At 42.2% G+C, this 61,858-nt stretch overlaps 4 protein-coding genes across 9 annotated transcripts; 2 read left to right on the top strand and 2 right to left on the bottom strand.

Annotated features, from left to right (window-relative positions):
- Nucleotides 1-20,996: 20,996 nt before the first annotated feature.
- DDX25 (DEAD-box helicase 25) lies at nt 20,997-42,639 on the bottom strand. The gene is made up of 12 exons (XM_087969806.1): nt 42,455-42,639; nt 39,649-39,709; nt 38,266-38,328; nt 35,858-35,993; nt 34,106-34,198; nt 32,744-32,846; nt 30,504-30,618; nt 28,251-28,428; nt 25,719-25,956; nt 24,176-24,338; nt 22,963-23,151; nt 20,997-21,131 (listed from the first exon to the last, which is right to left on the bottom strand). Exons 1-12 carry the CDS (start codon nt 42,542-42,544, stop codon nt 21,070-21,072), a joined length of 1,491 nt encoding a protein of 496 aa, XP_087825932.1. The 5' UTR covers nt 42,545-42,639; the 3' UTR covers nt 20,997-21,069.
- Nucleotides 42,640-42,724: 85 nt separating this feature from the next.
- PUS3 (pseudouridine synthase 3) lies at nt 42,725-50,130 on the top strand. Of its 3 annotated transcripts, none has more exons than XM_026671433.2 (5): nt 42,725-43,029; nt 46,788-47,178; nt 48,403-48,956; nt 49,137-49,327; nt 49,665-50,130. In XM_026671433.2, exons 2-5 carry the CDS (start codon nt 46,798-46,800, stop codon nt 49,982-49,984), a joined length of 1,446 nt encoding a protein of 481 aa, XP_026527218.1. In that variant the 5' UTR covers nt 42,725-43,029; nt 46,788-46,797; the 3' UTR covers nt 49,985-50,130. The 3 variants fall into 3 exon arrangements, with proteins under 3 accessions (XP_026527218.1, XP_087826128.1, XP_087826129.1); XM_087970002.1 differs by having other exon boundaries at nt 42,790-42,930; XM_087970003.1 differs by having other exon boundaries at nt 42,867-43,029; nt 46,770-47,178.
- Nucleotides 44,095-53,317, bottom strand: HYLS1 (HYLS1 centriolar and ciliogenesis associated). 4 transcript variants are annotated; one of them, XM_026671435.2, is made up of 4 exons: nt 53,184-53,317; nt 52,317-52,367; nt 46,485-46,566; nt 44,095-45,409 (listed from the first exon to the last, which is right to left on the bottom strand). In XM_026671435.2, the coding sequence occupies exon 4, from the start codon at nt 45,377-45,379 to the stop codon at nt 44,474-44,476; it is 906 nt and encodes a 301-aa protein (XP_026527220.1). In that variant the 5' UTR covers nt 45,380-45,409; nt 46,485-46,566; nt 52,317-52,367; nt 53,184-53,317; the 3' UTR covers nt 44,095-44,473. The 4 variants fall into 4 exon arrangements, with proteins under 4 accessions (XP_026527220.1, XP_087826131.1, XP_087826130.1 ...); XM_087970005.1 differs by having other exon boundaries at nt 53,290-53,314; XM_087970004.1 differs by having other exon boundaries at nt 52,771-53,249.
- A 215-nt stretch (nt 53,318-53,532) lies between these two features.
- Nucleotides 53,533-60,630, top strand: RPUSD4 (RNA pseudouridine synthase D4). Its single transcript, XM_026671431.2, has 7 exons — nt 53,533-53,716; nt 54,967-55,132; nt 56,356-56,557; nt 56,761-56,854; nt 57,979-58,129; nt 58,739-58,836; nt 59,019-60,630. Exons 1-7 carry the CDS (start codon nt 53,573-53,575, stop codon nt 59,241-59,243), a joined length of 1,080 nt encoding a protein of 359 aa, XP_026527216.2. The 5' UTR covers nt 53,533-53,572; the 3' UTR covers nt 59,244-60,630.
- Nucleotides 60,631-61,858: the final 1,228 nt, after the last annotated feature.

The raw sequence follows: 61,858 nt of genomic DNA, 5'->3' as shown, positions 1-61,858 counted from the left end.
AACTGATCCCCGTATACTAATAATACTATCTTTGCAAAGCTGTCGGGGCTTACTACATTCCAACTACTATGCCTTTTTGTTAGATAATCCAAGCTTGAATAGGCAGGTCTCCACTTATCCACTTACATCAGTTTTATTTCAGGGTAACTACTATAGTTATTCCTACCTTGGGATTTGTACTTTAGGGAAGATGATGCCAAGAAAAGTTTAACTCACATTTCTTGGGCCTTCCTGAGAAGGCAAACTAACTGCTGATTTAGTTTACAGATAGAAATATCTAATGTATTTGCAGATGACTTGAGACTTTCAAGAAGAGATTGGACTGCCATTTGTCACAAATGGTGTAGGGTCTCCTGCTTGGGCGGGGGGTTGGACTAGATGACCTACAAGGTCCCTTCCAACTCTGATTATCTGTTATCTGTTAAAGATTAGTCAATATATTCTATAAATTAATATTCTGCTGCATATGTCAATATTCTGCTATAGGAGATCTTTGTTCAGAGTATAGCAATGCTGTTTTTCCCATGATAAAGGCAATAGCGCTTAGACTTATATACCGCTTCACAGTGCTTTACAGCCCTCTCTAAGTGGTTTACAGAGTCAGCATCTTGCCCCCAACATAATGTTGGTTGTCTTCAAATTTGTCACAAGCTTTAGCTTTCTGAGTTATGGTCTGCTCATGATAATTCAAGTCCAGAGCCTTGGTTTGTTATTTCATCCCTCCTTCTCCACTTAGCCTGAGCCATTCAATATAGATGAGGGCTTGTAATGTAATTAAAATGCCACTGTCTGTGAGATGAGAATGATGTAAATGTAGAGATTCTTCCAAGCTGAATGTCTATTCATTCTTGCATCACATGATCCATGACAAGAAAAGCAGCATCCTTATTATGTGTGAAAAAAATCTAAGAGCAAAGTGCCATGAAACCAAAGAAGCAACTTAGAGGCTTCTATTTCAGAACAGCTTTGGAACAAATCAAAGGCAGTAATTTACTGGGTTTTTCTAGGCTTGGCTGCAAAAATAATTTGTTTTTTTTAAAAAATCTTCATACATCTCTTCAGGCAGTGCTGGAAATATAAGATGATCATGCCCTCTGAGCTACTTTGTAAAAATGCCTTCTACCCAGGGAATGGATTGAGAGACAGGCTAATCTATTTACGGCACACTAGCCGGTTCAAATTCCAGGTTGGAAACATGGAATGATAAGTATTGTTCCTTAAAGCCATGAAGGAAATATCATGCACTTATCTCTATGGATTTTTTAGTCTCCAGTGGCTGACCAAATTAATTTTGAAATACGCATCTGGTCGGTTTAGACAACTGAACTACCTTGGGATTCAGGTGGTGAATTAGACAACTGATGGCTTTCTCAAAAAACAAAAAAAAAAACCCAGGCAGAAAGTGTGTGCATACAAGTAGAAGGGTTGTCATTTAACACAATCATCAATGCAAGCAATATTGAAAAGGTATACTATTGCAAATCTAAAACAGCTCATCTTCCATAATGTCATCCTTTAGTGTAACATAGGCTGCAGCATGGGAGGGAGGAAAGAGGGAGGGAAGTGGAGAAAAGAAAAGGAGGAAATAAAGGAATAAAAGTGGAAATAAAGGTATAAAAGGGTTAAAGTCCTGAAAAGATAATTGCCTGATGGATCGGAAAGATCACTTGGGATCTCTCCAAGGCTTTCTGTTCAGTAGAAGTGGTTAAAAAGTTGTAAAAGAAGAACTAACTTTCAGTCAATCCAGGATGCAGAGAATGTTATAAACATCTGATATCCAGAGGAAGTTAATTCATATGTACTGGAAGCTGGGGATTCTGCTATTATAATTTGTCCCTAAGTGAATTTCATGAGCGGGATGAATTCCTTCAGCAAACCTATCAACTACCTGTATTTACTGATAGCATAAACAGCCTGCAGTTTTGGTTTCTTCAAATGATTAGGGTACCATATTCTTATTGGAGGGTAAGCTGCTTGAAATTGTGGAAACAAGAAAAATTTATTTATTTTTCATCAGAGAATTTTATTTATTTATTTGTTTGTTTATTTAAATAATAGAGTTGGAGGTTTTTTAGTCCAACCACCTGATCAGGTAGGAAATCCTATGCCATTTCATATAAATGGCTGTCCAGTCTCTTCTTAAAATCTTACTTAATTACTAGTTTGTTTGTTTGTTTATTATTACATTTATTTGTTGCCCATCTTGCTGCTCTGGGTGGTTTACAACAGTAGAATATAAACTTATACAATTATTAATTTATTATATTTATTGTTGTTGTTGTTGTTGACAAAAAAAAAATGTGAATATTCACCCAAAGGGCTAACCGTAGGTGGCAGTCTTTGAGAAATATGCACATACATATAACTTTTTTTTTCAATAGGCCCAAGCTTATTAAGCTGAAAGTGAGAAAAATTAAAATTGAGATTGATTAACTCTCTCCCTCTGTGGGGAAGAATCCTGGCACCCTCCAGAGTGAAATTAAGGAAAGGAGCCCCTCTAGATTCCTCTGCTGCCCCCTAGCAGTTTTATTGGGCTTTCACAATCATCAGTGTAAGAAATGAGGAAAGTATCCTTGGAGGAAGAATAACCCCTTTGAGAAATTGGTGAATAATTCACAACACTATATGGCCGAGGTTATAGCTTCATCCTAAGCATCCCTTGAACTCAGAATAAAATAGAGCTGGAAGGGACCTTGGAGGTCTTCTAGTCCAGCCCCCTGCTCAAGCAGGAGACCCTATACCATGGCAGACAAGTGGCTGTCCAGTCTCTTCTTAAAAACCTCCAGTGATGAAGCTCCTACAACTTCTGAAGGCAAGCCATTCCACTGATTAATTGTTCTCACTGTTAAGAAATTTCTCCCTAATTCTTGGTTGCTTCTCTCCTTGATTAGTTTCCATCCTTTGTTTCTTGTCTTGCCGTCTGTTGCTTTGAAAAATAAGTTGACCCCCCCTCTTTATAGCAGCCCCTTGAATACTGGGATACTGCTATCGTGTTACCCCTCGCCTTTTTGTTTCTCTAGATTAGCAAACCTAAATCCTGCAACAGTTCTTCCTACGTTTTAGTCTCCAGGCCTTTCATCAGTTGTTCTTTTCATTTTCTTTGCCTCTATACATGTTTCCATTTGTCCTAGGTGCCTGTATGATACTCTCTGGGTAGTCATGGACTTTTGATATTCCTGCGACCCCTTGCACAATGTCAGGTCCTTTCCTTGAGATCCTGCAAGGCTTAATTCCTAAAAGTTTTCTCATGCAAGGGCTTAAAAGTAGCTCTTGCAGGGTTTCCACAGATCCTGTCAAACCAGATTGGTTTGTGATTTCCGCTGGCATCCCCAGACATCGTTCTATGGGATAATGGAATTGAGTTAGTTACTCCTCCATCCTTGGGGATCATTTCATAACAAGCCAGACCTTGGAAATATCTCCCAAATCCCCCTCGCCTTCCATCCTCATCCTCTTGTGTGCATGTAAATATATGTTTCTGTCCTTAGTTGCTATGTCAGTTTTAAGAGCCTCTGACCCTTTACCAATCAAATGTTTCCTGTGTTATCTGCACAGATCCTAATTTATGGTCTGCTTCTCCAGAAAGGCAATCTCTGGTTTCAACAAATTGCTGCTAGCCCTGTCAAGGGAGCATGTGCAAAAGTCATTCCCTCATAATATTGCTTCCCTCCTCTCTGTTGGCCTTTCAGCAACGTAGTTCTCCTTTATCCTGGACTTGGGCTTTCTGAATGTTATTTATTCTGTGCCTTTGAGTCAGGGTTGATTCCTGGTGATTGCTTGGACAAGTCCATGCCGTTTTCTTGTGACCAGAATTCAGAAGTGGTTTGCTATTGCTTCCCTCCTAAGGCCAAGAGAGAATGACCGGCCCAAGGTCATTCAGTTTTGTACCTAAGGTGGGTTTAACGTAGAATCCTCCAAATCCTTCAATCTCCCAAATCCCCCACGAGATGAGAATGCTAGGAGCTGAAGTTCACGTGGTTGCAGGGTGATTAATGTCGTGTCCGGCGCAGGAAGGAAGCTCGGAGTCAGTGACTGGTTTCAGCTCTTTATTATGCTCCGGTTACAGCTTAAGCTTGGAAGGAGAAGCGGCGTATTTATTTCCAAGCCGCGGCGGCCAATGGCACAGCTTGAATCTCCCGCGCTTGGTTCCACCAATCGCGGGAGATTCTTAACGGACCAATCCGTGTGGCTCGCTCGACCAATCCGGTCGCCGCGCGCTTTGTCCAATCGCGGCGGGGTTTACGAGTATGTTAATTGACTGTACAGAACAATTAAGTTGGAAGATGAATACAAATCCATTCCCAGCAGGAACACCACATAACATATATAGATGAGCCAGGTTGGAAGAAGGATGCTTCAGTCTACAAAGGCATATTCTAAAAATATCAGTAAATTTGCGATTCTGCAGCAATAGTTATAACTATGAGCAATAGGTTTGTCCATATTTAAAGAAACTGAGAGCAATAGGCAGAACCAGCCTGGTAAAAAAAATACTAAATTAGGATAGACGGTTTGCAGCAGTTTTCAAATATATTCAAGACCTACAATTTAAGGCAAAGATCTCAAAACTTGGCAACTGTAAGACTTGTGGACTTCAAAACTCCCAGAATTCTCCAGCCAGTATTGAATTCTGGGAGAATTCTGGGAGTTTTGAAGTTCACAAGTCTTAAAGTTGCCAAGTTTGGGGACCCCTGGTTTAAGGCATCTTTTTTTCTCCCAAATGTGGCAAGTAAGGGTTGTCAATTTGTGTCACTTGTATGCTCTTGTTTGTAATGCTGGTTGCTATCCTCGGAGAAGGCGTGATGCTACCAGGGTGGATAAGACATGAAGTCACTTAGTGTAGAGTGTGCCAGAACTGGAGGAGCAGTTGAGAAAAACAAAATGCTGGATTTTGTGAGTCAGGAAAGGCCCTCCTCAGCCCTTGTCAACAGATTGAAGAAAAATGTTGGGAAGAAGGGGAGGCTTGGAGGATTTTCTTAGGAGACTTCAAGGAAGGCAAAAGCTACTCAGGGCGGAATCTCCTCCCACTCTCCAGATGGATGGCAGCAGGGCATTCCGTAGCACCTCACAAAGGTTACTAAACTAAGCAGTTAGAAACAATATTCCTTGAATGCTTAAGGCCCAAGCAAGGGGGCGTCACTGTTCACCCAACTAACAGTTGGCAAAGAGGGATACTTATCAGCATGAAAGAATAATGGATGGCGTTCAGAGTTTTTCTGGTGCCTTCAAATCAGTGTTGACCCCTGGTGATTGCATGGTCAAGTCCTTGCAGTTGTTATTAGAACTATGTAATTTGGTAAACACTGCAAATATGATTATTAATATATAATTGGTAGTAAAAGGAATCAGGTTAAGAATATAGAGATTGACACCAAAATAACATATTGTAATATTGAATAATCAAGATTGATAAATTTAACAAAATGTCAAATTTTAGAGGATTGTCAACTGTATTGAACAAGAGGAATATTGTCATATTTGTATCAAAATGTAAGACACTGTGGAACCACGCTGTTCACACAATGATATTTTTGTTAACAAAAAATAAAAAAAATATTGCAAAAAAAAAAGTCCTTGCAAGATTTTGGAAGTGACTTACCATTGCCTCCTTCTCAGGGCTGATAGAGAGGGACTGGCTGAAGGTCATGACTAAGGCAGGACTAGAACTCCCAATCTCCTGGCTTCTAGCAGTGTGCCTGAACCGCTGCTACAAACTGCAGCATGAGGAAAGATTGAGATATAAGAAAATGATCCATTTTGACACCTGCTAAATGTAGTTGGGGTCAGTGGTGGGATTCAAAAAAATTTACTACCAGTTCTGTGGGCATGGCTTGGAGGGCATGGTGTGGTTTGGTGAGTGTGGTTTGGTTTGGTGGGCATGGCAGGGGAAAGTTACTGTAAAATCTCCATTCCCTCTCCACCATACTAACTCGCTTTCCAGCTCCATTCTCCTGTGCAGGACAACCAAAGAAGACCGAGTAGATCAGCTGGGACTCAATGGGAGGCAGCAAATAGATGGGGTTGGCAAAGCCAGCCAGAGGTGGGTTTTGCAGGTTCTCCAAACTACTCAAAATTTCCGCTACCGGTTCTCCAGAACTGGTCAGAACCTGCTGAATGCCACCTCTGGTTGGGGTGATGTTTCGATTGCCACTGTAGCAGAAGGTAAAATACCTTTTTACAGCTAAGGTGTCTTTTATATACTTTATTTTTTAAAAGTAAAATCAAAAGCTTTACTGCTACTAAAACAAGCAGATATTAATTATAACTCTTGAGGATTCTTTTCTATTTAGAAGAGTGCTTTTCTAAAAGCTGTCATTTCCCTTTGAAAAATAAAAAGGAGAGAAAAATACGTCACCAGCACATCATGGAGACTATCACACATTGTCACTTGGCTTGGAAGGTTTTTGATTGTCTGTCGTCTTAGAAACAATGTTTTGTCCACAAGCTCTGAACAGAAAAAAATAACTTCAAGACTGCAACTGTTTTAGACCTGGTTGTGTAAATCCAGAAATAGAGTAGGAATGTTTTCTAATTCACAAACAATATATTTTGGATTGAAGCAAAAAAATCTATATTATTAATGTGGTGTAACAAGCTCGCTACCTTGAAATGAAGACAAAGACACTCTCCTATTTGTCTCTTTAGGAATTCATAAAGCCATGTCATTGTCACTGATAAATTATATTTCTATTAAATTGTCTCTTTCCACCAATTGCAGCCAATCAGCACATTACACAGCCACATCACAGGGATGATATGATAGCAGTCTTGCAGAACACAAGGGGCTGCCACAGAGGAGAGGGGTCAACTTATTCTCCAAAGCACCCAAAGGCAGGACAAAAAGCAACAGGTGGAAGATCGTTAAAGAGAGATTCAAACTAGAAAGGAGACGGTGAGAACAATTAACCAGTGGAATGGCTTGCCTTCAGAAGTTGTAGGTGGTCTACATGAGACAGGCACTCTTGACGGAGTGGAACAAAATTAAGCATCAGAATTACATGGAAACTCCTATCTGGCTCTCTTCCTTAGAAGCGCTAATATACCCAAATTTGATAAATATGGGGAAAGTTGTAGTATATAAAGATATATTAAATGAGAAAGGAGAATTGAAAACCACAGTAGAATTTATAGCATCAGGAGTAGAACTGGAGTGGTGGTCATATTTACAAATACAGTTGAGATATGCACAGGATGTGAAAAAAATGGGGCATTAATAGAGAGTTAACAACATTAGACAAACTGTTGATAGGGACTGATGATAAATTGAGCAAGTTGTTATATAGATACTTATTAGACTATAAACTGAAGGAAGAGCACGTTAAAGAGACCATGGTGTCATGGGCCAAAAATTTCAGACATAACATTGAATTGGCTAGATGGCAAAATCTCTGGGGGGGGGGGGGGAATAGGAAATTAACATTGGCTACATTGTACAAGGAAAATTTATACAAAATATTCTGCAGGTGGCATCTTCCCCCAGCAAGGCTTGCTAAAATGTTTAGAAACTTATTACCAAAATGCTGGAAGTGTAAGAATTTACCAGGTACCTACTACCACATGTGGTGGATGTAATCAAGCAAGGAAATATTGGCAACAGATTCAGACATGAATAGAGCAAATGGTGGGAGAACATATCCAATTTAAGCCAGAACTATTCCTTTTAGGAATAATCACAGAGGGTCACAGCAAAGGCATAACATATTTAATAATACATGTACTATTAGCGATGAGAATGGTCTATGTACAATATTGGAAGACGGAAAATACACCACCAGAAAGAGAGATAATAACAAAAATACTGGCTTATGCAGAACTGGATAGACTAACTCTAGAACTGAAAAATAAGGGGGAATCAGAATATTATGATACTTGGAATAAGTTTTATCAATGGTTGCAGAAGAGAGGGGAAGGTCGGAACAAAAATAGTTAGGACAAATAGACCTAGATTGTGAATATTGTACTAATAATGTGAATGTTAATGGCTTAGTAATATCTTTGTATCAATGGCAGAATGATGCCAGAACAGTCGCACAGTGTTTGATATTTATAGTTGTAAACAATAAAAATATATTTTTTAAAAAAAGAAGTCGTAGGTGCTCCATCACTGGAAGTTTTCAAGAAGAAATTGAACGGCCATTTGTTTGGAAGGCAGAGGTCTTCTGCTCAAGGAGAGAGTTGGATTAGAAGACCTCCAAGATCCTTCCAGCCCTATAATTCTAGGTCCTAAATAGATGGCTGTTTTCATAAGTACCACCCAGGGAACCAACCAGTATTTTATACAGCACCAGAAGAGTATCCTCTCCCTTTAAGCTTCTGGCTAACAATAAGGACATCCATCCAAAAGTTACTGGTGAGGATTAATGGAGGGGGCTTTAATGCCAGGGGTCTGCTTTATGTTTCTTTCAGTCCTAACTTCTCCCAGAAGACGACACAACTGCTTTTAGTTCTGACTAATTTGCTTAGTGACAGTCCCATCTCTCCATTCTGTGTGCCTAATCTGCATTGTCATGGTGCATGTCATTAGTTTCGCTAACCAGAACAAATATGTGGAAGAAATTTTCGTTTGAGGGAGAAGCACTTGCACGCCTGCAGAAAAAAAACTTTGATCAATCAACTCTACCAATGCTGTTCCAGCCTATATTGGTCCATTGTGCATCTTGCCCCGCTTTTTAAAAAGCACGACAGCAAAAGTACGTTTTGCAACACGGAAGAGCTGGCAAACCACTTAGATTAGCCATTCTCATAATCAGAGGCTACATTTGGCTTCAGAACAGCAGGGCTTGTGGTCCCATTCGTCTGAAGGGTACCAGTTTGAGGAAAGTTGGTTAAGCCATATCCTAAAATGAGTATCCCACCTGCAATTAAAGTAGGGCAGATTTATGTTCCCCTTTCGCCTGCCTGGAGGGCTATTTTTAATCCCCTTCCTGGCGTTTGTAATTCCTCAGTTCCATCAAGAAGAAGAAGGGTGAGCTCTCAAGGAGCGAAGCCTGGACAGCCTCCCACTACAACATGCCTCGGGTTTCCTTGGCAAGCAAAGAGGGAAAGAATTACTCTCTCAAAGCTCCCTTGTTTGAGCTTGTTGGGGAGATCTGGCAGCCTGAAACCCTCCACTGTTCCCATAGTAACAACAACTAAATAATGACAATTAGCTGTACTCTCACAGGGAGCAGAGGCCAAAGCAAACAATACGAAATTACCTGCAAATTCTTCATCTCCAGCATTTACACATCAGCCCCCTTCCAAACAACCAATATTTTAATTAAAATTAATTGCTTATTGCCCTAACACTCCCCCCACCCCAATTAAATAATAATCCTGAGGAATACTGAGCAAAGCGTGAATCTACCTCTCAAGGACCTTATCCAGGTGAAGCAACAGCTAAGCTGGACAGTAACTCCAGTGTCTTACAGGAGGTTCCCTCTGGCTTTTGCTTTCTCACGCCACAGCTGGAAAAACAGCTGGGAGCGGCCATTGCTTCTCCCGTGAGTCTGGCAAGACAGCTTGGACCAAAAGGAGAGTCAACCTCCAGCTTAGTTTAGTTAGCTTGATCATCTAATCAACAGGATTTGCTCCACATTGGGACAACTGTGATGAAATTGTCTTTTCTCCACCCAAGATAATCCAAGGTGCCCCAGATGGCAGAAGGTCCTTGTCAAGGTCATCCTTTGCTGGTGGACTGTCCCCAGTCTGATGACCTCTGGATGGGTGAGACTACACCTTACATCATGCCTAGCAAGAATACAGCCATGTGAACATATCTGGAAGGAAGCCACTTGGGGAATCTGATATCAACCACAGACAAGCTCTTGGTCTAATTGGAACCAGAGTGGAATGAACACATCTGTAATGTCCTGGAACAAATCTTCAAACTTTGCATATTGGGCTTTACACAGAATAACCTCCAAATGTCCCTACAGTCTTAAGAGTTACACCCCAGCTTTTAAACTCTAGGGTGCTTGATTCCACAAAGCAGGAAAGGCAGCAAGGTAACTCTTCACCGAGAATTTCAGAGTCAAGAGATGTTTAGATACAAGAGCTGAGATGAACCCCCTGAGGAAAAACCAAAGCTACCCAAAGATGTAGCATGAGGTGCAGACATTCTGTCTGTCAGGAGCCGCATGTTCTGTGGCACATTTCATCCACACTCCAATAGGGCCAAAGCCCATCTCTTGTGGTGAATTCAGGACTTGCAGGGGGTAAAACCTTGGCTTAAGAAAACATAGACTTGGATTAATTTGAACAAGTCATTCAGTTTAAGATTGCCAAATGTTTTCGAACTAAACCACAATGACCTTACTGGTTTATAACCAAAGCTGCCCTAGTATTTATTCCTTTTTTTTTTTTCCTTTCAATTACACAAAATAGCTATCAAGAATTCATTCAATATAGGAATGACATTTTAGGCTGGGAATTCCAGCTTAAGAAACACAGATACACACATTATAAATTTTCTGTTGGTTTGCTGAGAGCAGAACTCACTCAGAAGAGAACAATGGGCACCTTTAGTGTCACAGAAGTTGACACAGCTACCTACACACACACACACACACACAAGTTCAGCACATCAAGGAGTCTACTCTGCTGTAGCAATGTAGATATAGATCAGGGGTGTCAAACTCGATTTCATTTGAGGGCCGCATCAGGGTTGTGTTTGACCTCGGGGGGGCTAGTGTAGGCGTGGCCAGTGTGGGTGTGGCCAGCTTGACATCACTCATTTTGGGGGCGCTTGTGGTGGCCCGAGCATTCTGCCAGCAAAAATGGGCTCCTGAACACCATTTTTGGCTATGACGGCCTCCTGCAACCCCCTGGCAGCAAAAATGGAGCTCCGTTTTCACTGGCAGAGGCACCATGGGCTGGTCCTTTGCTGTTTCTAGGGCAGCCCTGTGGGCCAGATCTAAGCACCCCATGGACCAGATCTGGCCCCCGGGCCTTGAGTTTGACACCCCTGATATAGATTTTAACTGCCCTGTAGGACATAGCCAAGAATCCCATAGCAGTATCAATCAGGCCAGATATGTAACTGTGATGACCCAAAGGGGTATGGCACAAAAGCCACAAAGTCACAAAAGTAGGTAAAGTCCCTTTAATACCTCCAACTTGGCCCCCAATGTCCAGTTATCATCAGCTGGAGAAAAAACTGTCCCAAGAACAGTTTTTAAAGGGAAGAAATTCAGTCCGAACCCAAAGTACATCTAAATTATAAATAAAAACCAACACAAACCACACTGCAGCAATTAACGAGACAGGGCAGGATAAGGAATTGCAAACTTTAAAAGATAATGAAACACACACAGTTGGGAGGATGCCAGAACCCAGATAAGACTTGACAAACCAAAATAATTCATGCTTTGCTTCCAGCAAGGAGCTGTGCGCAAACACCCTCTTTATCCTGTTTTCTCAGCTGCAGCTAATTAAGGGAATCAAGGCCCTTTTCTCCCCTGTAACCCATGTAACTCATGTTGCTCCCTTCTCGGTTCCTCCCTGCATGCCCTAGGATGAAGAGGGGGTGGCCCTGGGTCTTCCTCTGAATGCCCAGACAGCCTGTGCCCTTCCCCAGTTTTTTCCACAGCCACAGGAGCCACACTCCCACTCTCTGTCAGCTGCTCGACCTCCCCCTCGGAATCAGATCCCAACAGGGGCATGACAATAACAAGGACTTTCTTTGTACCCCCAAACTGTTCCTTAGAAATGAAGACTACCTGGGTGTTTGTGGTTTCTGGAGGAGGCTGAAATTGCAAGGCTGGTACTTTTATAAAATAATATTGCCCAACAAGGAAAACTGTATCTTTGTGCAGGATACAATACAAGGATTCAGCATTCTTCTTTCTCTTTGGAAAAAAAAAACACAACAATCTGTGATTTTTAATTATTACTAATAACTTCTGTTTGAAATTCATAGGGAAAGAAATTCCTGTTGAGTTCTGTCACCACCTTGCCGCACACCAGACTGTAATCGAGCCTGTCGAAGCATTCTCCCTCCGCTTCCCAAATCAACAGTTGTTAATTATATCTGTTTAACTGGAATGAATCCAAAGGGAGAAGAGGCTCATAACTAGCAGGATTAATTGGCAAAAAAAGAGGAGATAATTTGCCTTTCTGTCAATCGAGACGGTAGAGTTTCTGGTTGGGCTTGCAAGCACCGTCAATGCCTCCGAGAAATAATGACAGCAGTTTTCAGCTGATCGATAGGCAGGGAATTAATTAAGTTAAAGAAGGCAAGAGAAGCCAGCTGTAGCGCAACCGTTGGTTCCCCTAAAGGTACGTCTGTCAGTGTGTCTGGAGACTAATGGTTGTCTTGTCTTCAGTGGGAACTTCAGTGCGATTGAACAGATAGAAAGTCTGCGGTAAGAACAGAGCCACGCCAAGGCAGATTTGCAGTGATGACGTGCCTTCTTTCTTCTCCCTTTTGGGTAAATAATACCTAGGAATTTGGAACCCAGCTTTTTTTCCCAACAGCTCGTTCTCCTCTCCTTTTTGACTGCCTTAATCTGCTTGCTTAGAATGCAATAGAAAGCAAAGCCTCCATCCGGTATATTAAAAAGTTAAAATATCATTTGCAGAGCACAGGTGTTATTTAGGTACTTGGAGTCAATAGAAGACCAGGACTGACACAAGAGCTCAGTGTGAAAACAGATTAGAGGGAAATCCACCCCCTTGATGGAAATCACAAGGGGCATTTAAAAGCACCGGGAGCTTCCTTGCCATCCACTGAAGCCTTAAAGGTTTCTCAGAAGATAAAAGGACAAAATATCATGAAGTCCAGGGACATCAATTAAAAGGCAGACATAAAAGGGAGATCACCCTCAGGGATCAAATCATCCTGACATTGAAATAGGAGTTGGGTCTCAAATGTTCTCCTACAGATGAGAATGGGGAGGGAGGGGTAACCTGGATATTTTGCTCTGCCTGAGTTAATTTGCATGAGCTGTCATTCACAAAGCATCTCTCCCTCCCTCCTTCCCTCCCTCTCTCTCCTCCCCCTCTCTTTCTCTCTCTCTCTCTCTCCCCTCCCTTCATCTCTCTCTCTCTCCCTTTCTCTCTCTCCCCCCTCTTTCTCTCTCTCTCTCCTCCCTCACTCTCCCCTCCCCTCACTCTCTCCCTTTCCCCTCCCTCCCTCCCTCCCTCTCTCTGCTGGTGGCCAATATGGTCATTATCCCTGTACATTATTTTTGCTTCTTTATTTGTCTTCTTGAGCTCCCTTATCTTTAATTCTTAATTCTTTATTGGCCAAGTGTGATTGGACACACGAGGAATTTCTCTTGGCTGCATAAGCTTTCAGTGTACATTAAAAAAAATACATTCATCAAGAATCATAAGTGATATACTTAGTGATAGTCATAGGATACGGAATAAGAAATCAAAACTATACTAGGAAACTAAATAAAACAATAGAAATCATAAAGATACAAGCAACAAGGTGATAGTAATAACAGACATGTATCTTAAGAACTGTTTTAATGCTTAAGGTGCCATGCTATGCTTTGATGTTCTTTAGAAAGAATATATTCCCTTTTTATGCAGATCGTAGGTGGTATATTCGGCAGGTTCTGACCAGTTCTGGAGAACTGGTAGCGGAAATTTTGAGTAGTTTGGAGAACCGGCAAATACCACCAACCCAATCTATTCTCTGGCCCCACCAACCCCATCTATGCTTTGCCTCCCAAGTCCCAGCTGATTGGCTGGGTCTTCTTTGGTTCTTCTTCTTCTTCTCCTGCACAGGAGAACAGAGCTGGAAAGCAGGTTAGTGGGATGGGGAAGGAATGGGGATTTTTCAATAACCTTCCCCCAGGAGTGGGGAGGGAATGGGGATTTTACAGTATCCTTCCCTGCCACACCACGCCCACCAAGCCACACCCACCAAGCCATGCAACGCCCACCAAGCTACGCCCACAGAACCGGTAGTAAACATTTTTGAATCCCACCACTGATGCAGATGGTTTTGGGAAGGTGAGATAGGCCCTGAGGGATCGCCTTACCTGAAGCTACTTTGTCAGGATATAGCAGCAAGATCCGTATCTGATACTTCCTCACGTATGAATAAGTCTCTTGGCTGTCCTGCTGCTCATTCCATCATCCAAAGCAAATGCGCATCCGGGACAGGCTTAGCAATATCTTGTCCATTCCAGCCGGAATTGCAGACTTGACCCTACAGCTGGTTCCAATGTTCTCCACTCACTTTATTGATTTTTTTTTATTTAAAAAACCAATTTATCATTCCTGCTCTGCCGCAGGCCTGCTGATTAGCTACATATGACACGGGCCAGTTGTGGAAATGATACTGGCAATATAAAGGCAGGAATTGTTCAAGTAATATAGCAGGGGACAGTGGGGGTGGGAGGAAAGGAAGGGAGATGCAGAAGTAAAGGGAAGTTGCAGGAAGAGCTTAAGCAGGACTTAAAGAGGGTGAGTTTTTGAACATCTCTTTGCAATATCTTTTAAGCAGTATTTAAAACTGGGCCCACTGCTTGATTTCAGGGGAGAGACATATAGAATAGAATAGAATAGAATAGAATAGAATAGAATAGAATGGAATGGAATGGAATGGAATGGAATGGAATAGAATAGAATAGAATAGAATAGAATAGAATAGAATAATAGAGTTGGAAGGGACCTTGGAGGTCTTCTAGTCCAACCTCTTGCTTAGGCAGGAAACCCTACACCACTTCAGACAAGTGGTTGTCCAATCTCTTCTTAAAAACTTTCAGTGTTGGAGCATTCACAACGTCTGGAGGAATTTTGTTCCACTGATTGATTGTTCTAAATGTCAGGAAATTTCTCTTTAGTTCTAAGTTGATTCTCTCCTTGATTAGTTTCCACCCGTTGCTTCTTGTCCTGCCCTCAGGTGCTTTGGAGAATAGCTTGTCTCCCTCTCTTCTTTGTGGCAGCCCCTGAGATATTGGAACACTGCTATCATGTCTCCCCTGGTCCTCCTTTTCATTAAACTAGACATACTTCTGGATATTGTGCTTAGCTACAGAAAGCGACACTATTTGGGGACAAATAGATTCACCCAAAGTGCCTAAGCCTTAATGTTGCTGGTGGGCTGTTTTGGCGAGTGTTATGTCAACCCATCTAACTGTGGTTTATTCAATCAAATATGGCTAAGCCAGCTGTGTTTAGCACAAAGGGTGCACAACTTGTGTACAACAGGCAAACTCAAAATATTTGCCATGCAGAGTGAGGAGATCTCTGAGCTGTTAGCTCCCTAGCAGCTGTTCATTCAAGGTCAATATTCTGTTTTCATTCCAGCTGGGAAGAAACTGGTCATGTCCAGCTGGTCATATCCCTAAAAGTCTCAGCTTGCTTCCTGCCATGCTGTGTGAGACAAACCTCGTTGGATCTATGACAATTCGCCAGGGCCATCTCACCACAGCCAACTCGTTGCAGGAGAAGAGTTACACTAATATTAAATAGTGGAATAGAATCATTTAAGAAAGGATGCAAAGAGAGGGTCAGAATGAAATGTGAATGCCAAAAGTTACAATAATTTATTTTACATAATTAAATAGAATTGTTAAATTGTCCCACAGTGAGTTGGCCGTGGCGAGTTGGCCCATTCCACCCCCAGTTAGCTCTGCTATCCCAGTGACATCATGCCCTTCTAAAGCTGGGATAAGCTGGGATTGACTGGGTGCTCAGTTCTGCAAGATGCGTTGGGCGTCCTTTGTGGCTGATTAGCAAGATGAAAAGGCTTTATTTAAACAAGTAAATGCAAATATTAAATAGATGATCACCACCATCAGGTCATGTTCAGGTGCTGCTTGTTTGTTTATGAAAAATTTTTATGGCCGCCCAACTTACTTTCAGAGATTCTGGGTGGCTTACAAAGAAAGCAGCTGCTTGCAGTAGAATCGCAACATCTACCGGCTCAGAAACAATCAATTTTGCCTTCACGATATTTAACTCTTTTTTCTTTATTTTTGGCACCCAGCCCCTCTTCCATTCAAACCATACCCTTAACCAGGTCACTTGCATTCATATGGTGTGCTCTGCTTGGATAGTAATAAACCTAGGTTTCTCATTGCTTACATGTGCAGCTGGGACCACGCTTCTACAAGGAAGGGGTGTTTGTCCAAAAAAACCTCATTGCATTGGCCACCACTCTGCAATCAAAACTCCACCCTTTTTACATGTGTCAAAATGCACAATCAAGGGTGGAGGATTGCTTGTGTGGTTTGCCACCATGTTGACTGTTTTGACCACTTTGTGGACACTTCGCAATGCAGGCAAGAAAGATTGGGCCTTTCAATGCATGGCCATGTTGACTATTTTACTTCCTTTGGAGACACTTGACAAATCCAGTTGTTTTATGATTCTGAAAGGGTTAATGTCAGTCTGTGCTCCCTCTAAATTCCAAGAAAGAAATACTCAGACTCCATGGTGTAGAGCAAAGTCATCCTTTTACTGGGAAATAAAGTGGAAACGACAGAGCCAATTCCGAAACTAAGAAATTGGCAGGTAGAACACATATACAAAGGAATAGAATTGCTCCCACCCCCAAAGTTCAAATGATTCTTCCAATTAAAACTTCTGAATATGATCATGTGGTCATCTCCAGGTGGTGATGAGACTACTGTCAGTTGACCTTGACATATTTTGATAAAAGTTCGCAGTTGCACAAAAAGGGACAGAGGCTAGCGAAGAAATGGAAAGTTAAAGAAAAGAATCCCCCTCCCCTTGCTAACCCAGCAAAGGAATGCAAAACACCTCCTGCCTTCTTCCCCTCCAAGATTCCCCCCTCCCACCGTTTCATGACAGCCGAAAGAAGTAAATTTGCATAGCAGCAGAGATGCAATAGTTAGAAGACAGAATATACTTATTAGGAAGATATCTTGAGGCTGACAGTTAAGCATGTATAGAACATGAATCAAGGTCTCACCTAATGGTAGAACTAGTTGTGAAGTTTGTTTCTTAACACCGTTCTTCTGGCTCAGCGCTGAAGAGTAAGATGGGAGAAGGCAGATCATGAATGGTCCAAATCAGGGGTCGCCAACCTTTTGGACCTCAGGGACCACCAAACTCATAATTTTAAATCCCACGGACCACTAATATGAATTTTGACTGACAGTGGCTTGCTGACAGCTTGCAGAAAGCAGCAGAGACCCTGGGAAAACCCCAAAAGAAGTCTGCAGGAAAAATCCCCACCCCGGTTTTCTACCGATCGATCATTCTTTATTTGAGATTGCAGGAAACCGTCTCCAGCTCCATTCTGGGGGGGGGGAGGGGGAGGAGAGACTTTGCCTTTATGCAAGGAAAGCAGCAGAAGCAGCAGAAGTCTTTCTTTCTCTCTCTCTCCCAAACTCTGCCAGAAATGAGACTTTGCTGGCGCAGCCTCTTGGAGCAGTATGCCTTGCAGGGTCCCAAAGACTCATTTCTGGCAGAGTTTGGGGGAGAGAAAGGAAGACTTTTGCTGCTTTCCTTGCGTGCAGCCAAAAGCAGAAGAAGGAAGAAGCAGAAAGAAGCAGCCTGGTGGCCAGGCAAGGTGCATGGGGCAAGTTCCCCCCTCTGCCCTTTCCCCCCTTCCCTCACTATCTCATGTTGTTCACAATGCGACACACGCTTTGTGTTTCCGTAGGCCATGTGGGCAGCGCAGCCTTGTGTTCCCGCACAGCCTGGATTAATTGCTTTGGGGGTGACATTTCTCTGCGGACCACTAGTGGTCCCTAGGACACTGGCTGGCGACCACTGGTCTGAATTGTCTCCATGACTGGTCTCAATTTCCCGCAGCTTTCCCAAACTTGGGCAGTTGAAATGGCTGCAGTGAGTTGGTGCCCAACTACACCCATTTGAACTGTCCAAATTCCCAGCAATGGGCACAATCTGGCTGAGAAAAATCTGTAAGCTGAAATCCACCCAGCTGGAGCCCAGAGTGGAGAAGGTGGGTCTACGCACAACGGCCCCACTTGGTGTGTGACTTAAAAAGATGTGTGACCTCAACCAGTTGTGGCTTCTTCAAAGGCCTGACTTAGGCACAGGAGGTGAACGCAGCCAGGCCAGAAGCAAAAACTTTAGAATATTTCATATATTAGCTACTCTTTTTCTTCTGGACGACGTCTTCCATTTTTCACACCACGGGAGATAGGGCCGCACCATGCCAAACTTTTTCTAGCGATTGAATTTCCTTTTATTGCCCAACATTCTTTCTGTGCAAAAAAGAACGGGTGAGGAGGTGGTGGTGGGAGAATGTCCTGGGGTGTGTTTTTCAGCCTCCTGTGCCATGTTTATTCACAGGCCACCAATGTAGCAAGCAATTGGCTGTATCAACTGTGTGCCCTGGTGCCAATGATCTGATTCCCCGGGGTGTGTGTGGGGGGGGCGTGCGTGGGGGGGTTATGCAAACTTGTTTCTGCAAGACTTTCAAATTGTTCTCTTTCTTCGTGCCAGCCCCGGCTTCACTGCAATGGAACTTGCATGATGCAATGCAAGTCTCCAGCTACGCCTAAGGAAGGGCCACCACATCCAGCAAAGGCAACGGAATCGAGTGTGTGTGTGTGTGTGTGTGTGTTCGAACACCAGGATCACTTTATCTTCTGAGACACCTGAAGTGGGAACGTTTTCCATGTGACAAAATACGGGGGGGGGTGGGGAAGGTTTTCAGTTTTCTGCCGGTTTTATAGCCCACGCTGCTGCTGCGGGGTGATTCAAAACAAGCAGGAACACAATGTTGTCCTTGTGGGGGAAAGGCGGCTCGGAGAATCCTTTTCTAATTTTGCTTTATGACACACGCATTTCTTACACTGAAGTGCTGACCAGAACACACACTAGCAACCAGAGTCCACGTGTTTCATTTGGTGCTTGGGTTAAAATAGCAGAGAGAATGCAAGGAGTAAATAGGTATTTTTGAGTATTTAAATAACATCTTGGCTGTTTCCTAAGATCCCCAGGAAATCATCCCAGAGGCCATGGAATATTTTAAATTTCTTTTTCAAGAAGCAAAGTGCAAGATCAAGGAATACCCTGAAGAGAAACAAAACGCCTTGCATAGAGAAGTCAATGCCAATGTCTGCAAATGCAGCCTGAAAACCTCTGCATGGACATCTGGGAACCACAAATAATAAAGGTAGTCCTCAACTTGCAACCATTCATTTAGTGACCATTTGAAGTTACAACAGCACAAAAAACAGAACTTATGACCATTTTCACAACTGTTGCAGCATTCCCATGGCCGTGATCAAAGTTCAGATGTTTGGCAACTGACTCATATTTGTGATGGTTGCCGTATCCTGGAGTCATGCGATCACCTTTTGCGACCTTCTAACCTTCCAACGTGGTGCTCAGTGGCTAAGACGCTGTGCTTGTCGATCAAAGGTCAGCAGTTTGGCGGTTCAAATCCCTAGTGCCGCGTAACGGAATGAGCTCCCATTACTTGTCCCAGCTTCTGCCAACCTAGCAGTTCAAAAGCATGTAAAAAATGCAAGTAGAAAAACAGGGACCCCTTTGGTGGGAAGGTAACAGAGTTATGTGCGCTTTCAGCATTTAGTCATGCCGGCCACATGACCACGGAGACGTCTTCGGACAACGCTGGCTCTTCGGCTTTGTAACGGAGATGAGCAGCGCCCCCTAGAGCCAAAAACAACTAGCACATATCTGCGAGGGGAACCTTTACCTTAACCTTCTAAAGTCAATGGGGAAGCCAGATTCACTTAACAACTCTGCTGCTAACTTCTAACAAGGTAGGTCATAAAATGGGGTAAAATTCACTTAACTGTCTCACCCGGCAACAGAAATTTAGGGCTCAATTATGATTGTAAGTTGAGGACTACCTAAGTACCTGTATTGACTGCGAAGCAAGAAGGACCAATGGACTGTCCATGTGTCTCTTTCTGGTCCAGTCGTCCCTCCAGGGAGGCTCTGGTTTCCCATCCAGGTGATCTGGCATCCGTTTGTTGCTACGCTCTTATTTAGAACATAGAAGCCAGGGCGGGACGGGACCTCGGGGGTTGGGTGGGGTGCCTTCTAGTCCAAGCCCCCCCTGCTCAAAGCAAGAGATCTCATACCAGTGGCCCCAAAACTTTTGAGCACTAGGGACCGGTGCCGCGGAGAGAGGGTTTCCCACGGACCGGAGGTGGCATAGTTTCGCGTGCTGAAGATGGGGCTTCACTTGATTGCGTGGATCAGTTTCTGGCATGCCACGTCCCACTGCCAGTCCATGGAACCAGGGCTTAGGGACCCCTGCCTTGTACCATCCTGGTCAAATGGTTGTCCAGTCTATTTCAACAAGACATCAACAGGTAGGGCTCAATTATCGGACGGCGGTGTTAGAGAAAAGACGATGAGTTTGCCTATTTTTCACTTAGGAAGTGAAGTCTGTTGCTTTTTCTTACACATTATCCTGGAAAGCTATGGAAATGCAGCGCTACGAACATCTAAGATCCCTCAAATTCCCAGGCTTATGGGGGAGAACCCAAGATTGAGAGACATTGGCCATCCAAAGGAGTGAAAAGGGATTTTTTTAAAAAAGAAAAACATATGTACAATATACATATGTATAATCTCCTTAAACCAAACTCGCCTGTAACTCAACTTTTAATACGAGCAGCTACTGACCCCTAGAGGCAAGCAGAATAATTACCTGTTCTTATGCTCTCTTCTAACAGTCACTTTATTAACCTAAACTGTAGCTCAAATGGTACAGATTTAGCGCTCTTTAAGTCAAATATCATATGCATTTGGATCTGATGATACCCACGATTCTGGTACAACTCACTGTGGTATAATATCCAACTGTGAGATGGAAATATTGAACATGTGGAACTAAGGAATTTTAAGAACAAACAACTTTACTGTGTGAATCGCTGAGTTCCTCCATTTTCTCAGGAAAAAAGACCCCAAATTATTGTATAGTCGTACTCATATCAGTGGGAAAAATGGCCCAGTGCATCTAGGGAGAGAATAATGGGTTTTTGAGATCAATAGTTTGTTAAGCTCAGGGCTCTTCCTGCTAATGATGTGAAGAATTCTACGCACCACCATAGCAGTTTGCAGAAGAAAAATACGGGAACAATTTTCTTTTAATTTGACAAAGCAAAATAGACGTGGGCAAAGTCTCTTGTACAAAATTATAAGGCTTCAGTCTTCTATTTTTTCTAGCGCTTCCATATCCTCTGGATCAAGGCGCTGGATCAAGATCTCTGAAGAGAAGAAATAAATTTGCAGCTGACATTTTGGAAAGGCACAATAAGCCACTGAATTGCAGTAGGTGCAGGTAGTCCTCGACTTACAACAGTCTGCTTAGACTGCTTAGTCTGCTTAGTGACCATTCAAACCATAGTCACATGATTCCCATTCGGATGCTTGACAACTGACTCACATTTATGACGGTTGCAGTGTCCTGGGATCATGGGATCCCCTTTTGCAATCAGAAACCAGATTCACTCAACAACCACCGTGTTACTGCTTTAAGAACTGCAGTGATTCACTTAACCAATGTGGCAAGAAAAGCCGTAAAGCAGGGCAACACTCACTCAACTCATTTCTCACTGAGCAACATAAATGTTGGATTCAATTGTGATCGATGAGGACTAGCTGTACACCTTCTGAGGTTTGTGACACAGCACTGCCTACACTACCCTTTCTGCCTGCCAGGCTCCAAATTCTATTTTTACACCCTTCTGAACAGGGGTGGGATTCAATTTTTTTTTACTACCGGTTCTGTGGGCGTGGCTTGGTGGGTTTGGCTTGGTGGGCGTGGCAGGGGAAGGATATACTGCAAAATCCAAGTGCTAAGGCAGGACTTAGACCCTCCCATCCTTTCATTATAATCTTCCTTCCTCCCTCCCCTCTTCATCAGTGGTGGTGTTCACATTTTTTTTTACCACTAGTTCTTTGGCCGTGGTTTGGTGGGCGTGGCATAGTTTGGTGGGCGTGGTGTGGCTTGGTGGGCGTGGTGTGGTTTGGTGAGCGTGGCATGGTTTGGTGGGCTTGGCAGGGGAAGGATACTATAAAATTTCTATTTCCACCCCACTCCTGGGGGAAGGTTACTGCAAAATCCCCATTCCCTCCCCACCTCACTAACTCGCTTTTCAGCTCCGTTCTCCTGTGCAGGGCAACCAAAGAAGACCCAGCTGATCAGCTGGGACTCAATGGGAGGCAGAGAATAGATGCGGTTGGCGGAGCCAGCCAGAGGTGGGTTTTGCAGGTTCTCCAAACTACTCAAAATTTCTGCTACCGGTTCTCCAGAACTGGTCAGAACCTGCTGAATGCCACCTCTGGTTCTGGTTAAAATAAACTGCAAAACAAACCCACCTGTGGCTAAGATAAGCTGTTTTCAAGAACGCCTCTATCCCCTGTAGGCTCAGGATGGAGGTTCGTTCGTTGAGCTTGCAGGTTGGTTTCCAAACATTTTGTTACCAGGCTAGGTAAGTAACATCTTCAGGGGAGTTTAGGGGATGTCAGTGTTGGTGGTTCCTCTGGTTATGATGGCTTTGTGTGGTCAGTGGGTCTGGTGATGGGAGGGTCACGTCAGGTGAGGGGCTTCGTCAGGTGAGGGGCTTGTGATGGGTCAGGTTTGGGTCAGGCCAGGTGAGGGTCATGATAAGTCTTGTGATGGGTCAGACGTAGAGCACATCAGGTGAGGGCCTTGTGACAGGTGAGGTGTGGGTCCTCGGTAGGCATTCTAAGAAATTCAGACGGGGCATGGATGTGGACCATGATGGGTTTGGGAGAGGACCACCTGCTCAGAGAAATGGCCATTTGATTTAAAGTGAATGACATTAAGAATTATTGCCAAATTAAAGGGAGGTGATTCTATCCCTTTATGCCTCTGATCTTCCAAGCACTGCAGCCTTCAGAGTTTCCTACCTTACAGCTCTGGGGCAAATTAAAAGCCGATGAAGCTTCTGACTATCTATCTATCTATCTATCTATCTATCTATCTATCTATCTATCTATCTATCTATCTATCTATCACATGACCACCACCACCCTTGTGGGGTTTTGGCCCAGGGATCTTATCACACTCACTGAAGTGATTCTGGATCTCCAGCAGGAGAGGCAAGTTCTGCCTTTCCACCATGTTGAACGCCAGACCCTTCTTCCCAAACCGGCCTGTTCGACCGATGCGGTGGAGGTAGGCCTCAAAGTCAGGGCCCCGGAACACTGTGGTAGGCAAGGTAAAGTTGACCACGATGGTGACCTGCATCACGTCAATGCCTGGGGAGAGATATAGACAAGAGAGGATCCATATGCCTGGGCAGCAACAGCAAAAAACAGGGCGTCATGGCCTCCTCGGAGCCCGCTTCAGAGAAGGAGGAAGAGCTGGGACCACCTGACGGGGATGGCAGGTCTCCCTTGGAAGGATTGGAGAGGCTAGGAGCTGAGGACGATGCTGTCCCAGGCCCCTCAGGCATTGGGGGAGGCAGTCGAGTGGATGGAGAGCTGCCTGCCCTCACAGACACAGGTAGGGATCGGCTGTAGACAGGCAGCAGATCCGCCCTGATGAAGAACAGCTGCCTCCCCCACTTGATCCAAGGGCACGGAGAGTAGAGAGGAGGCAAGCTCCAAGGAGAGCCAAGGCTACTCGGGACAAGGTCGTCCCACCTCTCCTCACAAGGAACACTTGGTGTGGGTTGACTTAAGGAGAAGCAATGGGGAGGAGTTTGCCTTTGTCAGGAACAATTGTCTGCTTTGCCTTACTCTCCGCCCAGTGTTAGAAAATGTCAGCCTTGACTCGAGTGTTTCTGCCTCTGCCTTGCCCCGTGGGATTGCACCTTCTCTTTGGGCCTCCTCTCTGCCTTTGCCAATTGGTTTTTGTGATTTACTGGGTTTTGTTTGTGTTGTGGTTCACCGGCAGCAGGTGCGGATGGCAGCGGTCTCGGAGAGCGAGGACTCAGATGAGGGGCGTGCGTGTGATGCAGGGATGGGGCCAGGACTATCGGAGAGTGGGGTGCTGCCTTCGGAGGTCGTGGAGTCTGGCAGCAGTGACGAAGAGGACCCCGAGCTTTTATACATACTTTTGTGTTTGTTTGATAGGAACAAGGCTTGGGTCAGAATAGTGTGGGACTGAGGGCGGCTGCCTTCAGGGAAGGGTGGGGTGGAGCCTTAGCGGCTGTTGTAGGGCGTTTTCTTATGGCATTTATTTAACAGGGCAATAAAGGACTCTTATCGATGCCTGCCTCCACCTAGGCAGGCGACCTGAGTCCTAACTCAGGGAGAGCTTCATCTACCGGAACTGTACCTCTGGCGCAGATGTTGGTTGTGATGAGAACTTTGAATTTCCCATCGCGGAACTGCTGGATCACATCTGCCCGCTGTTCAACTGTCAGCTCCCCGATCAGCAGGGACACCTGGTGCCCGTCATTTCTTAGGGCGTGATACAGCCATTTAGCATTGTAGCGAGTCTGTCAAAAGTACACAAGAAAAGAGTGTGGCACAAAGGGAATAAACAGTCCACCGGCTGCGCTTTTGACGCACTGTAATGTATCCCTTTACAACCCACCCGATGGAAATTAGGTTCCAGGAGGAGAAGCAATAAATAAAAACATGGAACCCAGGAAGCAGCTTACTACAGCCATCCACTCTTCTTTCTTCTTCGGTCTCTCACGGCCACTGTTAACAAGAATGGCATTTCTGCATCAATATAAACCGACTGAAAATGCTATGGGCTGCTTGGTAGCTGCTGGGTGTGTCCCAGATTCAGTGGTGAGGCATCTGCAGGAAGATGCCTGAATCTAGCCAAATTCTAGCCAGGTGTAACGGGCAGAAGAAAAGGAGGGACAGGAAGAAAAACCGCTTACCAAGACAATGCTTGGATAACAGGAACCTGAGTCAGGAAATGAACTGTAATGTGCACAGGTAGACCTTGACTAACAACAGTTAGTTCGTATAGTGACCATTCGAAGTTACAACAGCACTGGAAAAAGTGACTTATAAAACCATTTGTCACACTTATGACTGTTACGTCATCCCCGTGCTCACGTGATTCATATTTGGATCCTTGACAACTGACTCAGGTGTATGACGGTTGCAATGTCCCAGGTGTCAACTCATAAAACATTCCTATGCCTCTTTTAGTAGTTGCCATAAAAAAGGGGGGGGGGGAGGAAGGAAATCCGGAAGAGCAGTGCAGCAGTTTGAAAGCGGAAGTACATTCCAACTCTTATCTTTAAAAGGTTGTAACTACTGATACCCAGCCCATGAACCTGCTCAATTGGAGAATCTGACTTATGACACACCCAGGGGGGAGTGGGGAAACAGGGTCACAGGGGACTGTAAGTTCCATATGCCAGAGTTGGCTCCATACAGGGCAGTGCCAGTATGTCATCTCTAATGAATCCTTTGAAAGATTTTGAAGTTTGGCTCGAGAATCATGATTTAATTAGGGAGATTGCTGGAACCCTGACACCAGGGTCACACGATCCCCTTTTGGGACTTCCTGACAAGCAAAGTCAACGGGGAAAGCCCCATTCACTTCACAGCCACGTGACTAACTTAACAGCAGTGGCTCACTTGCTACCAGAGGGCATAAAATGGGGCGAAGTTCCTTAACCAATTTCTCAGTTAGCAACATGAACTTTGACTTTCGTAAGTCGGGGACTCCCTGCTGGGAAGCCTCAGATAAAACCCTCCCTGGTTCCATGGAGGGAGCGGGCGGGAAGCACTTTCAGGCCTGCAAGGTTTCATCCCCGTGACTTTATGGTAAAAGCAGAACTGGGCTGCACAACTCTTTGGGCTCCTAGACTGGTTTTCACCCTGGAAGGGCCAACCACAGAGCACCTCACCTGGCAGAAAATGATGGCCTGGCCGATGGTGATGCTGCCGTAGATGTTGCACAGGGCCCTGAATTTGTCTTCCTTGTTCTCACACTCAAAGAAATACTGCCGGATGTTGCTGAGGGTCAGCTCCTCTCGGCGGAGGGAAATGACGTTGGGCTCAGGGATGATGCGCTGGGCAAACCTTAGCACAGGCTGCTCAAAGGTTGCGGAGAAGAGAAGCAGCTGGCAATCGGAAGACAAAGCTCTACGGGGAAAAGTTTTTAAAGAAAGAATAATTCCAACATACAGGGATCAAAGGAGACGACATTAAGTCCCCAGGGGAACTTTTCTGCATCGGCCCTTGGCCAAGATTCCCACAAAGGAAGGAACGTGTTTCACAGAGCCTGCAGCCCAGTGTTTTTTTCCATGCATGAGGTTTCCAGATCTGATCTTCAGTGCTTCTAACGACAGAAAATTGCTCATCAGCACAGACCTGAAGGGTAGAGTTGGAGACAACACGCTGCGGCCAACTCACTGCAGGACAATTTAACAATTCTATTTTTTAATTACTTTTAAAATAAATAAATAAAATATTTTGATTTTTGCCCATTCCCATTTCATTCTGTCCCTCCTTTCGCATCCTTTCTTCAATGGCTCTATTCCACTATTTCTTTGGTATTCGTGTGATTCTTGTCCTAGAGTGAGTTGGACGTGGTGAATTGTTATTGACATATCCAACTAATAGCATTATAGCAATAGCACTTAGACCAGGGGTCCTCTAACTTTGCAACTTTAAGACTTGTGGACTTCAACTCCCAGAATTCCTTACCCAGCATGCTCTATTCCAGAGGTCCTCAAACTTGGCAACTTTAAGACTTGTGGACTTCAACTCCCAGAATTCCTTAGCCAGCATGCTCTATTCCAGAGGTCCTCAAACTTGACAACTTTAAGACTTGTGGACTTCAAGTCCCAGAATTCTTCCTCCAGTCATGTTAGCTCAGGAATTCTGGGAGTTGAAGTCCACAAGTCTTAAACTTGCCAAGTTTGAAGACCTCTCTTAGACTTATAGCACTTAGTATGAGACTATATAAAGCATGCAGAAGCTGAGTTGGTGCAAAATGCAGCGGCCTGTATGGTTTTCTGCAGACCTTGGGGGGGACATGTGTCACCTCTCCTGCGGGGGCTGCATTGGTGGCCGATTTGCTTCTGGGTGCAATTCAAGGTGCTGGTTGTCACCTTTAAAGCTCTTCATGGCTTAGGAGCAGGTCATCTGAGGGACCGTCTCTTGCCGGTCACATCCACCCGACCCACTAGAGCGGGCAGGTAAGGAATGTCGCAGGTCCCATTCCACAAGGAGATACACCAGAAGAAGGGCCTTCTCGGTGGTGGCTCCCTCTGAACATCATCCCTCCGGAAATTAGACTGGCCCCCACTCTGAGACTCTTTCAGAAGGCCCTGAAGACATGGTTTTGCCAGCAGGCCTGGGAAACCCAGAGCAGGGTGGAGCCCATTAAATGAATGGCTGGTATGTATGTGTGTGTGTTGTTGTTGTTGGGGAGAGGATTATTATTTTATTATTTTTATCTTTTATTATTTTTTACTTCTTTTATATTGTGTTTTTATTTCCTGTAAGCTGCCTTGAGTCACCATGAGTAGGTGGCAATTTAAATTGTTCAAATAAATAAATTCCAAATAAATATACCACTTCATAGTGCCTTACAGCCCTCTCTAAGCGGTTTACGGAGTCAGCAATATTGCCCCCAACAATCTGGGTCCTCATTTTACCCACCTCGGAAGGATGGAAGGTTGAGTCAACCTTCAACTGATCAGGATCGAACTCCTGGCAGTGGGCAGAGTTAGCCTGTAATATTGCATTCTAACCCTTGCGCCATCATGGCTCTTGGGGGTGGTGATTTCATAGATCAAAGGCGAGCCAAGGTCTACTTGGACTGCAGTATCCATGATCCCTCCCTTATGGGCCATGCTGGTTCAGTTGATGGCAACCAGAACTCAGAAGTCCCGAAGTTTTATGGTCCCGGGATAAACAGAGCAATGGTCCATTGACTCCGTGGGGGCAGAAGAGAGAAGAACCCAGAAAGCTCTCAAATCGGAGACAGGAAGATAGTGCATGGAAAAGAAATGTGGTACAGAAATTTTAAGAGGGGCATTGTATAATTGAAGTGACCAATGACTTGAGTGATTTTGCAGCAGATACCATGACAAACAGTAGGCATCAAAAGTTGTCAATCAACCCAGCTTCTTGCAAAGCTCGGAAGCAAAAGTGCCAACACATCCATGCTTTTCTTCCATTCCACATTTGAAGCAGCATTTGTTTAAACCTGAGATCTGCTTTTGCCCTGGCAGAGATAAGAATCTTAATGATTTTCTCAATAATATAAATCCGTAAGAGTTTTTTTTTTATTTACATCATCTGTATTTTTACAACTGTCTTTGGATGATGCATGGCATTGAGGCAACTTGGGAAAAGTTAAATATTCGGGATGTTTAGTAGTAGAAAATAAACTCTTGTTCAGAAACAAAAATAAGAACATGTTTTACCTCTGGATACGAACACTCTGATCCAAGAAATTCTGTTTATCAATCATGACATCTGCTTCATCCAGCACATACACTCTGATCTTCTTCATATTAAAAAGCTTTAGCTTAAAACACCAATCTAGCAAGGTCCCTGGTGTTCCAATTATTATTTGTTCTCTTATTGAAGTCCCCCTTGGAACTAAGAAAAACATACTCATGTAAAAAGCATTATTTGCTGCAATGAAAAAAACATAAGACTATATAGTAGCATTTTTGTTTTTTTGTCTTGTTCAGAATGAGGGAAATATGAAATTGGATGGATAATTAGGAACCTCAAATCAACAGAATAACAGATTGGAAGGAACCTTGGTGGTCATCTAGTCCAACCCCATTGTCAAGCAGGAAACCCTATACATTCCAGACAAATGGTTGACAATCTTTTCTTTAAAAACCTCCAGTGTTGGAGCACTGACAACTTCTGGAGGCAACTCATTTCACTGACTAATTGTTCTAGCTGTCAGGAAATTTCTCCTTAGGGTCTTCCAGGTCAATTTCATATTTAAGGAAGAAACCGAAGAGAATGTTGGGCACCCTACAAGATTGCTATGAAGGCAAAACAAATGTGAGAATAAACATTGTTAATCTTATTGAACCCCAAAAGAGAAACAGAGCCATACTGAGCTTGTGTGCCTTCTTTTTCACAAAGGTAGGCATGAAGGTGGGTCTCTTGGTGCCATCCAGATATTTTGGATACCTAATTAGATGCAACTTGGTCTGCCGGCTGAGACTCACAGGATTTGTAATACTGTACGGAATATATGGAGGGCATTGTATTACCTACTCTGGACAAAAAGAAGTATGAAGAGAATGAGTTTACGTCATGGCCCTCATACTATCCAAAAAGCAACAGACAAGTTCTTCTAAATATATTTGCATCTAATGGAAGCTCATTGTGACATTTCTAGAGTATGGTTAAGCCAACGTTACCAAATGTTTTGGTGGAGTACAAATAACTACATATTGCAATCTAACATAGAAGAAAGTAATTCCTAATATTTTCTGGTTGTAAGAAAAAATACAATTATTTTCCCTATTTATCCACAATGTATTAAATTAAATTTGTTAAAATGTAAGGCTGGCCATCACAACTCTAAAAACCAAATTGGGTTTGTCTAGTTTAGTGAAAAGTAGGACTAGGGCTGACATGATAGCAGTGCTCCAATATTTGAGGGGCTGCCACAAAGAAAAGGGAGTCAAGCTATTCTCCAAAGCAACTGAAGGCAGCACAAGAAGCCATGGGTGGAAACTAATCAAGGAGAGAAGCAACCTAGAACTAAGGAGAAATTTCCTGACAATTCATTCAACCAATGAAACACCTTCAGAAGTTGTGGGTGTTTCAACAATGGAGGCTTTTAAGAAGGGGCTGGACAACCATTGTCGAAAATAGTCTCCTAATTGAGCAGGGGGTTCTACTAGATTCACTAGAAGACTCCCAAGATCCCTTCCAACTCCATTATTTGTAAATTACAGCAATACAAACCCCACCCCCGCAATATTTGGACAAATTAACATGGACAGCACAGAAAATTTCCAGGTCTGAAGCAAAAATCATCTAGGAGAATAAAAAATGGAACTGTAATATTGTTCTTAGCAACTGAAAAGATTCCTACAAGAGTTTTTTAAAAAAAAAACTGTGGAAGAATCCCCTATATGAAGCGGAGATACTGTCCTGAGTATGCATCTGGGGAGGTCGGCAACATTGTGTTTTACAAAATAAGTACAGAAGTATTAGCACAATGAAGAGCAGGTGGAAATGCATTGCAGAGAGAGAGAGAGACCCTGAACATTAGGGTGATGGATTTTTACTGGAGGAGGACCCAGGATCAAGTAGATCTTCAGTCATGAAAATTCACTGGGTGACTCTGGACCAATTATTCCCTTTCAGTCCAACCCACTTCAGAGGGTTATTGATTAGGAGGTAGTGCTTCTTAATCTTGGCAACTTTAAGATGCGTGGATTACAACTCCCAGAATTCCACAACTCCCAGAATTCCACAACTCCCAGAATTCCACAACTCCCAGAATTCCACAACTCCCAGAATTCCACAACTCCCAGAATTCTGGGTGTTAAAGTCCACACATCTTAAAGTTGTTCAGGTTAAGAAACTATGGACTAGGGCCAAAAACTAGAAGAGGCAGAAGATGTACCTCCAGAAGGTGATGGAGGAAAGGCAGGTTAAATATCTAGCATATACAGAATGTAAGAAATCCTTACCTCTGTTGCCTCGAACAGCATAATTAACATTTATGTTGACACAGAATCTTCCCATTTTCTCAACAACACGTCCAGTTTGAATAGCCAGTTCAAAGGTGGGAGAGAGACAGAGGCACTTCAAGGCAAGACAAGAGAAATGGATGACTTATCTATAGCCACATTTTAAATGTAGTTTTCAACAAGGGATGCCAATAACACCGAGTGTTTTCACATCCACTGATTCAACTTCCTGGGGTGCTTTTCAATTTTGACTTGACTGTGGAGCAATTATGACTTACAAAGTATCTACCTCTTATGAAATCGCTATCTCCTAGCAATTGTTCCCATGTTCCTTTCAAAAGGAGCTGAACTGCAGCACATTCATAAAGGCGGGTTATTTTGGTGCAACTCTTCTGTATTTTAAGACAGACAGACTCATACTGGAAGGAGTGTTATGATCACGCTGTCAGGATTCCAGCAATCGCCCTAATTAAATCATGATTCTCGAGCCAAACTTCAAAATCTTTCAAAGGGTTTATTAGAGGTGACGTACTGGCACTGCCCTGTATGGAGCCAACTCTGGCATATGGAATTTACAGTCCCCTGTGACCCTGTTTCCCCCCTCCCCCCTGGGTGTGTCATAAATCAGATTCTCCAATTGAGCACGTTCATGGGCTGGGTGTCATCATTCACGTTCTCCAATTAAATATATTTGGGGGCAAAAGCTCTGGTATTTTCGTTACAACCTTTTAAAGATAAGAGTTGGAATGTACTTCCGCTTTCAAACTGCTGCACTGCTCTTCCGGATTTCCTTCCTCCCCCCCCCATTTTAATGGCAACTACTAAAACAGGCTTAGGAATGTTTTATGAGTTGACACACACATCTGAACCCCCACCCCTTTGCATGAAGTCCACTATTGACCTCACCCCATTCCTAAGAGGGGGCGTGCATAAGTGCACCATCGTGCCTACTGTCCTGTCCTAATGCCCCCTTTTATTCATACATATTTCCTGTATTCTTACTCAAGTTTATACTTATACCCAGCGGTGGGATTCTACCGGTTCTGTCCGGCTCTGTAGAACTGAAGAGCAGCAGACATAGAACCGGTTTGCAAATCGCAAAATCACCGAACCGATAGTTACACTGGTCGGATCCCACCCCTGCTTATATCTATTATCTTGTAAGCGATAAATAAATACAAAAAAATAAAGTTTTCAACTTACGACAGTTCATTTGGTGATTGTTCAAAGTTACGACATGTTGTAAATCTTGATCTGGCGACCGCAGGTTGCAGCAAAAGGGCCTAAATGTGGGCCAGTTGCCAAGCTTGCAATCATGCGACCCTGGGAGGGTAGGGGCTGCCTAACTTCAAATCCAGGTTATAAGCTCAGGTAGTCCTCGACTTACAATATTTCACTTAATGACCGGTTACAACGGCACTGAAAAAAGTGACTTAGGACCATTTTTCACACTTACAACCATTGCCGTATTCTCCATAGTCACATGATTTAAATTCGGATGCTTGGTAATTGACTCACATGTATGACGGTTGCAGTGTCCCTGGGTCGTGTGATCGCCTTTTGTAACCTTCTGACAAGCGAAGTCAAGCGGGAAAGCCAGATTCACTTCACAACCATGTTATTCACTTAACTGTGGCGATTCTCTGAACAATGGTGGCCCTTCAGCTTGTAAAATGGGGCAATATTAACAAATGTTTCACTTAGCAACAAAAATTTTGGGCTCAACTGTGATCGTTAAGTCAAGGACTACCTGTACTTTTCTGACTAAATATGTACTTGAACTTGTAAAAGACTTTTGCTGTTTCTATATGAACAACTCTAGAGCATATTTTTAAAAAGGCAGATATTACCTCAGTTTCTCACTCACTCCTTATTGTATTTTTAAGCAGGCAATTTTGGAAAGTGTTTGAGATCAGGTGTCTGTATGTGTGCATGTGCTGAATTGGTCCAATAAAATAGTGTGTTTGGGTGAATTGTTTCATCGCTGCCCACATAGCTATATTGCTTAAATTACTGGTAAACATGTGCCAAAAAAGCAAGGGCATCAAAACTTGAGTAGAAAATATATTTTTTTTACAAAACTTCAGATTATAAAGCTTTTGCTATCATATTTTTCAGTCAAAGGATAGGCAAGGAAACAGTCTTACTTGAGTTAAGACTAAAAACTGCGTTCCCAAAATAGTATTGGTGAACTGTCCTTGAAGAAAGCAGCAAGGTTTGAGCAAATTAGTGACTTTTACCTGTGGAAATTCCTTCTCTGGGTCTGTTCTGCTCAACATAGCCAGAACAAATGCAGCTGTTTTGCCTGTCCCTGACTGACTTTGTGCTATAAGATTTTGAGGTCTGAAATACAAAATTACTTTATTAACATTTGTGCAAATAGAGAGCAACTGACCAACAAGAGAAAGGGAAAGAATAAAATGATTCCAGGATTACTTTTTTAATATAAAATGGACAAAAAATAAAGTGGAAATGGCATTTAAATAAGGAGAACCAGGAGAAGAACATTACATTACAAGCCTCAAAGACTAAGAAAAGATAACAACAACAACAACAACAACAATAAATGTATATAATTTTGAAGGATAATAAAACTGAGCAAGCTGAAAAGATTTCTGCAACAGGATTGTCATATGGAAAGCAAACATAAATCTGGTATCCTGTCTCTATATTGTTTTGGGGAAAATACTTCATCATCACTTCAGCCCCATCCAAACAAAAAGGCTGTTTTGCGTTTATCTTAACTCGGGGTTTTCAAACTTGCATCGTCACGGTAGTGTCATGTGATGTATCACGACTTTCCCCCCCTTCTCTAAATGAGGCGTGGGCAGGCCAGCGTGACACATCCGCCCCCCGGGGTCAAGAGTCTGACAGCCCTGTCTTAGCTCATGAGAACCCCAAAGTCCCGTCAATCAGTTCAGCATTCTTTTTATACAATTACCATCTTTGACACCCCAAGTAAGAAATGCAATAGCTCAGCTTTAAGGCAGATAAACTGAGATTCCCATACATCCAAGTCAACTAATAGAAGATATAGGGTTGTGATGGAGAACTTATGGCACACCTGCCAAAGGTGGCATGCAGAGCCCTCTCAGTGGGCACATGCACCATTGCCAGCTGCTCTTCTGGTTTCTGGCATGCACATGCCCACTGGCCAGCTGGTCTTCACAGGCACCGGAGCGCCAGAATAAGGCCCCAAAAACGGCCAAAAAACAGGCCGTTTTGGGGGCTTTTTCAAGCTGTTTTCGGGTTGTTTTCAGGCCAATTTTGGCCTGAAAAATAGCCTGAAAACAGTCCAGAAAACGACCTGAAAATGGCTCAAAACAGGCTGTTTCAGGCCATTTTTCAGGATGTTTTTGGCACAAAAACCAGCCTGGAAACAGCCCCAAAACAGCAAAAAAACAAACAAAAAAAAAAACAGGCATTTGCACATTGGCCAGCTGGTCTTCGGTTTTCCAGCGATCTGGCACGTGCACATGCACATACATTTGGGCACTCGGTGCCGAAAAGGTTGTTCATCACTGATACAGGGTTTTCCTGAGCTACAATACAAGCAAGGTCCTTCTAATTTCTTTTTAAACATTTCTTTTAAACCAACTTACGGATCAGCAAGCATAATTGGCAATGCGGATTCCTGTATCTTGGATGGCCTGTTAAAACCCATGCCATAAACACCTTGCAATAGTTCCGGCTTTCTGTCAAAACAGCAAAGGGTTCAAATGTACTGGGCAACAATTAATAACATTGTTGTTGTTAATAATAATAATAAAGAATGAATGCATCAAGGTGAATGACTTGCACATTCTTTTTTTAATACTACATATTGTTTTATCGTTAAAAATAAAATACAAAACAGTAAATAAACAAAATGAATCAAAAATGAACATACATAATAGTGTACAAAAAAAAGAGAGGAAAAAGTGATCAATTAAATTTAACATTCAACACGTAAGTTCCACCCTGGCTGGTTGCAGAAAGAAAAAAAAGAGCAGCAAAATCTTTTACATATATTTTCAGCAACCAGCCAGGGTGGATCCTACATGTTGATTGTTAAATTGATCACTTTTTCCTCTCTGTACACTATTTTCTTTCTTCTTTCTTCCTTTCTTCCTTTCTTCCTTTCTTCCTTTCTTTCCTTCCTTCCTTCCTTCCTTCCTTCCTTCCTTCCTTCCTTCCTTCCTTCCTTTCTTTCTTTCTTTCCTTCCTTCCTTCCTTCCTTCCTTCCTTCCTTCCTTCCTTCCTTCCTTCCTGTCTGTCTGTCTGTCTGTCTGTCTGTCTGTCTGTGTACATATATACAGTACATATATAAAAGAAAAAGCAATAAATTCATATATACCGCATATACATACAGTATGCATGTGTGTGTGTGTGTGTGTGTGTATACACATATATGTTGTGCCTCCAAGGTTTGAACCAGGTCAGTCAGCAGATGTAGGCTCGAGTGAGGAGGAAGATCTGGCATTGAGATTCGAGCCTGCATTGCTGAGCGACGTTGAGAGGAGTCTGGAGGAGGAGGAGGAGTTGAATCTGAGAGATGAGCCTGATTTATTAGAAGTTTCAGAGGCGTCTTCCTCTTCTGCAACTCCCTCCCTGATTGCACCTCAGGTGTTAACTGTTAATCAGGAAAGTGTGTCAGAGGCTTCAAATGGTGATGAAACTGCAGGATGCTGGCTGGATGCTAGGACTAGGAGAAGATTGAGACGTCAATCTCAATTAGAAAAGAGACATCCAGCAAAGGATTAATTAATGAGACTGACACGCCCCTTCAGGGAATATATAAGGAGCGTGCTAAAGCAAAGTGGATTTTGCTTTGGAAAGAAGTGTGTCTGACTACAGCGTTGTGATTTATGGACTATACAGAATTGCCAGACAGATTCTAGAAGGATTGCCAAAGGACTGTGCAAACAGAGCAATTAACTATTCTGTCTCTGGTTTTGTTTGCGTAAAGTATTTGAACTCTGGAACTTGAGATTCTCACCTGTGGATACAGGTGGGACATAACACATATATATGTGTATATATATTCATATATATGAATTTACTGCTTTTTCTTTTCTTTTTGTTGTTAGTTGAATGCTTTGTTTTGTTTCATTTTGTTTTACTTTTTTTGCTTCTACACACACACACATATATATGCACACACATACATACACATGTGTGTGTTTATGTATGTTTGTATATATATGTATATGAAGAAAGCAGAAAAAGCAGTCAACAAGTTAATCTGAACAACACACTTAAAATCCCTTGGTTAACTACCTATTATATAGTATAGACAGCTTTATAAGAGACTGGAAACTGTGTGTGGACTTTCTATGTGATAAATATAATGACTTGGAAATTCTATTACTCACAAATGCAGCTTTTCAAAGGTGGTTACAGAAAACAGTGGTGATTTGGGATCCCGCTGTAGAATTTCCACGTGATAACTCGATTCCACAAGAGACTTCCGGATCAGCTTATTCAGGAGAGACATTTCTGCCAAACTCACTGGATAAAGTGAGAAAAATAAACCAGTTAAGCATTTTCCTGGAAGAAATGGACTCGGAAGCCAAGACGGTGCTGCTTATACCCTTTACCGATACAACCCTCCCGAGGGAAGACCTTTCTTTTCAAAACTGCCTGGAGAAGTGGCCTTTTCACCAGGCTATAGGCAAGATTGCACCAACTGAAATATGCTTGATATTTCATATTTAACATCTATCCGCTTCATTGTACAGTAAGCCATATATGCAAGTACCTGAACTGCTACAGCAGAAAAGTCAGCCTGGTGAATAAAAATGGGCTTATCTGGTTGCAGAAGAATGAATTGAAACCATTTCAACTGATTTCCTAAAGTCAAGGAGTGGCTCCTTTCAAATGGAATGGGCTCACAGTTTCTTCGCCAAAATCCTACAGTTCGTAAGTCGCAACTTCCCATGAGAAATCTTAAGTGTACTAAATGGATGCCCTGATCAATGAAAAACTTTGGCAGCCAGCTTTTCTCTTTAAAGGGGTGGAGTGAGTGGGGTGGGAGAGAATCTATTAATCACCAGAAAATGAACTAAGCGTCAAGTAGAATTTCATTTGTATGTATTTCCATTTCATCTTTGGCAAGAAGGCAATAGGGACTGTTGGCCAGCAAGTAAGGTTTAATCTGTAAAGCTTGATTAAATTCTGCCTTGATATACGGACTCCAACATATAAATCTGCATAAACTGGGTAAGGATGAACACCTGAATACAGACAGACTTTGATGAATGACCATTCCTTTATCAACTGTTCAAAGTTACAGCAGCACCAAACAAATGGTACAGTAGTTACGTCCGGTCCCTGAAGTTACGGCCATTGCAGTGCATGTCTTTGCTGTCATAGGACCAAATTTCGGATGTTCGACAGCTCACGGGCACATAGGGCCACAAGGGGCTTCAACTCCTCCCAATTTCTGCCCTTTTGGCCACCCTGCACTCTGTCATCACCATCCTCTTCCTCACATGCCTTGTCCCCAATGGGTGGTTGTTGGTTTTTTTGCCACAAATGGGATGTAAACACTGGTTTCTGGCAAAAAAATATTGTAAATCCTAATCTGGCGACCGCAGGTTGTAGCAAAAGGGCCTAAACATGAGCCAGTGGCCAGGCTCTGAAATGCAATCATGTGACCCTGGGGGGCGTAGGGGCTGCCTAACTTCAAATCCAGGTTATAAGTACAGGTAGTCCTTGACTCACAACAGTTCACTTAGGGACTGAAGTTACAACAGCACTGAAAAAAGTGACTTACGACCGTTTTTCACACTTACGACCACTGCAGCGTCCGCAGGGTCATGTGTTCAAAATTCGAATGCCTGGCAAACTGGTTCATATTTATGACGGTTGCGGTGTCCCTGGGGTCAAGTGTGATCCCCTTTTGTGACCTCCCGACAAGCAAAGTCAATGGGGAAGCCACATTCATTTAACAACCGTGTTAAGAATTCAGCAGCTGCAGTGATTCATTTAACAACCATGGCAAGAAAGGTCGTAAAAGAAGGCAAAAAATCACTGAACAGCTACCTTGCTTAGAAATGGAAAATTTGGGCTTCCATGGGGTTGTAAGCCGAGGACTACCCTGTATTCTTGGGGGAGGGGGTCGGTTATAAGTGACTCTTACCCACTAGAAAGAGATCCTTTGGTCTTTTTAGCAGCCAGAAAAAGGGAGTGGGGGGAAAACAAGGCATTTTTGAAATGCCTAGATCAGGGGTGTCCAACCTTGTCAACTTTAAGACTTGTGGACTTCAACTCCCAGAATTGGCTGGGAGTTGAAGTCCACAAGTCTTAAAGTTGACAAGGTTGGACACCCTGGCCTAGATAATGAACTCAGCAGCCCAAAGTTGTCGGAGCACAAGGTGGTTATTGGAGAGCATGATGGATGACTCTTGGAGACCGATGTGTCCTACTGGAGAAGTCACATCCAGGGGGTGGGGGAAGGACCAGGGTCAAGGGGGAAATGTATGATGTGATTTAGTATCAGCTGCAGGCAGACACACGCCAACATGGCAATTTCTAATAAACCAATTTACTTTTTCTGAGATGCGGCTAGAGACTTTTGCTTTGAATGAGGGTGGATTTGTTGGAGCCCTGACAGACTACTTGTGGCCAATTTTAACAGAAGGGGTGAGGCACTTTGGAATGTGTAGGAATATTTGATTCCCAGGAAAAGTGCCCACAATCTGAAGGGATCCAGACATCAGCATACTATTTCAACCATAGCTAGGGCTAAATACATCTTCCCATCATCCATAATTCTTACCTCTGTCATCATCCTTCTCATCGTGTCTCTCCATGATCACATTGTTCCTCCTAACGATGCATCCTTAAAAGGAATTTTCCAAACAGTTTTAGATTGGCCAATGTTATTTTTTTTAAAAAAAACTTAAATACAGTGATGAAACATTTCAAGTCCAATTTAGAGATTTATGGTTCTGCAGGGTTATAAAAAAAAATAGTAGGAATTAACTTACAGGGGCCATTTGAAATTATACAAACATATACACACATCTTCTGGTACCCGCATTAGAAAACCATCTATAATACTTGGATGGATGAATAGTTCCCAGACCACAGGATGAGACCCACCGATCTGGACAATGCAGATCAATACAAAAATTTTAATACAATAGAGTTTCTGTTCATGGTGAAAATCAGTGGTTCTCAACATTTTCTTCACCGCAGCTCCCGTTCAAAATACCTTTTGTGGCCATTGGACCACCAAGACCCAATTCAAGATTTAAATCATAACACTTCTTCAAGCCTTTGCAGACCTCATGACCACCTCTCTCTCACACATACACTCAGGGGTCCACGGACCACAGGTTCAGAACTACTGGTGTAAATAATAAGCAAAGAGCCCCAGATTTCATCAGATAAATTCACATCACTTAAGATCAGTGGTCCCTAACCACTGGGCTACAGATCGGTACCCGTCTGTGGACTGCCAAGAGCCAGGCTGCACAAGTGGCAGGCAAGCAAGTGAAACTTCATCTGCGCATGAAACCATTTTCTTTCCCCCCACCACCCTGGTTTCATGGAAGACAATTTTTCTTCCAAAACTGGTCCATGATGCCAAAAAAGGCTGGGGATTGCTAACTTATATCATCATATCAATCAGTGGTGGGATTAAATTTTTTTTACTACCAGTTCTGTGGCCGTGGCTTGGTGGGCGTGGAATGGCTTGGTGGGCATGGCAGGGGAAGGATACTGCAAAATCTCCATTCCCACCCCACTCCAGGGGAAGGACACTGTAAAACCTGCATTCTCTGCCCACCCCACTAACCTGCTTTCCAGCTCCATTCTCCTGTGCAGGGGAACAAAAAGAAGACCCAGCTGATCAGCTGGGACTTGGGAGGCAGAGAATAGGTGGGGGTGGGGCCAGTCAGAGGTGGGATTCTGAACTATTCAAAATTTCTGCTACCGGTTCTCCAGAACTGGTCAGAACCTGCTGAATACCGCCTCTGATACCAATATATGCAAGGGACTAATAATATTCTTTGAAAATATTGGTTTGATGATTTATCAATGTACGTCTTATAACTTAGCAATTCAAATATTTCTCGTATTGCATATTATGGCACACAGCTTAAGAAACAGCGCTGTTGTGGTCTTTAAACAGTAAGTACCCAAGCTCACCTCTTACCTGTCCCTGAGAAATGCTGAGGATGTTGGAGAAATGTTCCAGGGAAGCTTGGCCTGCAAAGCTGTGAGCACAAAAGGCAGACAACAAACCATCTGAGACACAGTAGTTCTACACAACCAATCTGACACCAATATGCTATAGTGTAATTTAATCATGATTAGCTAATAATTTAATCAAACTTGTATGCCAAACTATTCTCAACAAATCTGAGCGATAGATAATAGATGGGTGTAGATGGATTGTACATGGATGCTACAGAGACAAGGAACTGACATGTGTGGTCAGGGGTGGGATTCAAATTTTTTATCAACTGGTTCTGTGGGCGTGGCTTAAGTGGTAGGTGGTCATGTGACTGGATGGATGTGGCTTGGTGGTCATGTTATTGGCTGGGTGTGGCCATCTCAATATCACTCACATCAAGGCACGCATCTCCTCGCCTGGCCTCTAATGACTGTGGGGATGCTGCAACAGTCATAAGTGTGAAAAATGGTCATAAGTCACTTTTTTCATTGTAACTTTGAATGGTCACTCCACACAAGCAAAGTACCATCAAAGGAGGAAAAAAAAACTCCAGAGAGGTTCTTGAGACAGGAAGTCCAGTCCTGCCAAGAATGTAATAAGGGTTAACGGAGAGGCAGTTTCTGTAAGCAACACCAAAATGTTTCCTTCCTTACAGGATTAGGCCAGTAATTTCTTCTAACAACCGGTTCTCCAAACTGCTTAGAATATTAATAACCAGTTCTAGCGAATAGGTACAAACTGGTAGAATCCCACCCCTGTGTGTGGTGGTTGAGGTATTGGGTAAATAAAGGAGAAAGTTCTATACGTCTAAGCCCAAGAAAAAAATGGAAACAAAGACAGGAAAACCACAAGTAAAATACAAGAAAAGTAGGAATGAGACAAAGGGGTTGGAAAAGTACCAACCTGTGCATAACAGAGGAAAGAGAAAAATATCTACTTATGCCAAAAGTGGAGGAACAGGCATGGCACTTGGTGAGAGATGATCAGAAAGAACCAGACAAAGGAGAATTCAGATATTGAAAGACAAAAAAAATGAGCAAATTGAAGTAGAATCCTGGTAGGAAACTAATGAGTTTGGTGACCAAAAGGTTTGGGCGACTGGAAAAAAACATTATGTTGGATCACATCTACTTTGGAATAGTAGAACATATATTTTCAAAAAATATATTCACAAACAAAATTGTCCACACAAGAGTTAGTATAACAAAAAAAGTAGATAAACGTTAGTCCATAAATACATACCTCATTTCCTTGGGGGGAGAGGAGAACATTACGCATAATTCAAAGACAGCAAAGTTAAAGAATTAAGGAATGAGACAAGAGAGAAAGAAATGCAGCCAAATCTAGTTTATTATACTGTAAAGCTCTCAATGCCTTCCTATAAATCTTGCCTCACACATTGCCTTTTGTTTTTAAACTTTTCCCCTCTTTTTTGTTCAGGATTTGATCAACTCCGTCCAACTACAATTTTCTGGATGTTTATTTCAGTTGAGAGGCTACCCAATTCCAAGTAGCTCTGGTGGCTTACACTTTAAAAAGCAGGACAATATAATAAAGATATTGTGGATGTCGGGAAGTGTAGGAACCATATACCCAATACTCTATAGAACTTCCCATAAGGGCCCAGCGCTTACTCTACCCCAATGCCAGAAAACTGCCAGGTTTTTCATTATTATTCACCTTAATTCCAAGATCTTTATAATATCAGAGTTGGAGCCATATCTCTGCAGGGATATTGCTTTAGAAGACAAACATCACAACAGAGAACACCCTTTTTTTGATTCATTCATTCATTGTCCAATGGACTTGGGCAGCTGATAAATTTAAACACAGTTAATCATCCTCCCTTCATATGTTTTGCAATTTGATCCTCATCTTTTATAGCCAAACCACATCCAATGACTTATTTTCAAACTAGATTTATTGAGCATTGTTTTTGATGCTTTTTCTTATTCTAGCACTGTATTCAATTTACGGTTTTTATGGGCAAGGATGTTGACATATTGGCCCCAGTAGAGAGATTTTGAAGAGCAACTCAAGAGTGACTTGCCCTAAGAGGCATCAGCCACAGAAGAATTATAGGCAGTCCTGGTTTAGCTACCCCAATTACGACCAGCAGCTCCATTCTTAAGCAAGCAGTCACTAAATGAAACTGTTTGTAACGACTTCTGCTTTGCTTTACAGGCCCGCACAGGTCATAAATGCAAGAATTGGTTCAAAAGTTACTTTTTCATCAGTCATAACAGATGCTCAACGAAGCCGAAGATAAACAAGGCCTACCTGTAATCAATCTGGAGAACATAATTAAAATTAATGCTATGTTTTAGAATTGCTAGGTACAGAGCAAGGCAGAATAAAGTAGAAGAGGCAATGACAAAAAAAATAGTAATATATTAAGAGCGGAAGAATCATCCTCACTGGGAATGCTTTGGTGAACAAAAGCTATACATCCATAAATGAATGAGAAAGACTTCAGTGGAAGACCTATCCATACTTTTAAGTGATTTGACCCCCCCCCCCCCCCCCCTTGGACAGAGGCACTATACCTGCCAGCAACTGAGGCTGAGCAGCAGCAAACTTTTTGTATGAAGAAAAACAGAATTTAGCCCTAATCCAGTCGGTTGCTTTTAACCAGCTTTCAGCCCTCTAGCAGGGAGCAGCAACAGAAGAGCCTCTGGGCATGTGCAAAGATCATCTTTCATTTCCCCCACCATTATTCAGGACGCAGATGTATGTGTGTGTGTGATGAGGAAACTCTCTGATCCGTCCCTCGCCTGGCTCTTACGTTGTGTTCCACGTGCCCGGGGTGCCCCTTAGGCATCCCCCCAAGCCCCATCGCTAAGTACTTCGGCTTCGCCCACATCTTGCCCTCCATCGTGAGGGCGGCCCAGCAGCTAGGCCGCAACCAGACCAACAACACGACGAAGCCTGACTCAATGGCGCCACCGCTCAGTATTTATAACCGCTGGAATGGGGCGGAGCGACCGCGCTATTGCTATGGAAATCGCAGAGGGGTGGAGCCTCGGTGTCCTCATATGCCCCGCCCCACCCGCCTAGAGATTGCTGAGGGACGCCCGTTTAGGTTGGGTGAGGGAAAACGCTGGTGACGTAAAATTCTTGACGTTCTGCGGCAGGCCACGCTGGGGTCTCGAAAGACTTCACTTCCCAGAAACCTCCGCTCTGTATAGGGGCAAGACGCGTCATTTCCTGTATGGAAGTGGCCTGTAGAACGGCCCTCGGTGGTCTTCGCTTCCCACCCACGTGCGCGTGGAAAGCCCGCGGAGGAAGGAGTGGGCTCCGGCACTTCGCATGGTGAAGGATCGGCTTTGCAGAATTGACGGAGGGATCACTTTGCTCCTGGTATCGTGGGGGTGGCACCAGAGGATCTCTTGGGAAGCGGGGAGGGAGAGTCATTTAAATCAGGGATCTCCAACCGTGGCAACTTTAAGCCAAGGACTTCTGGTCCAACTGGAGGACTTCAACTCCCAGAATTCCTCAGCCAGCAAAGTTGGCTGGTGAATTCTGGGAGTTGAAGTCCTCCAGGCTTAAAGTTGCCATGGTTGGAGACCTCTGATTTAAAGCAGCTTCTTCGACCAACGCCCCGAGCGTTCCCATATTTTAACTTTTCTCAAACTTGGCAACTTTTAAGAAAAGCCAGCACGTGGGCACTCTCAAGAGCCAGGCTTGGCAGGGGCGAAGTCAACCGAGCGCAGCTAACGGCCTGCGTGCTGTCTTATAAAGGAATGTACCACTTGTGCGAGTTTGTTGCGCACGAAGGTGGTTATTCTATACACGCAGAGGGGCATACGCTGCAAAGTGTAGGCTTTGTAGAAAGGAGCAGTTTTGCTAATAGTTATGTGAATTAACAAAGGAGAAAATGGGGTGAAATGAAGGGCTCTTGGTGTTCTAACCTTGATCCTTTGCGTGCAAACTTTCCATTATCAAAGCTAGGTAATATCATCACTAGCACTGATGAGGACACCTAGTTTGGGTAATGAAATGCTTGCAAGAAAACAACCAAGCTCAGAGAGCACCAAGGACCCTTCATTATCTGAATTACCTCCCCCCTTTTATCTGAAGTTTGCAAAACATCCCCATTAGAAATGATTTTGTAGTGTCTTTTTAAACCCAGATATTTCAATTATTTCTGGATTCTTTGTATTTTTCAGTAAGTAAATGACATTATTTTTCATAAGATTCTGATTGATTTTGATAAAGGTCTGTGTGTGGGAAGTATATTGCTAAAAACCAGTGAAGAAAATATCCTGCATTCTGACATGTATCTGTAAAACAGAACTTTCATATACAAGTATACCAGTTAATCTCATCACAGAGAAAAGTTTACTTCTATAGCTCCAAACAGCAACTCTAATGCATGATGAAAAGCAGAACTGAAGCTTGCCCTTGGAAAGAATACAATCATCATTTCACTTCATAACTTTAATTTAATCTATACATCCAGAAGTTAAAACTTTTAAAAGTTCAAAGAAGGAATGTGTGTGAAGTATCTTGGGGGGGAGGATCCTTTTTCTTGACTATACTTCAGTAGATTTTGATTTCATTTTTTTGCCTGCCTTTTATAAGGTAATATTTACATTCAAATAATATGATCTGAGACAACGGTAGCTTTTAAAAAACCTTTTGCAAGAAAATAGGCATTCAGATTCAAGATAGATCTTAAGATTAAATGGGTAGGGTTTGGAATTGGAAAGAAATAAAAGGAGCTTAGCTGCATATTTGAGGTAGCTAGCTCTTTGGGATCTACTAAGTTCTTCTGTGTATGACATTTAAAGATTCCAGGTTCTTAGGAGTAGATGTTTCTAGGCACCACACCGTTTGCCAAGTCACAGCGTATTCCCCAGCGCAGGGCAGATCTCTTCTTCTCTGTAGGCACCAGATAAGTGTTGGGGATATAAACAGGCTGAGCCTTAGGAGGCAATTCTGACTTGTAGAGCATCTGTTCCCGAATGCTCCAGCGCACCCCTTTCCTGGGGTCTTCTCCTGGAAGCCGCAGGGATTCCCAGTCGTGCTTGTGTTCCAGGTAACGGGCAACCCGATCGGTCTTCATTCTGTTCCGATTGAGCTGCTCCAACTTTGGTAATATGAAAGACTTGGGGTGGCCAGTTAGGATGAAGTCTTGCTCAAAGGACGAAGAGCTGAGGCTCTGGCTCTCTCTTCTGGAACACTGATTCTGGCTTTCCTCTGAAGGACTCCAGGAATAGACTGACCCAGGGGAACTTTGGGGCTGGTTCTCCTCATTACACTGTTGTTGTTCCTCCTCCTGAAGATTCATTCTCTGATTTAAGTTCTCACATTCAGGACTGGATTGTTGAACACTTGGATTATTGGATTCTGTCTCGCTAGTGATAGATTCATCTGTCACTTGCACTTCTCCGTCAGGTGTTCGCCTCAGAACTTTCCTTTTCATCACAGGTTTCTTTGAAACTCTGGAATTCTTGAGGTTGTCTGACTGGAAGCTGGATTCAGTCTGACCTTGCCTGATCATTGCAGGAAGCATAGGTCTGGCCACTGAGGCCACCGAGGCTCTCGGGTAGGGGTCCAGCTGAGGGGCCATTTGAAGCTGTCTTGGGCTATCACCATCACCCTGTTCTGCACACATGCGAATAAAGTCCATGGCAGCTTCTTTGAGCCGTTCTTCCCTGTTCGTAGAGTTCCATCTGTATCGGTTGGGTTGTATCAAGGCTTGCATTGCTTCTCTCAACTGGGGTAGTTATGAATTCTGGAAAAGAGATACCAAGCTAGGTTTGTAGTCTGCTAAGTCATAAATGCCTTACAACTCATGCTTATTTATCAACTCCATCTCTATCAGGTCAAGTTATTTGTTTAGAAAACTCCATCCTTTGTGCCACATTGTGAAGGCTGCCCCTCCCCAGCTCCTCTGGCCAGATAGACTGAAACACATCTACTGCACATCCCAAACCCAACTTTTTCAGCAAAGGCATATTCACCCCAATCCCTTCCTCTCCTAGAGATGATTTGGGGGGTTTGTTTGTTTTTTTCTTTTTGAGGTGGGAGGGTAGACCTCAGGGTCACAAAGCAAGAAGTCCATGTGCCTAGACTGGGCAAGTAAGTGGGGTGTAGTAGCTCCAACAGCTTGATAAGTGTCTGCAATTATTCTAAACAGCAAGGATGGAGTTTATTTCTGAAGGCACATGTAGGTCTAAGAAGGAATGTACAATAGTACTGTACTTGTTATTTATTTGTCAATGCTGTTTAAGTCCTTTCCCCCCTCTGCAAACTCAGTAATTATCGGAATTTCAGTTTTCCTTTAAAATAACTTGTGACTTTGCAATACCTACCTATTTTCTAAATAATGATAGCAAAATAATGCACTTTCCAATGAAATCAATTTGGTTTTTTTTGTTTTGTTTTCCTTTTCTTTTTAACCAACACCTCCCTTAACAACTTAGAACAGCTTTAAAAAATCTTATTTAATTCAACCTCATACTGCCTGACTTCAATCAACTCTGGGAGTTCACAATATAAAAATAACTAATATAGGAAAAAGACAACAATAACAAGACGGCAGAACTAGCCAAGAAGATAAGCCTATCATATACTCACCAGTCTAGCCCATGACTGGGAGAAGGATCAGGTCTTTAAGGCTCTCTGGAATGCCATCAGGATTGGAGCCCCTCGGACTCATTCCAGAACACCATGCCGTAGAAGGAATTCTTTTGGAGTCCCGATAAATGGCATTGCTTAATCAAAGGCATGGTCTGGATGTCTTTGAATAAACAATACTATCTATCAGGATGCCAGGGGTTAATTTGTTCATGTATCAGTATACATACCTGGAAAAGGTTCCTTTTGCTCCTCTTTAGCCAGCTTGGAAATGGAGGATCCTAGTATAAAGGTGGTTTAAAACAGATTCTTCTGTAAGTGAACAAAAGCAGACACTCAGTTCTCAGTAATGAAATTCATGAAATCCCAACAAGCATTCTCCGCAGAAACAGTTGGCAAGCAAGCTAGTTAATTTTCTCCAGCTGAGTAGCTTCTAGTAGCAAATACAGATTGCATTTGTTTGGTTATTCCTAGAAAGATCCTTTTCTACTACTATTGCATTTTCATATTGCCAGATTCTTTTTTTTAAATAGCATTCTACCAATGGCCAAAGGCACAGAAGAAACAGAAAGGCTACTGAAGAGAATCCAGGAGCTGGAAGAGACAGTGCAAAGGCTAGAAGGCAGGCTCTTGGAAAACAGAAAAGGCCCAGGCGAGGGGAATGGCGTCCCAGCATCAGGAAAGGGGAAGAAACGTCCACAGCGGCCGTTCAATTTCAGTGCGTATGGCCAGAGGCATGTGGCACTCAAGATTGCCTACCTAGGGTGGGAATATCAGGGCTTTGCCAGCCAGGAGAACACCAACAATACAATAGAAGAGAAACTGTTTGAAGCTCTGGGAAAAACTCGGTTGGTAGTCAACAGACAGACTTCTAACTATCATCGCTGTGGACGTACAGACAAGGGAGTCAGTGCATTTGGACAAGTAAGTCTAATATTTAATTTACACTAAAATGAGGATGGGATGGCACAAAGAATCTGTGTTATTGCAACTAATAATCCCCCCCAAACGGTTTAAAAGGCTATGTCAGTTGATTGTGCTAAACTAATAAATATTAAAAGACAAGCTTTTGTGAGATACAGCTCATTTGATCATATTCACCTGATAGAAACTTACGACTGTTCATGACATTTTTAGATATTAAGATGCTTTCAGAATCCTGGTGTTTTTTTTTGGTTGTTTTTTTGCCATCATAGACTAATACAGCTCTCTTATTATAACTCATATAATTTAAAGTGCTTTGTTAGATTTGGGCTGTTTCCCATCATTTAGTTTAAGCTGATATTTAGTCAATTGCACGATGAAGTTACAACTCAGTTTGCTATATAGCATGACGACTGAACAGTTAGAAAACTCTGAACATAAGAACAAAAACTACTGATTTATTATTAATGCATTACAATGGTTTAAATTATAACATTTGTAAAGAGTCAGCTAAGAGTGCATCTATTATAAAATTAGAAGATGAGCCTGAGAATCGATCTGCAACTGATGACAAGCTATTTCTGCAAAAAAAGATTTAGCTATTTAGAAAAGATCTATTACTACAAGAAACAAAAATAATTTTAATCAAAACAAGTGAAATGAGCAGTTCCCAGGAAAAACTATTCCAAAACCTTTATGCAGTAAAATGCTTTAATGGACTGTGGGAAAATGTTGTTATACATAAATGTTTGCTAAATGCAAACTAACATTTATTAAATGCAAAAGCACATTATTTGTGAAATGTTATTTCAATTACACTAATGTTTGGTTTGATCCTGAATGCCAGTGGCTGAAAAAGAAATTATAGTAATGTCATTTAGACAAAAATATATCATGACATAAATTGTCATAGAAATGTGGTCCACTCAATGTCAGAATCTGTGGTATGAAATTAAAATTCATTCTATTGCAATCCCAATGATAGTGGTATTTTAGCATTCAGGTTCTGGTTATAATTATATTTTATTGGGACAAGAGACACTTGTGAATACATTATAAATAAACGAGAAAATCATGAAAATATCAGTGTATCAAAAAATTATACCACAGCCAGTTAGCTGGAAGCTCTTCACCACTGGATAAAGAAGAAAATTGTTAATGATAGTTCAATAGAAAATAAATGTTTGCCTAATTCTAGACTCACAACTTTTTTGCAATTTTCAGGTGATCTCTTTGGATCTCCGGTCAAACCTTTCAGACAATAAATCTGGGGTTGTCACAGAAGGTAAAAGTCATATTTCAGAGGAGATCCGCTACACCCATATTTTGAATCAGGTACTTCCTCCTGACATAAGAGTATTGGCATGGGCCCCTGTAGATCCTAGCTTCAGTGCTAGATTTAGTTGCCTGAAGAGGACCTATCGCTATTTTTTCCCTCATGCTGATCTGGATGTCGCTCTTATGAATACAGCAGCTCAAAGATTTATAGGGACCCATGATTTTCGTAATCTCTGCAAAATGGACGTAGCCAATGGTGTGACCAACTTTCAGAGGACAATCCTGACTGCAGAAGTGAAGCTTGCAGATCAAGAAAGGAAAGTGGAAGAACTAAACCCTTTCCAACTGTATGCATTTGAAGTAACAGGCCAAGCATTCCTCTATCACCAAGTCCGCTGCATGATGGCCATTCTCTTCTTGATTGGACAAAGGATGGAAAAGCCAGAGATTATTGATGAACTGTTTGATATAGAAACCAATCCTAGGAAACCACAATACAGGTAGGAATTTCCGAAAGCATGCACAATCTTACTGTATTGTCAATGGCTCTCTATATTTGAGCTTCCCTTGTTAAAATTATGTTTTATAATTTTGATCTGTTGTCAAGAGCTATAACATTTTCAAAGCTATGTGCACTCTGTTGGAATTACCTGATTTATACTAATTTGATTACTTTGCAGCATGGCAGTGGAATTTCCTCTAGTTTTATATGATTGTGAGTTTGAAAACATCCAGTGGAACTATGATCATCAAGTCCAGGAATTTAATGTTACACGCTTTCAGCAGCTTTGGACAAACCACGCCATTAAAAGTCAGGTGCTTTACAGCATGTTATGGGGCCTGGATTTTGCAAAGATACCTACAGAGCCAGGTAGGAAGAATGATATTCTTAAAAACTGTATTAAAACGAACCTTCAATTTACCATGTGGTAGATTGCTGGTATACTGTATACTTTGGTCTATCTGTAAAATTCAATTTTGTTATTTTATATACATGTACAACTCTCTTCATATTTAATGAGCATTTTGTTTTTAAAGAACCATTTCTTTTTGTTTAATATACCCAGCAATATATTAAAATTATATTGTTGGATAGAGTGATTCTAACAAGTTCCAATATATTTAGAACTACTTCAAAGATCAGAAGCAATTAGGAAATTAAATGCTGTTTTTTGTTTGTTTGTTCTGATGATAATGGTTGATTACAGCTTCAAGCAACAGCACAACAATACTCTGGAGAGAGGTATCGCCACCAGTCCACAACCATATTAGTGCTTTAATCGAGGGAGTGAAAGCCCGCAATTACAAACCATTAATGGATCGGCCCAAATGTGAAGGTCTAGAATCTCGTATCAGTCATTTTGTGCGCAGAGGACGCATTGAACAACCAAATTTGAAAAAAACAAAGCATTCTGAAAGGGAATTGGATGAGCAAATGGAAACTAAAAGCAGCCCGGTGGATTCTATTCAATTGGACAAGGAAATTCCAGAACAAACTGCAAAAAGGATATGTATTAGTACAGACTGAAGTTTCTCGATGCCAACTGCTATCTCCAAACAAATTATATTGAAATTATCTATTAGACATTTAAAGTTACAATGATAATAGTTAGATTACATAGACTTACACACATTTCCGTTTAACCTTCAAAAAAAAATAATACTTCATTATATAACTCTGATGGGAAGATATTCAATTAGTAAAAAAAACCTGAAGTAGATCCTAATATTGGTTCTGCAATTTTGTTTACAGCTGCATACGGAAAGTATCCAATGCTTAAACAGTTGTAAATAATGATTATAACAATTATATTTGCCAAAGCAGTAATTCAGGGAATATGGGGGAGCTAGATAAGTAGGTAAAATTTCCAAGGGAATTGTATTTTAATAGTTCAGTTTTCTCCAGAAAATACCATAGCTAGTTATGCAAATTTTTCAGTCCTTTACATTTATCTCATATTTTAAAAAAGCTATTTTCTGATCTACTTTAAACATTTGGTACATTCATGAGAATCAGTCTGACATAGAAGGTATCGGGTTAGAAATCAGGAGATTACGAGTTCTAGTTCTTTTTTTGGGCACAAAGCCAACTGGGTAAGTCTTTTTATCTCAGTCCTAGGAAGGACACAGTGGTAAACTATTTTTGAAAAACCTTGCTAAAACAGCAGGCTTTGTCCCAGCGTCTCCAAGAATCAAACATTATTAAACAAAAGAAAATACATTGTGTGGAAACTCTGGATATGATTACATTGTCTCCCATGAAGATCCTGAGGATGCCTTCCCTAGAAATCACATATACACTTTATCAACAGCATGATGTAATCTAAACAAATTAAGTCCAGTGGGAGCTTTAGTAGATCACCTGGTTGTCTCAGCTTTACAGAATGCCATATGAAATATTAAAATATTCACCTGTTTTAATGTACAACAATCAATCAGTGGACAATGACATAAAAAGGCATCTACTAAATCCTCAAAACATAAGCTTAGTTCATACATTTTGCTAAGTCAGGATATGGTTTCTTCTTAGTGGAACAAGTGAATTCATTCATTGTGGATTGCGAATTATGGAATACAGAGTAGTGCAGGCTCAATATGGTACTTATCCAGTGGTGGGTTTCAAAGAGGTTTACCACCGGTTCATTGGGCTTGGTTTGATGGGCACACTTTGCACACGCACAGGGGCTTTCCTACTCGCCTCCTGCAAACCCTGTATCTTCAACAGCTGACGCGTGGCAATCTGTGCCGCGCAAAGCAGCTGCGCTTCAAAAGCAGGGAATAAAGGTCAGTATGGGAGCCAGAGCAGGCGGGTGGACCCAACAGCAGCTCGTCATAATCGGTTTGGTCTCAGCTGATCTTTGGTGCTACTTGTACGCCAGAATAGGGCTGAACTGGTAGAATAGCGTTACTGTGCTTATCGCATCTGTAACCAGTTTCTATGGCTATACAATAATAACAGACTGAAAAAGTTTCCTTTAGAGATTGTACAAAATTTAGTTAAAAATAACCACAGGGAGGGCACATGCAGCTTATCGGGAGTGATCACATTTACAATAGCTGGAGTATTAAAAGGTTGGTTATGAACTAGGCTGACTTGGGTTGTTCACCGAAGTAGTTAAATAAATGGGGAGTTAATGTAATTTATAAACCTAGCCCCATCAGACAGGTTTTACATGGGTGATTAGGCTCAATAACTAATTTTCCTAATACACCCCTGCACCATTACTTAGTTACACTCACTCATTCAACACTCAAAAGTGGCTTCTGGTTTCGTGGCTTAGCATAATGTGTAAAATAATTATTGTACCCTGATTTAGCATTTACATTTTTACCCAAGCAAGTCAATAATGGGTTATTTAATAAATCAAAGTAAACCATGATTTAGTGTGTCTATGACAGGGTGGATAAAAATTGATGGTTTTAAAAAAATAAAAAATCATTTTTTAATCTAAACCAGATTGTTTTTATCACATTTATTTTAATAAAATGCTTTTGGAGTAAAAATCTATCTAAATATAGTTTTCAGCATGGAATGGAGCTTAGTTATGTAACATGAGGCTATATATTGTGCTATTTTGGGACTGTTGGTGAGTCAACAGCAGGTCAGAGGAGGAGCCAATGTGGGACGGAGATGGCAGTTGTTCTTCAAAAAATATTTAAATCAAGTTAATTTAAATCAAGCCTTCTTATTAGCGATTTAAATCAAATCCACCCTGGTCTATGAATACAGGTTTCATAGAATTAGTTAAATAAATGGGGAAATGATGTATAGTAACTATACCTCTAACTGGATACAGCAATCAACCTCTTCATACCACAAAACTGATTTTGTTTACAAGAATTAAAAAGGGCTCTCATACCTTTAATATCTTCTAGCAAGTAATATTGCTTCAAAATGTTCATGAATTTACCTGGGGAAAGAATCAACACAATACATATGAAAAACTTGCACTAAGTGGGGGCAATAACAAATGGAAAAAAAATATGTATACGGAAACAGGTTTTGCTAACATTTATAGCAAATTCAAATTCTAGGTCTCGCTGAATCCATTCCATTTTAATTCTTTGCTTAGAATAAAATTATTTTGTGGTCGCACCGTTTATTGTAAGGGTAGCATTACTTATTCACACTATAGATCAGGGGTCTCCAACCTTGGCAACTTTAAGCCTGGAGGACTTCAACTCCCAGAATGCCCCAGCCAGCAAAGCTGGCTGGGGCATTCTGGGAGTTGAAGTCCTCCAAACTTAAAGTTGCCAAGGTTGGAGACCCCTGCAAGTATATAGGTCACATATATTATTAAAATGAACATTTACTGCGAAGGAACCTTCCAGGCCGTCTTCAGCAACCGTTCTCCGCTTTATATTAACCGGGAGGCAGCGAAGGAAACCCCCATTCAAAGGGGCTTCTGAGGCGGAGAATTTGTAACTTTCCCATTCGCAGAAGGGGTTTAAAAGCCACGTTTTCTCAACCTCGGCAACTCCGTGGGGACTTCAACTCCCAGAATGCCCCCAGTCAGCATGCTGAGGGGCTGAAGCCCACCCTTGGAAAAACGCTGGTTCCGAGGCTTGAAAGCGAGGACTAAAACTCCTCAGAAAGTGAGGGTGGTTTGTTTGTTTGTTTTTCCTCCTCAGCCTCGTGCTTTCATGGTTTCCCCTCCTTCTAACCGGCTCCGAATCCACCAGCCTTCCTTCCTGAGCGTGTTGAGCCTCGGTCCCGCCGCGAGTACCTAGCCACCGCCTCGCCCGCGCCGCCTTCCCGGCTGCCCGACAACCGTTAACGCCGCTCCTCAACTGCCGTTCTTTGAAACCCCCACAAGGGAAAACAAGAGCCACCTCGCCCGCCGGCACGCTGCTATTGGCTGCAAGGCCTCCGGCTCCTTTCTTTCTCATTGGCCTGCCCAGCTTTGCTCCGCCCCTCCGCGTAGATTATTGGACGGGGAGAGACGGCATAGAGCGTCGCACCGACGTCTCATTGGAAAGGAGAGTGCTCCTCTCCCGAACGCCGCGATTGGTGGGCCTTCTTCGGGCAAGGCGCGAGGATAGCCCGCGAGAGAAGGGGGTGGGTCGTGGAAGTGGAGCCCAACCCCCTTCGGACGTCACGTGGGCACGACAGAAAATGGCTGCCCAGCACTTCCCTTGCTCTTTCCTACGAGCGGCTGTTCGGGGGTTTGCCCACAGTCCAGCCGTGGCCGCTCCGGTGACCGCCGAGCAGATGGCGGAGAAGCTGCGGGAACAGAAGAAGCCAAAAGCGGTCCCGGAGGTGAATCTGTGGGCTTGACTGGGAATTATAAAGTGGAGGGGGGGCGATTTTCCTAGCATGCGCCACGGAGAAACTACACTTCCCAGCGTGCATTGGGGGCCAGAACTCTGAAAATTAAGCGAATTTATGTGCAATGCAGCAATGGAAGTTTTGTGAAGTGCAAAATGCTAGATTTGTTGAGATGCAGGAATAAGGACGTGTGTTATCCTCCCTGTTCACTGGGAAGGACTCAGATAACAGATAATCAGTTGGAAGGGACCTTGTAGGTCATCTAGTCAGGGTCTCCAACCTTGGCCACTTTAAGACTTGTGGACTTCAACTCCCAGTTCCTCAGCCAGCTTTGCTGGCTAAGGGGAATTCTGGGAGTTGAAGTCCTCCAGGCTTAAAATGGCCAAGGTTGGAGACCCTTGATCTAGTCCAATCCCCTGCCCAAGCGGGAGGCACTACACCATTTCTGACAAATGGCACAACACTTCTTGAAAGTCTCAAGGGATGACGTTCCCACAGCTTCCGAGGGCAAGCTGTTCCATAACAGCTTCCATTGGGAAGACCATTTAAAGACACTGTTTGTCCCGATCTGACTAGTGATTTGGCTCTGGACAGGTAGAATAAAACTTTGGCACTTTAAACGTAGACTAATCGGCATACATTAAAAGGAAATTTCGTTGCATTCAGCTCTCAAAAGATAACCATTATGCATAGACACACGTATACACACATAGATGTGACTATCCTTCCTATTCATAGCATTTCTTTGCCCAACATCCTGTTACCTTTCCAATAAAATCTTTCATATTTTATATTTATAGGAATATTTATATTTTAGGCTTTCCTGGACTTTAAAAGTGCATCAAAGCAAACTGCAATAATCTTCAGCTTGGCTGGAGTATACATTCTCTTTAGCTGTTCAGTTTTGTTCCATCAGATTTATTTGAATCTGTCTTTGAATACCAATCAGTGGATTCTCCAAAGTTGAAAAAGCAGACTTTTAAACAAATGAGATGGAAGAACTGCTATCTCTCTCTCCCTCTCTTAAACCATCCTATCATTTTGTCCTATAGCACCTACACATCCATTTTCACCCTTCCCCAAAAAAACAAAAAAATCCCTCTAACATATGTATTTTCTATGTGCCACCTTATTTGGCACCTTGCCTTTTATTCATTTCTGCTTTGTTGTATGCTGTTGCTACCAAAGCTGAGCAATAAAGAGACTAACTATCTGACTTGTTCTTTATTGACTATTCAAAGGTTCCAAAAGACCGAGTCTTGAGGCGGGTGCAAGAATATGTTCAGCAGACTCGATGCTTCCAGAAGCTCCATCCTAACGTCCTAGCCAAGGTTCTCAAAAAGGGAATCCTCTATACGAACAAAGATATTGTAGTAATAAACAAGCCTTATGGACTTCCCGTCCATGGTAAGTGTAGTATAATGCTGATTTTCTAGTAATGTTGATAAAAATTTATTAGACTGGTTGGGTGATAAATGTCCTGCTGGGAAATCAAAAGCTTTGGTATCTGTTACTGAGGCTGTATAGGAATTCATCCTGTGTGTCATGCCCCTGTTAGAATCTGACTCTGGGGGAGAGGAGAAACAGCTGACAGGGAGTGTGGCTCCAGAGGTTGTGAAGGAAACTGGGGAAGGGCACAGGCCGGCTGGGCATTCAGAGGAATACCCAGTTCCATCCCCTCTTTACCCTAGGGCACGCAGGGAGGAGCAGATAAGGGAGAAACGTGAATGATATGGTCTACAGGGCAGGAAAGGGCCTTGATCCCCTTCATGGGCTGCAGCTGTGAAGATTATTTAAAAGGACAAACTGCGCATGGACCAATGCTGGAAGCAAAGCGTGAAAATATTTATAGTCTGCCAGTTCTTATCTGAGTTCTGGCATCCTTACCAGTGTGTGTATTTCGATATCTGTGGACATCTTCAAGCCCTTATCCTGCCTTGTCTCATTAATTCTTCAGTGTGGTTTGTGTTGTTGTTTTTTCTAGTTATATGTATTTTGAGTTTGAATGGAAGTTCTGTGGGGGAGTTTTTACTCCAGTCAATGATAATTGGACCTTTGAAGCCAAATTGAAGGAATTAAAGGGACTTTACCTGTTTTTGTGAGTTTGTTGCTTTTGTATCCCACCCTGGGTCATCACACTATGGAACTAGGTTTTATTTTGCTTTCAGAATGTAGCTTGAGACTTCCTAATTATACATGTGGTAGATACTTTATATTGTCGATTCTCTAAGCAAACACTGTTTTTGTTTTGGTATACTGTGTAGACTGGTATTAAAAGCAATAAAAATAACCTGAGCTTCATCATCTGTCTGAGCATCTATGTTTTCATGGTAATATAGATATTGGAGTGGCAGCAAAAAACACCCAACACTCAGATTACACTGATATGTGTTTCCCAAGTAGCTTAACATAAAAATATATATTTTTTTCCTGAAATTGGTTCAACTTGAGTTTGATGCACAAATTTGGAAATGCTGTAGCATAAATAAAAAACATAACTTTGAAAAGTATGTGATTTGTGTTAAGTGTAAAATAGTTTGGTTTAGCTTAGTGGAATAAATGAACCTAACAATTATTTGTAACCTGGGATTTTGCATTATAGGTGAACTTAGATTATCTCTGCTTCACAGGTGGCCCTGGGGTGAAGACATGCATTACAGATGTGCTGCCAGTACTGGCCAAGATGTTAGATGGCATGAAAGCTGAACCTCTGCATTTATGTCACCGGCTGGACAAAGAAACTACTGGAGTGATGGTCTTAGCAAAAGATGAGATGATTGCACACCAGGTCCAAGAGATGTTCAAAACCCGTCAGGTGGAAAAAAAATACTGGTAAGAGAAATCTTACAAATGACAAGTAATTTGTTATTGGGACTTGATCATGTTGACTTTCAGTAAGCCATGAATTTACTAAGGACCACACTTCTATAGTTTGAATTATAGTATGAGGAGAATCCAGCAGCCCCTTGGTCTTCATGCAGAAAGTGTTGCTTACTATTAGAGAGAACTGAAATCCCTCCCTGTTGTTTTCACAGGGCAATTTGTATTGGAAAACCAGAGCCGGAAGAAGGGCTAGTGGACATTCCCATTATGGAGAAAAAAGTGGACAGCCACCAGTCGCATTTCAAAGTGAGTATTCCTGGTAGCAGAGACTTGCCGGTTGTAGCCATAGTATTTCGCTTGGAGACCACTGATTTAGTTATTGCTTACTGGAGAGCATTTATGCAGGTTTAGGATTAGCACCCTTGATTCAGGGAACTCACCAGCATCTTCACCAACATGGATACCAGTTCCTGAAAGAAGTGCTGAACAACCTGTACCCTAAGTATCACTAAAGTAAAGGTAAAGGTTCCCCTTGCACATACGTGCTAGTCATTTCCGGCTCTAGGGGGTGGTGCTGATCTCCGTTACAAAGCCAAAGATCCAGCGCTGTCCGAAGACGTCTCCGTGGTCATGTGGTCGGGCATGACTAAACGCCGAAGACGCACGGAACCTTCCCACCAAAGTGGTCCCTATTTTTCTACTTGCATTTTTTACATGCTTTCGAACTGCTAGGTTGGCAGAAGCTGGGACAAGTAACGGGAGCTCACTCCGTTATGTGGTGCTAGGGATTCGAACCGCCGACCTTTCTGATCGACAAGCTTCGCGTCTTAGCCACTGAGCCACCGCGTCCTCTACTACAGTATCACTACTGTACCATGATTGCACTAATTTGTGGGGTGCTTTATTTGGAGAGGGGTTAGTGCCTTCAAATCAATCTTAATTCTTAGCAACTGGCTTGACAAGTCCTTGCAGTCTTCTAGAATCTAGATAACATTTCAAAAGTTGTTTGCCATGGCCTTCATCCTAGGGCTGAGAGATGACTGATCCAAGATCCCTCATTTGGCTTCACTGCCTGAAGTAGGAATAGAACTCTCAGTCTCCTAGTTTCTGGCCTGATGTCTTCACCACTACATCAAACTGGCTTTCCTATATTTATATTTATGTATAACTAATATTTATGTATAACTGGTGGGCCCACTTCAAATTGAGAGCAAGCATTAGTCTCTAAAAGGCCCACAGTTCTTACGTTGCCTGTTCCTCTCTAGCTGCCATACCTAAATGAGGTGATTTTGGATGTTCTGGATTACCAGTGGAGCAATTCAACGGTTTTCTCCGTTCTATGTAACCTATTAATCTCCTCAACTGTTGTCCTATTGGCTTTTTGGATGTTATGAAGAATTGATTTTGAATCATGTACATTTTTAACTTAGATGACACTTGCGCCAAATTATCGTCTATCTTTAGAAGACAAAAAGTTGCGCAAAGTGCGCCGGAACAGAGATGCTCAGTTGGCAGTGACTCGGTATCGTGTGCTAAGCAGCTGGTCCACTTGTTCTGTTCTTGAATTGGAACCAATCACAGGTAAGCAATTACATGCCCCTTTCTTTGATGCTTCCCATTGCCTATCCTGTTCTCTTACAATTGGTGTTAAGAAACATCAAATCAGTACCCATAAACCTCAAGCATCTGAGAATCTGACCTTTTTTTAATCTTGTTTTTTTTCCACTGAAACTAAATGAAATGCTATCAGATTGAAGCCTTAATTATTGTTTGATGTATGCAATAATCAAAAATTTGCATCATTACAACAGTAAATAAAATGGTAGATATTGCAAAAAGCATGGAAGAATTGAGAAAAACAGTGAAATAAGAAAATATAAAGGCTATTATCCTAGTATAATATAACACAAGGTCAAAGTTAATAGACAAAACTGCCTGGTAGAAGAGAAATATCTGTATACTTGGCATGTCCCTTAAGGGAAGACATTGTATTATTAAACAACTGATATCCCTTTCTGCCTTTTTCTGCTAAAATTTGGATATCAAGCTGTTTGAATCAAACAAAGCTTAAATTTTCCCTCAAGATAAATTGCATATAAAAGTCATACTATGTAACTGACCAAAACCAACCAAATATATTGAATAGTTATGCCTCTTACCTTTTCCCCCCATACATTGTTCGTTATGCAGGAGTGAAGCATCAAATCCGAGTCCACTTGGCTTATGGCTTAGGTTGCCCAATCCTTGGGGATCACAAGTATTCTCACTGGAGCAAGCTAGCCCCACAGGTAAGAGGGGGGTATTAAGAAGAACCCGGGGTGGATGTGGGCATGAACTAAAATCCAAAAACACGATAGAATGAAATGGGCTTCAGGGTAGTTAGGATTGCCAAATAATATTTTGTTGGACTCAACATAATTAGAAATGCAAGTGGATCATCGTTTCTTTCCTTTTTTTTATGCACATACAGAAACTCTCTCAAGGTACACTGAAGAAACTGGGTTTGGAACAAGTCAAAGCCCGTTACCTCCCTCTCCACCTACATGCCTGCAAGCTCACCCTGCCTCCGATAAACAGCAACGAGGAGGAGAAAATCCACTTACTTTGCAAGCCACCCATCTTCTTCAAGCTCTCCTTAAAACGGCTAAAGCTAGAATTTTCAGAATCAGAACAAAAAGAAATGAAGACTGATTAGCTATGCTACTTTGTTAATGGGACTCCTTTTCCTGACTTTATAAAGTCCCCATGAAAGGGGAAGCACCTGGAACCAGATGTTCTCAGCTGTAAAATCACAACATATGCTTCTCTGGAAGCTTGCAGCCTTTCAGAGGAAATCTTCCTGTCTGGCAGCTGAAAATAGAACCAAGGAACGGTCACAGATCTCCCAGGGCCTGTTTGCTGGTTTCAGAGGAAGTTGGGAGATTTGAAAGGATTAATACAGTTTATATGAGCTGCTATACCTGGAATAACAGTTAGTTGGGCACGTTTTTTTCAGTATTTGAGAGTCAACATATACCTGACGCTTAGTCAAACAGAGTTAGTCTACTTAAATAAAAGATGAGGCCTGTGCTGAATGAATGTGATGTAACTGGAACAGAGATATTGGGGAGAGGAGAGGAATACTCAGAGGTTCCTTATGATTGGGGTATGCAATAATTGATGGAGCTATGAATTGGGGAGTTCTTGGTTCACATCTCGCTTCTGCCTTGAGCTTATAGGATAGCCTTAGGAAAGTCAACCTCAATTTCTCTCACAACTGCAATAGAACACAAAACTGCTTTATCCCAAGTCTGACTATTGATCTGCTAGTGAGAGTCAAACTGCCAAATTGCAGGCAGCAGAAGTAACCTGCAGTACTGCATTCTAACCACGGTACCACCACGGCTTTTCTTGTAAAGGCATTGTAAAGATTACAGAGAGCCTACACAAAATGTCTTACATATTCTCAAACATGGATGGTTTTAATGCATCACTGAAGCATCGCTGTTGCTTTCTTTTGTCTCTTCAGTTGCCAGTTGCAACAAGCCAATCTTTACTTTCACTGGATTTTTTTGGTTATCACATTCCTTAAACCTAGGTTAATAACCCAAAATTGAGTGAAAGTGGTTTATCTATAGGTAATACCACACAAACCAATTACAACTGGGACATTTAAATTGGCTAAACATGGTTTACCTACATTGGGTAAAAAGGTCTTTTTGATAAGTGGTTTTGGATAATGAAGCAAAATGTTTGGGAAGCACAACCCTAAAATAAGGGAAGACAACTTCCGTTAGCATTTGGGCCCTGCTAGACTGCCTTGTTGAAAACCTATTCTGGGAAGACATTTTAAGGTTCAAACAGATTTGATACTCACTGGCAAGTCTTTATAAACATTTTTTGTCTGTTAAATGCTTTGAAATTCACCCCTTCAAAAAAGTAATTTTACAGTATAATTATTCTTTTGTATTGCGTGGGTGCCAATGAGCCACCATGTTTCCTGCTAAGGGTTTTAAAACAAAACATCAGTTGATTTGGGTGTATGTGGTATGCACATACATTGAGAATTGGAAATAACTAAGTAAAAAAATCTAGAGACTCTACTGACTCATTTCTGGTATCTTTTTGATTCCTGTATTTTCCTACCATATGTATCACTTTTGGGCATAATATGTATGTATGCTATCTTTTTGGGCTTAGCATTACAAAAACTGCAACCCGAGTCCACTTCCATCTTATTTGCTTTTGATTACTCTCTCTTTTTTTCTAATTAGAGTAAAACACCATGTGGTGGCATTTAGGGCTACAAATCTAGGGAAATGCCATTATTTAACTTTATGGCTGATAGTAGAACTGTAAATGGCATTTTATTACAGTATTTCTGGAATGTGGGATAATTGCATAATATTGGGAAATACCAAATTTCAGAACTACTAGCTAATCTCTGATTTTTTAAAAATTTTGAGGTTTTAGGCCCATTTTTCATTCTAAAGGGTGGCATTGCATATATCCAGTAGCAGTAAGAATATTCTGATCTTCTATAAAGTGATCTCACAAGTGTTATTAAAATAATTTAGAATGGTTCTTACAAAAATTAGAATGACTGGGCTTGACTGTATTTACTGCAAAAAATATATTGGTGTCCACTGACAAACTTTATTAAAGGAGTAGCACTATATAAAAATCAGAAGTAGTTCGAGGAGAAAACAGGACACTGATTTATGTGTAAAGAATATTGGAGGTCTTGGTAGCCCTAGAAAGCCACATATATGCAAATTCAGCCACTGCAGTTTACAGGAGGAGAGTTACGTTAGTCTATGATCAAAGCATAAACTTTTCTGAATTACACAGCAGTTCCTCAGATGCAGGGAATGCCTAAACTGACATAGATTGCTAACTAGGATAAATATGGAGGGGGAAGACATGGTATGTGTGAGAAAAATTACCTTATCAATTATAGTGTGCTAAAAATGTGCAGTAACCCATGAAAACTCTGAGGTTGCCCGGAATCTTCCCATATGTTAAGCTTTGGAGATTTAACATGTTATTTTGCTTCTTATTTTAGCAAAGAAAATCACACAGCTGGGAATTGGGTTTGCCACCAATTCAAGCAATATGCTTTAGGAGCAGCAGTAATTTGTCTGATGGCCACATGCAAGTTGTGGATTATCTAAGTTGCAGATCCTTATAACTGTGTTTTAGAACTGGGATGGGAAGGTTGAGAGAAAGAGGAAAATGCAATGAAATTTTAGAATCATCTGGTTTTATGGCAAACACAGAAAAAAGAGTTGCAGATTCACATTACTAAACCACAAAAATAAAACCCTTAGG

This window comes from Notechis scutatus, chromosome 7 (assembly GCF_049901735.1).
Source record: "Notechis scutatus isolate UNSWTSFEM ecotype Mainland chromosome 7, rNotScu1.2, whole genome shotgun sequence".
NCBI classification, from domain to species: domain Eukaryota; kingdom Metazoa; phylum Chordata; class Lepidosauria; order Squamata; family Elapidae; genus Notechis; species Notechis scutatus.
Note: the sequence above shows the minus strand (reverse complement) of the source record. Positions and strands in the feature narration are given on the sequence as shown.

Coding starts and splice junctions, on each gene's coding strand:
- DDX25 (XM_087969806.1), bottom strand. CDS start 42,544: ATGGAGGGCAAGATGTGGGCGAAGCCGAAGTACTTAGCGATGGGGCTT. Junction 32,847..34,105: donor CCAATTATGCTTGCTGATCC/GTAAGTTGGTTT, acceptor TTTGTATTTCAG/ACCTCAAAATCTTATAGCAC. Junction 24,339..25,718: donor AGGCCATCATTTTCTGCCAG/GTGAGGTGCTCT, acceptor TACTTTTGACAG/ACTCGCTACAATGCTAAATG.
- PUS3 (XM_087970002.1), top strand. CDS start 42,881: ATGGAAGTGGCCTGTAGAACGGCCCTCGGTGGTCTTCGCTTCCCACCC. Junction 47,179..48,402: donor GAGTCAGTGCATTTGGACAA/GTAAGTCTAATA, acceptor TGCAATTTTCAG/GTGATCTCTTTGGATCTCCG. Junction 48,957..49,136: donor CCTAGGAAACCACAATACAG/GTAGGAATTTCC, acceptor ATTACTTTGCAG/CATGGCAGTGGAATTTCCTC.
- HYLS1 (XM_026671435.2), bottom strand. CDS start 45,379: ATGCAAGCCTTGATACAACCCAACCGATACAGATGGAACTCTACGAAC.
- RPUSD4 (XM_026671431.2), top strand. CDS start 53,573: ATGGCTGCCCAGCACTTCCCTTGCTCTTTCCTACGAGCGGCTGTTCGG. Junction 58,130..58,738: donor TGAATTGGAACCAATCACAG/GTAAGCAATTAC, acceptor TTCGTTATGCAG/GAGTGAAGCATCAAATCCGA. Junction 58,837..59,018: donor GGAGCAAGCTAGCCCCACAG/GTAAGAGGGGGG, acceptor ATGCACATACAG/AAACTCTCTCAAGGTACACT.